The 72,089-nt window shown below is 42.6% G+C and overlaps 1 long non-coding RNA gene across 1 annotated transcript; it reads right to left on the reverse strand.

Annotated features, from left to right (window-relative positions):
- Positions 1–2,378: 2,378 nt before the first annotated feature.
- On the reverse strand, positions 2,379–25,966 carry LOC121658947. The gene is made up of 2 exons (XR_006014118.1): positions 25,689–25,966; positions 2,379–2,468 (listed from the first exon to the last, which is right to left on the reverse strand). It is a non-coding gene; the product is annotated as an uncharacterized LOC121658947 (long non-coding RNA).
- Between the last annotated feature and the right edge of the window lie 46,123 nt (positions 25,967–72,089).

A 72,089-nucleotide genomic window follows, 5' to 3' on the forward strand; every position in this document is an offset into this window, starting at 1 on the left:
AGCATTGGGAATACTTTTAGCAGGAATACTACTCAAACAATTCCCAATTCAGTAGAAAGCATATTGGAGAAAAATCGCCAGGTTAGGCAGACCTTGAGCTTTCTTTCCCAGGATCACACCACTTGAGTAGGAAATCAAATTCTGCAGAAATAGTTGGGGATTTTATTAGTAAACAGTCTAGAGGTGATTTCCTTGGTTCTTCTCAATTAGATATATTTGAAACAGAGAATTGTCTGAATAATAATTAATACTTGTTCTTACACGGTGCTTTAGCATAATCCCAGAAATTATAATTTAGGAATGTAGATCTTCCTTGTTGTGAAGCCCTCAAGATTCCTGTGGCAACAGCCAGGAATCAGATAAAATAGAAGCAATTAATGAAACATTTCATCATTAAAATTTTTTCCAACACTGGAAGATTTTGCAAATCACCCAGCAGGTTTTGTACATCCTCTGGCATTTGAAATTTTGTCAGTAATGAAAGCTAAACGAATGTTAATTACAAGTGTAAGGCTTGAAACGATGTCACATGTAAGTGTGCACAAAAATAGTATTTTAAGGGAGTTGTTCGAAAAATCCAAATTATTTTTTTTTATAAAGCAATCTCATCTTGATTATTAACAGACTTAAACGCTGCCTCAAAGAGGTTCTAAGGCCATCACGCTCCTATTTTCCCTTTGCATTGACTAAATAGTGGTTGAAGTTACATCCCTATTTAAGGTTTCCACATCTCTTAGTACTTTGCATTGTATTTCCTCTGTGAAGTTTCCTAACTTCTGCTAACCGTGCAGGCCTGGGAGGCCTGCCGAGCACATCCACATTCTATAGGAAGTGGTTTTGTTGTTGCTCTAGCAACCTCAAATCAGGACTGAGTAAGCAGAGGTGCTGCTCAGCAGAGAAATCACACAAATGTCTGTACATCCTCACTGCTATTAAGAATGGAGGCAGCAGTTCCAATGATCAAGCCTAATACCTTTCAAGGAAATTGCAATTCTCTCTTTTATTCCTCTCCTATGTTTTAATTTGATACGTTTCTATTGCTGGTGCTGCTTGCTGCAGCACACTCTCCATGACTGGGGAGCCGTTCTTTCCTTTGCTCCCCGTGTCCCCACACAGGAACTCAGGCTGGGTAACGAATCGTTTCTGACTCTGCAGCAATGTAAAGGGAGAAGGTCTCACCCACTGGAGAATCCAGGTCCTCTTTTAATTTACACCAGAGTGGACTGCATTTTGGAAGAAGGAAATTAATCCTTTTCTTTTTTTTCTAAATGTGAAGCTCCTTTAATTCACCCTTTTAAAGCATTTGGGGATTATCTGATGAAAAGTCCTAAGGAAACACAAGGCATCCCTGCTGCTTGGGTTGCCAAGCTAAGGCTCAAGCTCTGAAAAGAGAAGTGTGCTTAGAACAAAGAGGTTTTGAACACAAAAACAAACCATGGCAATGCATGCTGACAAACACTTCATCTGCCTGCTGCCATTTATATTTTTTACATATCCATGGAGTACTGTCGAGGGCCTTGGTCACCTTGACCTGTTGCCGACACAAGGCTGTTTAAGCTTTCTTGAAAATTAGTCCCTGCTGCCACTCAGATATTTTTTGCTGTTGCTTTTGTTTTTCATCTTTGGATTGTTTCCAGTCTGAGAGCATCTTTCTGGTCCCAGAACTGTATAGAATATATCGGCCAATCCTCTAGGGGCACTGAAAGAAAGTCTAGAACTCCGTCCCCCACGACTCTTACAGAGTCAACACATATCCTTTTGATTTCAGACCTTGTTTTGGGTCTGCACAAGAAAGGCTTTGACATCTTTAATCGGGTTTGGTTGTTTTTTTCCCTTTAGTTTTGATTTTTTCCATTTTTCTGGATAGATTTCACACAGCTTGCCACCATAGCTCTAGAGGACAATAAAAAAATGTATGGGAACTCCTCCAAAGTACGTGTTTGCAAGGAGTGCTATGCCAGGAACATCATTACCAGAGTCCCAGTAACTAATCCAGAACTGATGCCATAACTTTTATGTGTACCAGGGGCACTGAAACCCATGCTGAAATACTTGGCAAGTCTGCCCTTAGACTAGGATATATTGTATTGATATTGGCTGTGATCAACCACAACATTCCTTGGTTTTGAGGTAGTTTTTCTGAAGGGGGAGGGTTTGCAATGCCAGTTCTTGTCATATGTTTTCCTGTCTCACCCTATCTCCAAGCCCAGCTAATCTGATGATATCCAACTGTCCTAATGAGCTGCATCTACTTCTAGGCTGAAGTGTTGACAGCTGCCTGTTCTATTGCCAACAAAAACTTCTGAGACAACTGTATCTCATTCCTGCAAGTACGCAAATTGCTTCGTTTCTAGCACAAATATGAGATATAATGATACTTACTTTTTGTTGATCCAGGTCTAAAAAGAGGTGTGTGAAAAACACGATCCAGCAGTCAATTATTTCCTCACGTGCAGTTAATCCCTCATCTGGAAACAAGGTTTGTGTCTATTGGTTACAGAGAAATCAAGGGCTCGTGTCCTTTACAGCAGACATACAGTCACACGGGCTAAGGTCAGTGAGAAGGACATGTTCCTCCAATTAATGTTGGCATGTGTTTATTTATAATTTTATACATTGGTAATTCTTCCATTTGCTGTTTTTGGATTCAGAGCTCTTGGAAAGAGCTTCAGCTTGTTCTTATTCATGTAGGATTTAATGCACTTAAATCTTCACCACCACATTTGCAATCTCAAGCACATGGGATTTCCTTTCTTGCCCAAAGCTGTTGGACCCACAAACTCATCAAACTTTCCTTCTGCTGGACTGCAGGTCCAAAGCCCAGAAACTGGGTAACAGGTGAGACCAGGCTCCCAACAAGCCATTAAAAAACTACTCACAACCTCTGGATAGAAAACTATCTAAAACAGAGACTGAATTTGCAGGATAAATTTTGTCTTGGGGGACTACAGTGTCCACAGCAATAATAGACAACAATCCCCAGACAAAGATGGAGAGGAGACACACAGAGACACTGCTTTTGATCCAAATGAAGTCAGAATAAATAGAAGCAACTGCTCCAGTGACAAGTGATCAGGGCAGCTCATCTCCAGGCAGAAAAAATAGTTCTCCTTGTCAAAAGAAAAACCCATGCCTAACCTCTGCCCCTAATAAATTTTATGACTTGCCAGATTCCAGGAATCATAGAAAATACTATTGAGCTGAGGTCAAGGGGCAGAAAATCTAGGGGAAGCACATCTAGTTTTGGCAAACTCTTGTAGCAGCCCAGGTCACCATTGTGGTCTCTCCTGTGCCAGCCTTTCACACTGTTTTCACAGCTGAAGGTACGACCCATTCTTCTATTCAGCTTTGCCTCCGTAAGTTCCTCACAGACACACAAGCTCAAAAACTCAAGACTCTTGCCTAGGATAAGGCTGGGAAGGAAGGAGGGTTTGTTATTGCTTTAAGGGGTTTATTTAGGTTTATTTTATTAATTCTTGGGATATGCTCAAACACTGCAATGGTTGAGACCATATAAGTAGCTAGATTAGAGAAACAGACATAACAGTGTTATTGGATAAAGAAATAACAGCCATTGCCAGTTCCATGGGAAGAGAGGACAAATGAATAAACATTGATCATACCATCTGAAACCACCAGGCTTGGAAAAGCCTCTTTATTTTAGGAAAAATCCACTAAAAGATGCCAGGGCAAGATCTGGCATCTGACTTTTTCTCAGGAGTATAACTGCCATTGAGGAAGAAAAGGATTTTTGAGGATTCATAAATCCAGGAACCTTCTATGCCATTATCTTTTAGTCAGTAAGCTCTATGGACAAATACAAGGGTTGGTTTGTTTGGTAGGGCTTATTTTTGTTTTTATTTTAAATCTGTAGTTTTCCCTAAGCTTTTTCTCCAAATGTTATTCGTGATGAAAAATTGCATGCCATCCCAGGATGATGTATAAACTGAATGCAAAAGCAAGCAAAATATCCCAACAGGTCTAACTCTTGGTATCTCTTGAGTACAAGACGGTCTCACCTCTACAGGACCTTCTCCACTGTTAGCAGATCCAACACACCATCAAGAAGGCAGGAAAAAATTCAGAAGGAAATGATAAGTATATATGGACTGAATGTCAGCGCAGCTATACTATAAGTTCTATCCCACCCTATGGGGCCAGAAAGGTATTTTAAGTTCCTGGTGTTATTTACAAAGATGTTTCTGAAGGAACACAGACTGTGCCGTTTTGGGGAGGGGGGAATTGGCTTCTTGAGGATTACTCAAAACTTATTAAATAAGAAGCTTTCTGTATTTCCTCACAGCTGGAGACCAATCATTGCGACACCGATAGAAAAGCTGGAGGCTGAAAAAAGAAAAATTCTCTGATTTAACCCAAGTTCCTTACACACACAGCTGGTGTGTGCAAAATGCATCCAGGTTCTGTGAAGTGTGGGATACTGAATACCTCTCTCTGCCTCAGCAATATTTGGAGTTTTACATTGAGCTGAGTGCTCAAATCCCAGAGGGTGGCCTTGGGAGGCCAATCCCTTGGGACATCCTTGGTGTCAAATTCTTTGAGGATACTTGAGTAGACTAAATGCACCACAGTGAGGTGACATTTACCTTCTATAAAGCATGAAGAAGACCATATGTTATAAAACCATGCTCAGCTTTGGTTTCCTCAGTAAAAGAAAAATATTAAAGAATAAATCCAAACATAATTGCAATGAAATTTTAAGAGGCTTGAGGTCCTGATTCAAGATGGAGATGCCCCAAATACACATTAAGGGTGAAATGCTGGCACCATGAATATCAGCAAGAAAATCTCCTGGTGGCTGCATTGGAACCGTGTCCATACAGTTTATCCAGACAAAGACAGTATAAACACGAGAGGCTCAATTGTCCCTGAGCTAACAGAGCTCAGTTGTTTAAGCGCAGGAAATGGCCCACCCTTTTCCCACCTTTGTACACCCAGGCGGGGGTCAGACGCAGTGTAGCTGCCACAAGAGCAAGGCTGATCCAAGCTAGTGTCTGACATAGGGTGACAGAGGCAGGGGGATGGCAGATCTGCTGCCCTGGAGCTCTGCCAGTGACTGCAGAGGTGGCACAAATGGGGAGAACGTATGGTCAGTCTGTGAAAACGTGCTGTGGGCAAGCAGGTACATTCTACCAATTGTCTTGGAGAAACTGATTTAAACCACTGCTCAACGCACAGTTTTCTTTCTTAGAGTCAATACTCAGGTGAAAGAAAGGTTCCAATAGTTTCCCTTCATAGCCTCCTTATACGGGAAAGAAGTCCAAGGAAACAAAAGTACTACTGTCATTGACACAACACAATCCCACCTCCTTCCAGTACCTTTTGCTACCATAACAGGATCCTGAAGTAGTTGTTTTTAGTTCAGGATTAAGATGATTTCATCCTTCACATTCATTATCTGAATAAATGAGTACATACTTCTCTCATTCTTCATATTTGTCTTGATTATTCACCTTTGGTAATGGAACATGTAACAAGAGTGGGAAGGCATGAGTTCACTGCTGGGGAGTGCCTCTGCAGGCAAAACGAAATGCAAGTGCAAAAATCAAAAGCCAGGATGTAAGAGAAAATTATTTCTTCATTTTCTCTTAACCTAAAAACTCAAGGCAAAATAGTTGCCCGGGCCTCTCCAGGAGCTCTCCACATGTTAAGCATTGTGAAGCCCCCACTGTGGGAATAGTGGGATCAGGCATTGAGAGCTGAATTTCCACGCTACATAGACATGCACACATTTAATCTGGTTGTGGTTTCCTTAATATGCAAGGATCCTAAAGTCAGCTCTGGTTTGACTCATCAGTTCCAGCTAATTTTCAAGCTAAGGGCTCTAATAAGCAGATTCAAGAGCATCTGGGCAAATTTAGCTCCAACCAATTTGCCTCGAGAACATCCTTTGAATACATTTGCATAGTCTGTGCTCACAAAGCTACATAAAACATGCTTTGCCAGCTGCCGGCTGGGCGCCTCAGCCTGGCACACTGTTGTCGCTGCTGAATATCCGCCGAAGCCATGACAACGTGCTTATAGTCATTCACTTTTCCTTTAGTTGATATTACGTGTACCCCTGTACCACAGTGTGCAACAAATTCCTGGAATAATGATGATTTAAATGCTGGACAGGCAATGTGCAGACAGTGGGCTCATGCCCCATGTCACTGTGCCACAACCTTGACCTGATGACAGGATATCTGAGAGTAAGAATGCAGAGCCATCACTAGCACCAGGCTTGGCTTTCCCTCCGCAGTGCCAAGTTTGATAGTCTCTTTGGTGATCCAGGCACATGCCCATTAAGAAAGTTTATTTTAAAGAGGTCAGGTAGCAGCTGATGGATGGTAGGAATGTTTTAGTATTCCAAAACAGGCAGTGTTTGAATGAACAATCTACAGATGCGAATGTCAGCAGATGTATTGGCAATACCATGTGCTAGAGTCTGTGAACTCTGAGTACTTGCTGTTTGATGCCTAATTATAGTGCCTGGAGCAGTTCATTACTTGCAGCATATCGGGATCTAGGGATCCTGGTCAGATTTGGAGTCTCTTTGTGCCAGGTGCTACACAAACACAAATGCCAGCTCTGGTAAACCCTACTAAAAGCTAAGACCCTAGAAACTGTTCCCCATGTGCTGAACTTTCTGCACAGCTGTACTTCACCAGGTTTAGTCTGATCTGTGCAGATATGCAGTTCTATTGTGTTCTAGCTCATTATCTATTAACACCTATTGAACCCTCTGCAACTGCTTAAAATCATGAAGTAAATCATGCGCATAAATATTTGCAGAATGTGGGGCTTAGTAAAGACCAGCAGCAATATAGGCAGAGGAAAGCTTGAGTGAGAGGGAAGGTAAAAGTAACCATAAGGGGAACTTGTGATTACATAGCCTGGCTACATACATAATTTGTGGGCTTCACGGTTTGGGAATTTTGTTTGTTTACTTAATGTAAATGAGCAAGAGGATTTTAAGAATCCCTGCCACCTCCTGAAGCCAGAGCTGCAGTGCTGTAGGCCTCGCCCAGTGCATTTATAAGTCCTTCCTTGTTCAGCAAAACACTTGGCCATGTTTTGCACTCTAAGAGAATACCAAACAGCACGTTCTCGGCAAGAACTGCATTGCCTGCAAAGTGCAAACCCAAATAAACATGCTATCCCCAAAATACTCCTGTACAATGAGCATACGGAGGGAGGAGCCTGTGAGGTTTGGGGGTGATTTTTCTTTCAATATTTGTGAACCCTCTTCTGTGTTCCTTGGCTAGCTCTAAGTAAAACCACATTTGGGAGTGTTCTGTATTCAGTCTAATTTAGATGTACCCAATTTAGATGCAAGTTCTCACCATGCATCACTTTCAGAACAAGTTGCTTTGTAAGCTGATGACAGAAAATGTTTATACTCCTATTATACTTGAGTAAAAATGCAAACTGAGTAATGGATGTAATATATTTTCCTTCGGTTTACTGGAGTTTATTTCCCTGTTATGCAAAGTTTTGTCACAAACTCACTTTGTCTTGACTCATACTTTTTGTTCTCCATGAGCAGTTTAACAAGTTTGGAGAATTTGCAGGGTGCATTTGTTTTGGAGTGACAATATTTCCAGGGAACCAGAATTCCTAAAACCAATTATGTTAATCAGAAATGTGTTGTAACTACTCTGCTTTGGGAACACTGAGATAACAGATCACCTTTAACTTACTGACACACTTTTGAGTTTTGGCTACTGAGTAGTTGCAACAATCTACACATTGAGTATCAGCTATTTGTAGCACTTGGCAAACAGGATAAAAAAGGTGAAACTGATTTTCTATCAGCTCTGTGCAGGTCTAAAAGTCTTATTTAACAAAGAGTTTCTATACTTACTGAAGTTAAGCATACACCGAAGATAAGCAAAAGCCTGAAAGCTTTGCTGAATTCAACTCGGTTAGGTAAGGTTACAGGGTTTTTTGCTTAATCTGGGCCACAGCTAACAGCTGAGTAGCGATACTGGGTGCAACAACCAGGACTCCAGGGAGGGTGTGGATGCTATTTTTGACCCACTTACATTGATTGCTATTCAAGTTTTGTGTCAGTTACAACATGTTACAAAGACACAGAGAATCTACAAACAAGCCCAAGTTACCTTCTTGGTTTAATGAATCCTCACTTCAGAGTCCTTCAGTTTTTTACCTTGTCTGGTAGCTTTCTTTTCATCCCAGCGTGCCAAGTTGGCTGATCTTACTGAATATTGATATGTGAAAGAAACAAGCCTCCCCTTTATTTAACATGGGTCTTGTTTGCTCTTCCTGGCATTGGATCTTTATTACATCTGCAGGGAGGGTTAGCTTTTAATCTGTGTGTTATTGCAATGTGTTTCCATCAAGATAGAGGCATGCCCCAGCAGGACAAGATGCTGTGAAATTTCAGGTTGCTCCTCTTCGCTTCCAGCAAAGGAAATAATGTTTTAGCCACCCATGTTGAATTGCCAGTGGCCAACATGGAAACCTTTTGCAGACCAAAAGCTACCAGATCATTGATATTTGCAACACCCAAGATGCAGATCGGGGACCAGCAAGTCAAAGGCTGAATTTTCTACTGAATTTTCTACTGAAGTTTTGATCTTGTTGAGCTTGACTTGCTTAAGAAATCTTTCTTCATGATATTAAACCTACTGATTTAAACATGAACCCAATCCCTTTCTTACTGAAATTCTCCCTGAATGGAGTTAGGAGAAGCCAAAACTTGTGGATTACCCTGGAGAAAGAACATGCTATGAGCAGGCATTATGGGCTTTGGGAGGAACAAAACAGAACTCAGTAATGATTAGAAATCACAGGATCACACTCTCAAACCAAACACAAGGTCCTCACAAGTTTTGCTCTGAAATGAGTGGGAGGGAGGCTTTCAAGGCTATGTCAATGTTGTATTGCAACACACCTTTGCCATAACTTTGGTTCTCCCAGTGTACCTGTCTGTGGACAAAGCACACTTCCCAAAAGTATTTATGACTTTCACATACAGACCTTGTTCTTTCCAACAAAAGCAAATGAAGCTCATGAAGAAAGACACTTGGATTATGACAATTGGCTGACACACATGAAAAAAAGTGTTTTTTTTCCAACTCAAAATAGCCAGAATACCCCTATGAAATATTCTTTCTCACACAACATACGGTTTTCTCATTATGTGTGTTGACATTTTTCAGACTGACCTCAGCTAGATATTTTGTTCCGGAGTCCCCATTTAGTGGAACATTTAAACAATAACACTTTGAAGCATGCTCAGTCTCTCTTTTGAAGTCCATTCAGGCTCTGCCCTAGGGTCAGCAGGCGCATTCCAGCAATGATGCACAGACCATCTGCTGTACAAGTTTAAATCCCACTGGTCCTATACCTAGAGGTACTAACATGTTGCATAACTAGCACTGAAAAACAGCCTGTCAGTTCAGATGGAGTTTGGATTTATTCCTATAGCTCTCTTATGCTCCCGCTGGAGGGCCTGGGTACAGTAACCTTTGAGTGTGGTTTCTGGGAACTACAAAGTAACGAGATAAATAATAAGAAATGACATTAAGTTCTTGCATTCAAAACCTTTGTTTTCCTTTGCCCATTTACACCCTGGCTCTGTGATTCCCTGAGTTCACTGTCTGGCATGTCATTTAGGTGCCTTCCTATTCCAGACTTTTCACTTAGGTGGGCTCTGGCTAAGTTATCCTAAATAGTGATCCATGGCTTAGTGTCAATTGCTGAACAAGGGAAAACCAGGATGGTGCAATATAAGGGCTGATTTTTTCAAGAAAATGCCAATTATTCAGATGACCAGAGACTATTTACTTGGGTAGGAATCTGGCATCAAAAACATGACAAAAATCTCTGCCAAAAAAAGCCTTTGTCTATGTATTTTATCCATTGTGCTTTAATGTTAACTAGTCATTATTAAACTTAACAATGCATTGGCTGAGGTTAATGTATATCAGACCTAAGCACTATTGGTCTCATTGATGCTATGTAAACATAGAGGAAGGAGTGGTCCCTGCCCTTGGGAATTTAAAATCTAAATTTGGACAATACACTTCAAACATATGGTATATCCTGCAGGCTGAATTACCAAACTTCAATCAGCATTAGCCTTAACAATTAATTTATGTTGCACATATGTTCTGCATTTGGGGGCATTAGCCCCGATGGGCCCCTTGACAGAAATGTGAGTGTATGTACATGCTGATGTTTCAATGGTGCAGAAGGACATGGCAACAAGCAGGAGAAGGTCAGCTGAGACCTGTGGGATGGAGTATGGCACAAGGGTGAACATGGTAGAGAGCCATAAATAGGGTACAAAAGAGGAAATGTGGAAGTCTTGTGGCATAAGTGAAGGAGAACAACCATATCAGAGCAAGTTTTTTCAGAGCAGCTCTAGCACTAGTTGAGCACTAAAAGAAGTGGGCACATTTCCACTTTGAGTATCTGTCACTTATTTAGATGCCTCCTTGGAAACTGAGTTCTCTGGAAAATCTGTCCTCAGCGGTGGGTGCTGAGCACTAGACAATCTGGCCTGTTCGTTTTCTCAGTATGTGGTTAATCTGTTCTAAGGAACAAGTCCTTCTGGAAATGGGGAAAAAAAAGGCAGAAAGAAGTGTTGGATACAGAAAAACATGCAAGCTGCCTCATGGGCTAATGCTCAAGAAAGGGAGAACAAGAAAAGTTTCATAAACCAAATGAAGTCAAATGTCTTATAAACACTGCAGTAGTCCAGGAAAGACGGTGAACATGGGTTAAAGCACTGAGTAGGAGTCAGAAGATATGAATTGGCTGAATTACTTCATCTCCCTGCACAAAATGTTCATATCTGACCAAATTAAAAAAAGAAAAAAAAAGGTGGAACAGGAATATTTGGCCCATTACTCTGCAGGAGGAAACCGTGAACATTAGTAAAGGTCAAAACATGGCCTCAGAAGGAAGGAGCAGCCCATAGCCTTGAGGGGAGATCATCTGAGGCTTTCTGCCTTCATGAAACAGAGTTGAAAACTGCACAACAGAGCATGAAGGGACCCAAAGCGGAAGAGCATAATATGGGACATGCTTCCATGTAGGCAGAAATCCAGCCCTCACCTGTGGAGTGATAGAAGTCCCGCATTTGTTAGCCACGCCACACGGTGGAGTGTGATGTTGCACTAGTGGTAGCCAGTCAACCTTTTAGTTAGAACTCCTCAGACCTCTGAACCCTCTGAATCAAAACAGTCACCTTTTGTATAATGCACCTTGCCCTGCGTCACCTCCAAACTTGTCCTTGCATCTCCCTGGTGGGATCCTGTAAGAGGATTGGGTGGGCCACGAGGGAGCAACTCCATTGTGTGAGCACAAAAAGCCACGTTCATTAGTAGGCAGGCATCTTAGAACCAGTCGGGGGAAAAAAAGAGTGGATTTGCCATTAAATCAGACTCTTGGAGGTTTTCCTCAACACAACTCCGTCTTTAAAGCTAACAGAAGCAATTGAGAAAACTGCTCAGTAATCCCTGAGTTCCAGTCCCAGCTCTGACATGAACTCTGAGGCCAGTATAATCCTCTTGTTCCTTACAATAAGGCCTCAATCCTCCCCTGCTGTAAATCAGCCTAACGCCATTCACACAAGTTAGTGTTACCCCATTGGAAGATTTGATTCAGAAATTAGGGCACCACAGGACAGGATCATGCAGAAATACCCGGGAAAATCTATTCTCCAGAGAGGTTTATACTCCTAAACAGAGATATGTGTACTTGTGAGCTGTCCTCATGACATTTTGGGCCCATGGAGTGGCTGCCTCCTGACAGGACACGTTCCTGTGAGATGCAGGTTTATGAGTGATGGATATCTCTCAGGATAATTAACCATCTTCAGTTGCTGCTGCCAGTGAAGGGAGGGAGCTTTGCAGTGCCCACTGCATGGCCATAGATTCACTCTGCAGAGGAGCTGCCAGAGACTTGCTTTGTGCAGGGTCCAGTTCAAAGGGGCCAGGTCAGGAGCTGGGAATGACCCAAAATTTAAACAAGGCTCCTAGTTCACATCCATTGCCATTTTACCCTCTTCTTGGTAAACAGCAAATATTTTCTTGGAATCAGTCAAATTTCTTATGCCAGTGGCAAAATAAACCCCAGCTCATCATGGATGTGTCCCTTCCAAAGAATTACCACAAAAATGTCTGAAACCGTATAAAGGCTGTTAATGACTATAAATCTCCATAGGGCTTTTTTCCCCCTTCCTCTTCCCTCTTTTCTCCTTGCTCTGACGAGCTGGTGAGTTGGAAATGTCTTTAAATACCACAATAGTCATGGCAGGACATCAAGAAAGAAAAGAGAACAGGGTTTTGAAATACTTGTGTAAGGCTCCAAGCACTTAAGTTGGTGCTTAGCTGTGTGTACCACACAGCAGTCAGATGATCTCTGCAGCTTTGGGAAATAGGAGAAACTCTGGAGAAGGGTGGGGGGGAAATGGTCTCTCCCACATTGGTCTTTATTGTCTTATGGATTTTATCACAGTATTGTTCTTTATTTCCTGCTATTTATAGGCTCTCATGTTTTGTGCTGCTTTCATGTTTGTGTTATCTGCCTTCCCACGACATGCTTCACCCCAGCCCTTGCCTACAGCTGGGCCCATAAAGGCCAGGCACATGGTTTGGAATGGCACATCAGGGCTCATCTTCTTTCTCTGGGCAATGCATGCAAACTGCCCTTTTCTGAAGCACTGAGCTACCCAAGATGGTGATTTAAATGATGGTGGTTGCTCTGCACACTCTCAGTAAAGGGACTGAGGAGTTTGTCACTGGGCTTTTGATTATCAAGCAATGGGATTCTTTAAAAGCCCCAGGCAGTGCTGCTGGGGCTGTTTCCTCTGAAGTCCATGTTTTACAACTGATTTAAGCCATCAGCACATCAGTACATGACTTGGTGATAACCGCTCCAAAAACTTCACCTGACTTCTTTTATAGCTCTTGTCTTTGTGCAAGGTACTGCAGAGAGAATGTGCTACAGGGGCTATCCCTGTCCTAATTCCCTGGGATTTAGGGATGTAACTCCACTGACCTGAACTAGCAAAAGAGAAGTAGTGCTGGTTTGAAACAAATACGAGTTTTCTAAAAGTCACATCCCTGCCCTAATAAACTTGCTGCCTAAAAAGTGGCTCCAAAAGGCCATGGGGTTAGAAATAAAAATGGGACGAAAAAAAGTGCTGAAATCACTCAAGTCAATGATTGAATCCTATCAATATCCTTGTACTTCACCCCAGAGTAGTTTCTAGGTAGTCAAAACACCAAGTCCCAGCACAAAGCAGAAACCAGGCTGCTGGTTAGGCAGGCTGACACTGAGGGATTTGCCCCCACCAACAGTCCCTTTTGTCCACTTACTGACAGCAAGAGTCTTGCATGGTTCCACAAGTTGCATCACTTCTCATGTACCAAGCAGCCTGCCTTGGAAGGGTCCACACACCTCAGTGCTGGTAACAATCGGAAAACGCCTTCACCTAAACAGAGAGGAAAAGCAAGCCCTGCTCTGGGACCCTTTCACAACACTTACCCAGTAGCAGCACCTGCTATGGGCTGCCGGAGAATTTTAAAGAAAATTAAATACTTGCACAAAGACGAAGCCAGGCTTGGGCAGCATTTGCTGATGGGACTTTTGGGCAAGTTACTTCCACTTTTTTACCTGTGAGTGTGTGCAAAAGGGCCACAGAACATCGTTCTTTGGTGCTGTGGAGCAGCATAAAGGCTGCTGTTTGCCAAGGGAAGTCATCCTGTTTTGCCTCAAATTGTGTCTCTTTTGGGAACATCCCTTGAAAAAGAAGCATAATTTTTCTGTAAGCAGTGTGAAGTACAGGTTTTATTCAGACAGTTAGACACAGGTTTCTGTAGTTATCGTCACTCCCTGTAGCAACCAGACTGAAAGAGGAGACAGGATGGAAATTGGAAGCATCTGTAATGCACCAGACTAAGCAAAAATAAAGTGTGGTGCAAGGAGAATTAAGTGGTAGCAAAGAGCATGCTCATGTTGGTGAATGTCGGAATTCTTTTTAGGTGCTGCTAAGAAGCAAGTTTTTGTCAAGCCATGAACACCACTAAAGCACATTCCTTGTCTCCTAAGCACCAATGAGTCCCAAAAGCTGCCATTTAAAATTTTTAGTATCCATTACAGAGAAATCATCGATTGCAAACAATGTGGGGAAAGCTATGTGAAAATTCTCTTTCAGGGTGGGATGAAAAAAATGCCAATAGGAACTCCACAACACTGGAAAACAAAGACCGGACCAACTCTCATTCCATCTGAGAAACAATTAAAAGTGTGAAACCAAAGGCTTCCAGCAGAGACTGCTGCAAAGGCTTAAAAGATAGTGTCTCTGGAGCAACTGCCGTAAAACACAGCCCCAGCCCTCCCAAAAAGTGCCAAGTGCCTTAATGTCCATGGGGATCAGTGGGATAGGGGGTGTCACCTCTCCCAAACCCAGCAGTTATATTCTCCTTCTGTCCTTTGTTTCAGCTGGTGAAAATCTGACTGTTTTCAGCTCGGTGTCTGGTACGAGCCAACTCCTGTTTATCTCCTGAGCCACACTTTCCAGTGTGTCATCAGGTGCCCTCTTGGCCACCATCTAAGGAGCACTGACAGGTTGCGGTAGTTTTCCAGTCAGACTCTGAAATGGTTATTCACACTTTTATCATGGCAAGATTAGATTATTGTAATTCTTTATTGGCTGCCTTCCCAAGGGGGGCTCTGCACAAACTCCAGATGGTGTGAAATATAGCCAGCAGGATTTAAGAAGGGACAGTATCATCTATTCTGTTAAAACCTCTACCTTGGCAACTAGTTAAACAGCAAACTGATTTCAAACCTGTCCTTTTTCCCTCTTTGCCCAGCTGAGGCCAGGTCTCTGTCACCAATATTGTGATTCGTTACAGAGTACTTTACCCAGGCTCACACTACCTGGTAAATAATTCTCTGAGAAGTGATTTCAAGAAGGTGAGGGAGGTATAAACCTGATTTCCATCTGCTCATTCTACTCTAAAGCCTGTGCAAAAGCTGGGCGGGATACTGTAATTACACCCTTTGCAAACATCACACAGTGTCAAGGATTGATGAGCTGCTCTTACTGAACTGGTCTAACCAAAACTGCAGCCTAAAGACCCTGTTCCTGGCCACCTGCCTCCAGGCATGAGGCACTAAACCATAGCCCTCCTCTGTCATGGCTGGCAAGAAATGGCAATGCCAACCTTATCCCACAGAGGCAGCCATCTAAATGCAGCAGATCCCTAAGGCTCTTCTAATTTTCAGGTGGCCAGTCCCTTCTAGCCCCAGTGTGAGCTGCCAAGGGGATACCTGGACAGCAGCCAGCTCCCTGCTCCTGCTCTAGCACTGCAGGGCCTCATCAGAAAACACAGACTGCTGGTACGTGTTCCTATGTGCCATCTTTCACTTTGTGTAAACAGTGGCTACACAAACAATTGATACGATAATAACTGGCTTCGTACAGACCAGCACAAATAAAACCTTCCGGTGTTTTGGGCTTTTGTCTTATTAGAACTTTCTCTTTCTGGAAGAGCACGATACGAAAGGTGTATTCCTTCCTGTTTGATTTCTTTTCATATTGAGCCCAAGAGTTAAAACTTTCCCTGATTTAGCTCAGAGTGCCTAAACTCCAACAGGCCTTTCGTGCAAGGGAAACGTCTTGGGCGGGCTGAAATCAGAAACTAGTAAAGAATTTGGCTTCTTTTTATTAACTGCTATTTACACAGCAGAATGTGATTTGCTGCGTAAGAGAGAGAAGGGCTGGGGACAGCTTTTGCTGTGCACTGGAATGGCATGGCAAACACGGCGTGCTCTGTGTTGTTTACCTTCCCCATCGCTTCTGCATGGAACCTGTGACCTGCCACTCATGGACGTGGATATAAAAGCTCATGCTGTTTTGGTTGGTTGTTTTTTCTGTTAGTGCAAGACAGCTGACACAGACTGTTTGCTTTGGGAAAACAACCAAATCCTTTTGTTTTGCATGAAGGGGGTGAAAAAAACCTGTATGTAAAGAATTGCCCTGACTCTGCAAACAGCTACTGCACAAGGAAGAACGACTGGTGGGCAGCTCCAGAGCACGCTGACTGTCATTTTAGAGCTACAGTGCTGCTGTCATTTTAGAAATTCAGAAGCCTTTGGAAGCTGAAGACACAAAAATATTTCCCCATATGGATAAAAATTATTTTTTAAGAAAAACACAGCAATGTGAGAGAACAGACAAAGTCAAGATGTTTTACCTGAAATAATGAGAATTTAGAGTTGAGATAAAACAGTCTCTGTGCCTTGTGCTAAACTGTTCGGCACTTTCTATGGGACTGAGAAGTATAAAGCAATTTTTTGTACCACTTTTATAAACCATGTCCTGCTGGACCAGATGTCTGGACATTTTAACACAAGAGAGATAGTGAGAAGGGCTTTGGGATTACTGCTGCCTTGCACCACCCTGAGAGCAGCTTCAAGGGCAGGAGCTACCACAATGTAAACCCAGCACTTTGATAAAGCCCTGCCTCAGTGCTTCCTCAAGCATGCTGCTGCCTATGAGAGATGCTGACAGACACCTGTCAGTTTCCCATTCATTCTGTTTCCAGGTTTCTCCAAACCAGACCACTCAGCTGTGGAGTGAAGGTGCCAGTCCACGTCCCACCAGTACTGAGGTAGTCTTAACTTAAATCTAGAATGAAAATTTTACATCTTTGAATTTCCCAACAGCTCATTTAAAAGACAAATTTTATCGCTATTTGTTCAGCTGGAGCACTTCACCAGTGGGTGGGTTCAAGGTGTCTGAACAGAGGCATCTAGAGCTATTTGAAAAGTTTGTGACTCCCCTAAGGCACCTGCACAGGGCTGCCAGGTAAAATTCAGGACCTACAGGAAATTCACATCCTCTTTTACTGGAGACAGAGCTCATGTGGGACACACAGAGGCACTGTAATATATCACATATCCCATATAGTGCCAGACACATATGGGTAGGCAACTCAACTGCCTCCTATGTGAGTCAACCCAGTGTTTGCAGAAGATCTGTTCCCAGCTTCTTTGTCTGCTGAGAACTGAGCCATGAATGCATTCTGTGAATTTCAGAAAACTGTCCAAAACAAGTGCTGGGAAAGGCAAAGCCTGCTTATCTTACATAGAATATAACAGCTTACTTGTATTCCCTGCAAAGTCACTATGATCTCCATGACACCAGCCACCACAGCCTTGAGCAACAGAGCAACCCAACCATGATCTGCTCAAGCCTTCATGCACACGAACATTGATCCATTCAGCACATGCATATGACACTGATAATCATCCGATGGGCCATGTGACAGACTAGAAAAATCAGACAAAAAACCTCACCCCACCGTGTGACACAGAGCCCACCAGCCCAAACACGTGCCATTTCAAGCCTAGTTCTTTATCAGATGAAAGGAAGGGTCTCCTGATCACATAAACAGCATAAGAAGTGCTGCAGCCCTCAGCTGTGAACATGAATGCTCAATATGCCAGGTGGCTTAAACTGCAAGCATGTAATCTCCTGTTGCTCTATAGCTTTCAGGCATCCTTCCACATTCTTAATTCTCCTGATAAATTTGGAGAGATTTGTTTCCAAATAACACATTTTCCAGCAATTCACAACATAAAACATCACACATCATGAACTCCATCTACCATACTGCAGCCAAGAGTGAAAGAGCTCAGATATCCCTATAGATATCCCTATAGATCCACTCTTGAACAGCTGGGGGGAAGCACATTAAAAGGAGGCATGTTGTATTCTCTAGGGATCACCACTGTGACCAGAAGTGTGAATGACTACCCTCACGTTATTTGCAAAGCTAAAGGGCGAGTAGAAAAATTAATAGATCATAGGCATTCATACACAGCCTTTAATTAGAGAGCAGAACGTGGCTCTCTGCATAGGAAAACCTTCAAGTGGTGCAAATCAACACAGCTCTATTATGGAATTACATCAGTCTGTGCAGATGGGAATTTGGTCCAGGTATGCACACGAGGATGTCTGTCTTTACCATGGAAACACAACACCTAGGTGAGGGACCACACGAGCAGCTTAACAGCAACTGTATTAATACTTGACAGGGCAGGAAAGAAAAATGAAAACAATTGTTCTAATTGAAACTATGGGGGGTGTGTAAGTAGGGTAGAATTCACAGCAATTACCTGATTTGGAGCTGAGCCACAACACCAGCACTGCTGCTCTTGCTCTATAGGACTGCAAAGGAGCCTAAGTAAACAGGATTTTGGTTTTCCATCTTTGGCGAAAATGGTTGTTTACACAGAAACAGGGAACTGTGTAAAAAGACATGGTGCCTGCCCAAACCTGAGGATTGAAGCAAGGCTGCAAGCTGAGGAGCTGAACTGCTGCCCACACTTGCACCAAACAGCCAAGAGATATGATGCTCCCTCAGAGAGATATTTCCTGCCTGGATAGTGGATGGGCACAGCTTTGACCAGCTGTGGAAAGGAAACTCCAGGATATTACAAATGAAATCAAGGCTCCAGAGGTGTTAACATGAACATTCTGGACTTCCTCAGATTGGAGATGCTACCAGCTCACAGTTCCCTCTCCCTGAAGTCCATTTGCCACATACCACTCCTATTCCTTCCTCACAGCCATCACCAGTAGCCTCCAGACCCTGCTCCTCACTCTCCACTACATCTCTCCATATCACCTGCAGAGAGGCAAACCTGCACAGAAAGCTGTCTAGAGGCTGGTTCCCAGAAATCCCACAGGGCAGTGGAATCCCAGGCACAAGGTGCATGAGAAGCACGAAGACAATGGTTCATAACAAAATGAGGCTCCACTGGTAGCATGGAGAGGGAATAACCTAGCCTAGAGTTATTTCAGAGTATCACTTGAGAAGCAGTGATAGTGTCTACAGGAAAGAGTAGATGAAGTCCTGCAGGAACAAAGCTCCTTTTCTGAGGAAAAGCCAACAGGCAATGGCTTGCCCAGTGATGACATTCATGGTCCAACAAGCATGTCTTAGTCATATAACAGAGGAACAACTTGAAGCATCTGCTCCATCATCAGTCACTGCTTTGTGACTGTGCCAGTGACTGCAGTGACAGGGGTCCAGTGCTATGGGCCCTGCATGCACACAGGTCTGAACCTGTGACCCACAGCTTCTGCAGACCATCACAAATCCCCTGAGACATACAGCTCCCCACAGCCTTGCAGGTTATTTTTAGTTAGACAAACTCAAATGGCTGCCACAAAAGCTTAATCTCTTTCCAGCCACACTCACGCTGAGTGTCAATAGGAAAAAGTCCCATGAATACGCTTGATAATTACAGGGCCATGGCTGTAGCAAAGAACAAAGTATAATGCAGGCTTGAATACTCAGGAAATTGACTGCTGATATGTTTCCATTCATTGTTTTGTTCCCTGTTCTCAGTGTTATATTAAAATCTCCTACTAAGAATGAGCTTTCTTGTTTAATGGAACTTGTCAGTTAGAGGAAATCTGCTTGAGCTGTTTGATCTATTCTTTAAAATAATATTAATTGCAAATTTAGCACATGACCCTATCTTAGTTCAAAAAATAAAGCTGATATTTTTCAAAATGTATTTGTTGCCCAGAAAAATCATGGGCCATTACTTTCCCACTGGAATGCATTCACTGTCCCTTTGCCCCACTGTTCAGTCCTGGCTATTCATTAGATGTGTTGATGAATTGTACCAGTCACCTGACATTGTTTTCCTGACTATTAGTGAAAAGTGATACTAGTGAATAGCAAATAGTAAACACGGTGCAAATCTCTGGTCATGAGAGAATCCATGAAGCCTTGCAGTTTTTGAGCAGTTTTGTAAAATCCTGACTACCATATCCACATTCAAGCGTGACCTCACGTCTATAGGAAATCATGCTCTGTGGTTCTGCTTGCTTCTCCATTAATGGAACTGGCTTGTCTATTTTTGATTCTATGTGGCTTGTAATTAAGAACTGAATTTGCATGTTTGCTATTCATCCTGATTCCCAGCATGTGCAGTCACAATAACAAATCTTAATTTCAGGCTCAGAAGCTGATGTACAGCAGAATCTGAATTTCCCAAGTCCTACAGTTCAATGGTATTTAAATCTGAAGGTTACACTTGGTTCCTTGCAGACATAAAAGAACTATTTAGAATAATTAGATGCAGTGGCCAGTTTAGACTCTATGTAAGTTTGTAGGATTATTTCAATTTGCTGGTTCTGAACCTTCAGTGAAAATCTGCCAAAATGGGTTGCATGGGGTTGTTCACTGAAACAGTATTTCTTTTGTGAATGTCTTCCTGCATCCAGTTATATCAGAATGATGGAAGAAAGGGGAAATAGCCAATTTCAGCACTCATATAATTAGATAGAACACATTCTATCATCATCAGTACTTGATCCTTTTCTTTAGGCAATCTCAAAAGACTTTCGGAAGTATTCAGAAACCACTGTCCATGTCACTGTGACCACAAGTGCTGTCACTTCTAGGAAATTGACTTTACAAACCGAGAAGTGGTGCCGTGAGCCTGTTCCCTGCATGGCACCAGCATCAGCTCTGCAGCTGGCTCCTTCCCCCTCCGGCATAACACCTCTGGCAGGCACTGTGAATCCCCTCCCTTGTCTGGCGGCAGCAGGTTTGGTTATCTCTGTTCTCATGCACGGAATTTGCTTCACCTGGGCCTTGCTAAGAACGCTGCCCTGACACTGTGCACCTCCACCAGTGTGAATTAGGGGCAGCGAGACCCCCCTACAGAGGTACCTTATTGAGGGATGTGCCTCAGCCACGACTGCTCGTGCTGCTGGGGGAGCCTGAGCTCCCTGCCTATGTGCTTTTCAGGACACGTACCATCCTCCTCCGCTCCATCTTCCCTGCTCCTGACTAATTCAGGCAGCTCAAGGTGCAGGGAATTCCTCTCAAATAAATCCATCCTCCCCCACCCTGATCCTTGCTTAAAGCAAGGGCAGAATTGTTCAAAATAACCCAAGGGAAGAAATCCAAATAGGAGGTGGCCTCCTTCCAACCCTCAGTGCTGGGGGCTGAGGTGTGGCCCGTGCTTCGGGCTCCCTGGGTCATTCCAGCACCTTTGTCTCATTCCCTCCTGGAGCGAGGCCCTCCCACGGGCTCGTGTTTTCAGCGGCCCGTGAAGAGCTCTCTGTTCCCCGCATGAGTCACACCCGCGGCCGGGCAGTGACATCAGCCCCTCGCAGCCCTCCTCGAGCTGCCCTTGGCACTCGCTGGGAGCGGGCCTTTGTGCCGAGGCAAAGGGCCGGGACTGCCGGCGGGAGCATCGCTCAGCACGGCTGCATCGAGCGGTCTGTTGTGGGGGATGCCATCCGTGAGCCATCGGAGGAGCAGCTGCAGAAGCTCTGTTTTTCACGCCTGCCAGCAGGCAAACCCTCTCCTGGAATCTCCGGCGTGGTGCTAAAGCCCTGCCGGCTGTCACTACCTGCGCCAGCCACGCCGGGACACGGCACATGCTGCGAACACCTTTTTCTTTGACGGCGCTGGCACTTCATCTGAGCCCGGGACAGAGAGGGCGCGGCCGGTTTTCAAGGCTGCTTTGAGACTACAATAAGAGCTCTTTTATGGGCTTAAAATTACCATTCTGCAATACTGGCAAACCATTACCTCTTCCAGGAAAGCTGCTTTGCAGTACTGCAGGAAAGTTATCCCCCTGGTGTTGTCAGCCGCACCAGCAGCATTGCCGTCCTGTATTCCTGACCAGAGGCTGCTACATCAAGGGATTGAATGACTTCATGACCTTGATGGATGCACAGAGTCAGTTCAAGAGCACTCAGCTGTGCAAATGAAATGCTGCCATCTCACTGATAAGAGGGGAGAGTACCCATGCCAGGGCAGAGGAGGGGACATGTAAGGATGCAGCAGATAATGGTGACTCGGGGTGATGGCTCCAGCTCTGAGCTTGCCGTTTTGGGGAGATAGGCACCCCACCTACTTCAAGCCAGTCCCCTTCCCTCTGTGGCAGGAGCAGCCGGCCTGGTTTGCCAAGGCTTTACTATAAACAAAATGTCTAATGAAGTATTTTTTCTAGTAATTTTCTTCTTCTAGTGCTGCTGGAGGTCACAGCCATCCCAGAGTGGTTGGCTCACCTATGGACTTCAGCTACACCAGCACAGACCCTCCATGTCTAGTGGGAAAGGGTGCCAGGTGAGCTCTCCCAGTCTTTGAAACATCAATAAGGTAACTGTACAAAGAGAAGAAAAAGCCTAACTTCTCAGTTCCAGTGCAAGGAGAGCTCTGCTTTTGCTCTCAGCTCAGTAATTTGGTGCTGTTTGAGGCTTAGACTACAACTCAGACCTGCAATTCTGCTTTAGATTTGACTGAACCTCCATGAAATGTGAAGTATGCTTATGAGATTTCAGCACAAGAGATGGGAAACACTTGATGCCTGATACTGCTTTCTGAGGCCTTTTTCATCCATGAGACTTCTATACCCTGAACCCAAATCCTTCCCCCAGTTTGTCCTCCAACCCTCTCTACACACTCTGTAGCCAAATAACATCCTCTTTTTTTTTTTAACTTCTGGAGACACAGCAGCTGTTCTGTTTTGCTGCTGAATGAAGCAATGTTTTACCAGCTACGGTTTCCTGATTTGCAGATTTTGGTGGCAGTGCTGTCGCAGAGTTCCCACCATCAGCCCCTGCCAGTGTCCCCCCCGCCACACAACACTCAGGCCTTTCAGCTGGGCCAGAGCTGTTGTTCCCAGGGGCAATGCTGATCAGGCACTGATCTAGCTGAAGCAAAATGCAAAACCAAAAACCAAACCAAAACACATACACAAAGAAGAAAAAAAGTAAAATCCTTTCTATTTTACAGGCTGTCTTGTTCAGAGTCTTAACCATCAGCAATTCCTGATGTGGCTTGCTGCAAATTCACACGAAGAGTTGTTTAGATGCAGCTGGGAGGGGGCTGAGCTGGAGTAAAACAGTGTGGAAAAAAGCTGAGATGGGAACATCTCAAGGTAGAATTACTACTGAAGCTTTCTTGTCCTTAAACCATGGCCAAGGTCTCTTATCTTGGACCACAACCAGGAGATCACCATAATTTTCCAGTAAACAGCCAATTCATTTCACAATTTATACATCATTACACATCCCCCACGTACCACAGATTCAGCTCTACAGACTCCTTTCAGGCCTTAAAAGGATCCTTAGGCTTCAGTTTTCATTTTTAAATGAATACAAGCATTGATCTGAGCTCTAAGCTATTAAAGCAAGACATCACTTCACTGATAAACTAAATAATTTCACAATAATTCACTTAATTGTCCAATTCACCTATGCCTTTGGAGCTATGCTGGGATTCCAAGTAACACAAATAATAACAAAAATAACAACAGCACATTCCATCTTACTGAACGAAACAGTGCTATACCAAAACACAGCTCGTGATACATTATCACTGGCTGTGCAGGAGTGTGGGTGGGAAGCAGGAGGCTGCAAGAAGAGACAGATAGAGCAGCTCCTACACGCGACTGTTTCCTCTGTGCTCTTTGCCTTTTGCTGAAGAAGCGCAGCAAATACATTAACACACGCGTGAAAAATGAGCTGAGGTAATTCCATCTATGAGCATGTGATCGGTCCTGCTGCCACAAATGTTTTCCCTCTAGGTCCATATCTGAATCTCACACAGACTGACTCACTCTGCGGCCGCACACGTCACTACTACCCGGCAGCGTCAGGCTGTCATTTGTTTCCTTTTGGAACGGGATGTTCTATAATAGCTCCAACTCCCACTCGACAGTTTATGAAATTGCAGTTCTTTCACATACCTCCTTTGTTCCTGAGCAGCAAGGAGTTTTCAGCTTGTTTCTAAGGTGCTAAAAGAGGATAAGAGTGGCCTGAGCTCAGGGATACCTCACCTGAAGCTCTAACAGGATGTGTCTTTTAACAGGATGAAGGTGTGATGGTTCTCAGTGCATTGTAGAGTTTGTTCTTCAGGAAAACAAAGGAGGCATAGTGCAGAACTGTTGCTTCTGAGGTTGCTGCTTGAAGTCTCATTCATAAGGCTTCTTCTCCCACAGTCAGGGAGAGACTGTCACGGCCATGGAAGCTGAAGCTCTGGACATGCTGATGGAGCTGTCAAAGTAGAACCAGCTCTGCTTCAGAGTGTCTTGCTATGATGTTCAAATATGCAACACTTGTTATTCAGCACTGATTAGTTTGACCCTCTGTTCCACAAATGCTAATCTACATCTGTGTCTTATTCTGGAACAGGTAAGTTTCTGAAGTGAATCCCTGACTGACTGTGCTTCACTTCATATCACAAAGTTTCAGAGCTCAGCTTACAGGACTAAACTCATGCTAGTCTCAGGTTAAAACCCCCAAGTGTCAATAGTATAGACACGGAGTTGTCAGCACCAACTGGTTTGTTCTGCTGGCTTGGTGCTCCTGTCATACCAAATTACCACTGCTTGCTACCTGTTTTTCAGAGCCCAAAATCCCGGAGTTGGCTCTCAGCATAAAATTGCAAAAGGAGTAATATGATGTGGTTCTAGAAGTACAGCAGAAGAGAGGAAGCTGCAATACCCCAGGGTTCCCTGTCCACGTAAAGACCATGTTCATCAGGATACACCGTAAAGCTGCCAAGTTTCCTGCTGGGAACATCTGATAGGCAGCTGATACAAAAGGACAGAACCGAGGGAGCAAGAGAGCCAAAGAATGAAAGGATACAAAAGATGTCGGCATTTCTCCTGCTTACTTTTGGGATGCTGCTATGATTCAATGCAGGCTAAAATGGATTCGTCTTCACACAGGGTGCACAGCAAAATGGATGCATTGCTATGTGGAATCCAGTGTCCCCTGCTCCAAGTGCTGCTCCCCCATTTATCAAAGAGCTTTAACCAAATGGGGAGCTGACATTACTTCTTAAGGGTGTAGCCATTCCTAACAAGGAAGTCAATGACAACTTCAAGCATAGCAAAACGACTATTTCTGGCATTCTTCAGAAAAAGGTTATCACTTATTACCTGTCCCTGGGAATATAATGGGAATCTTAAAGATGACTTGGAGACAGTTTGGAAAAGCAAAACTTAAACGTTGCAAACTGCACATAACATTTCTCTGGGAAACAAAAAAGTTCCTGGGGCTCCTGCCTGCAAGAGGGTGCCCTAAGCGTCTCTGCAGATATTTATTCTGACCTCCTGGACCTTTGTCCGAGGTTCAATCATCGGGTTTAAATAAATAAGCATTAACAAACCCAAAGCTCCAGACCTTCCACTGTCCTGCACTGAGCCAAGACCTTAAGCAAAGAGGCTTAAGTCACATTTCTATTTCCTTTGACCTAGAGACAGAGCACAGCTTGATATATCCCAGTTATGGAGCAAAAAGACCTTTATGGCTGCACAACCTTGCATTCAGCTGCCTGAGAAATCTTTAGAAACCGCTGTAAAGGCAGATCACGACAGGCTGGCATCCCTTGCTCGCTGCAGACACCTTCACATGCAGCACTGGCTGGGGAGAGCAGAGAGAGCTCTCCAGCCCTGACTTACTGGCACTACAGCCTCAGGAATCCTGCTGGTGCTGCCTGGCCAGCCTTGGGTAATGCTGCACTGCAGAAATACAGTGCCCAGACTCTCAGAGCCAGCCCTCGAGCTTTGGTAGACGCCAGGACAAAAGACAATCTCTAAATGTAAGTCATTATAATCTCACAGACATCACCTATAACTTTACCTGGGCTTACCTGGGTCGCTGTGGAGGGTAGGGCAGCGTTTGCCTTGACATTCACAACGAACGCGTGCACCAGAGAATACGAGGCTCCTCGTACACAGGGTATTGTTCTGGATTTCGTATTTCTTCGGGGTTGTCTTGGCAACGAAGAGGGTTTGCCGCTAGAGGTGTGTGAAACACTGGGTAACAAAAAACATCACAACTCCCACTTGTTTCATTCCATCACCCTGTTAAACCTGACTCTTTTTCAACCCGGAATGCTCTCAGTGTGCTGTGTGTCAGGAGGGGCAGCACAAATCAGCACCGACTCCTCTGCCTCCCCCTTTGCCCCAACACAGTGATTTTGAAAATAACAAAAAAATGACATTTTTCATTGGAAAATGATGTCTATTCAGACACCCTTATAAGCTCTGTTCCCATTCTCCCTTCAACCACCTTCTTAGGGAGTAGTTCCCTGGCAGGCAATAGAACTGACAGTTCCAGAATGGATGAAGGGATTTAAGCAAAATTAGGATGGCTTTTTTCAATTGTTTGCTTGTTTTAATTAATGACATTTTTAGTGACTTCAGTGAAGTCAGTGAGGTGACCGTGGACTGATTTCAATATAACCAGGTCTGCCAATTTGCCCTGATCAAAAGGAGTCTTTACTTTGGACAGAGAAGAGATGCTGGACAGATAATGCCACACCTGGTCAGCAGACAAATGGAAATGCCCCACTTGCCCTTCTGACTCAGCTCTATCTATGGACAACAGACCTATATTTACTGTGGAAGAGGTCCAGGAAGTATTCTGAAAAGTTTTTAAAGCATCTTTGGATGCAGTTTCACATTGCTCATTCATGTAATTTGCCTTTATTTTTACTTAATGAAGGCATTAAAAAATTAACCCAAACAGCTGTTCAGATGCCACTATTCTTTTATGTAGCAAAGGTAAAAAAAGTCTGAGCAGCTGTGTCAGTGAAACACATCCAGGTGGCATCCCTAAGGCAAAGTTTCTACAAAATCTGTAAGATAATGTTTTTATTGTCTGAGTTATTGTGTTTCTTTTTTATTACTCTGCTCTTGTAGATTCTTAAAGAGGTATTGGCCATTTATTTCTTATCTTCACCCTTGTCCCTCAGTGTTCGGGCTGTGCCATAGCTCAACACAGATATTGCAGTGATTCAACCACCAAAGGTGACAATCACCCTTTCAGCACAATCCTCCCAAATCTATTCTGAGGTCTTAAATGGGATTTAAGGCTGGGTAAGGAGCAATTTTATATATCTGGCCTTTCTATGGGGAGAAACTCAGGCTGTGGCACCAAAAATTACCTTAGGGACACTCAAGAGCAGAGGGAATTAGTTTTCCATGTTGTGTAACCAAGTCAGCTGAGATGCACAGTCTTGTTGCAGTTCCTTGACAAGGTAGCTGGATCATCCTCAAGGAGAGGCTAAGACTCACAATTACACAAGAGTCTGAAAGAGCAGTTGTTTGGGACTCCCAACACGTGAAGCACTGGGGATTTGGAAATTGCTAGTCAAATTCTCAGCTTGGTGATGCTGAAATCTGTATCAGGTTCACTGACAAAGGCTCATGAAGAGCCTCCCTTACTGAGGTTCTGAATTCCTCAACCAGTCTCCCATTCTTCATGGAGTAAATTTTAGCTTTCAAAACTCTGGTGCTCTTTCCATGCATTTGCTACCACACCTCAACCATGAGAGGCTTCCAGACACCTCCTCCAAGCTCTGCATTTCACGGCACCAAACTCCATCTGTGCTCTAGGCCATCACACCATAGTCCAAACCCTATGCCCTGCCCAGTCATCCAGGGCTCATGTGTTTTGTACCTTCCATACAAACCCTCCTAAGAGTGTGATTCTGTTGCTATAAGGCAGCTTGCTGACTTATGGATGTGTTACCCCTAAAGTACTGATTGATATTTTCTGCCCTGACATCAGTCCTTGGATTATGAACTCTGTAGAACAAAGTGAAAGCACTGAAGTGTCTGAAAATTGCCAGCCACATCACAGGTGTTACAGCAAATGATATTCATAATAACAAATAATAATAGGAATGATAATTGTGGTGATTAAGCAATTTGTTGCTGTTATTATTCTTTCTCCTATTCCTACAATATTTGACAAATATGGGCTCTCCAGAGAGTTCCTGAGACCGAAGAAATATTTTCAGGTGACAGAGAGTGCAAAAAAAGGAGTTGTTTTTCAGCTTACAGCATAATGATAGTAGATAGCTAAATGCCTGAAATATGCTTATATACCAGTAAGATTTTTTTTTTTTTTAAATTAGCTTGAGAAACAAATTATGTAAAAATGTCTGTGAAGTCCTGAGAAGGACCATCTTCCAGGGGAAAGCTCAACAGAATCATCCCTGAGTCTAAAGGAAAATTTCATTCTCCTCTAAATCACTCCCTTTCGGTACATTTTCTTCATATTTAGTAGCTGGATGCAATTCCCTCTGCATGTACTAAGCTTGTGTTATTACAGTTTGAGCACAATATATGTTTATTTGGAGTCTAACAAGATCATCAATCAGGAAATATCACTGCACTTCATATTACGTATTTATTTATAGTGTTAGGATGAAATTTACCTGGGTCCAGAGAACAAAATTAGGCTGTTACAGCCCTTGGTTTCATATCAGTTATTTTCCTCTCAATGCCTATGCCCTGTGGACACAAATTTATTTCTCCAATACTGGATGAAAAATCTCCCATTCTTTCACTGCCTCCAGCTAATGATGTCTATACCTTTCCTTCTGCTTCCAATTTTGTGTCCATTACTTGAATGCTTGAAAACATGAAATACAATACCATAAGTCACAGAGCAAGAAAATCTGCAGTGTGTAGGGAATATTTCTTTTCAATCCTTCTGTAATTAAAGAAATTCTACTTAATCATTTGATATCTTCAGTTGATATTATCATGCTTCTGATCTTGACCTTCCAGTTGAATTTTAGGGGCTGATTGGCCTTTAGAAAGAAGGAGTATTTTGCAGACAGGTTATGGGATGCAGATTTGGAAAATCTCAATTCTCCTCTGAAGTACGTCACACACTGAGCAATGAAAGATGACTTTAAACTGAATGTGTACTAATAAATGTAAATATGAAAGTAGAAAATTACATCTCAGAATATGAGAGCTCAATGTAGTTAATCATAACAGTAATTATCTTAAATAATACTAAAAATATCAGTGAAAAACGTTAAGGGACCTTTGTTAAGTGTCCAAATGCATTCTGATTGCTGTATTTGACAACTCTGCAAGAACCTAAGTCTCAGAGACTTGGAATCTCCATGAGATTAGAGCGTATTTGCACACAAAATGCAGGAGAGAAGTTAAATGAACAAATGGCAAGTGTATCTCAAATAGAAGCATTATAAAACCATTAAGCAAGTAAAAGTTTATTCAGTTAATTGGCTAAGGCCCAGCAAAGATTTCACAACACTATCAACAGGGTGTTGAAATACTGAAAAAAAAAACCAACCAAACAAACCAACAACCCAGCAATGAAAAGCTTGATTTCAGAGAAGCACTATCATTTAAGAAACACTCTCTCCAGTATTTCTTAGATAAGAAACTGTTTATCAGCATGTGTGTACGTTCTTCCTGGAATCAAGGTCCATGCAATTTATTTCACATACAGCAATAGTCTCTCAGTGCTTTGCCATTTTTCCATGCTCAAGTACCAGGAAAAGTGGAAGTCAGAGGCACATACAGTTACAAAGAAGTATGACACATATTATTTATGTATACTTAGTGATTCAAGCTAAGATAGACATGCAATCACAGTGTGATGAGTTAACCAACAGGAGCTTCTTGGCGCTTCTTGTGCATAGAGTGAAAAAAAAAATCTCTCAGGAACATGGATGGATAGGAATGTGTCAAAGCAGGAACACAAGGAAAGGTAGCTCATGCAGCTACTGATACAATAGAAAATTGGAACGTTGTGAAATAAAGTTGAGGTGTAACCTATGTAAAGCCAATGGAAGATGTGCTCTGGACATCCAGTAAAGCTGCAGTGTAGTTGTACTGATTGTGTAGCAACCTTTGAAACAGAATGTTTTTGAATTTCTTCTCCCTGGTGTATCTTTTCTTAGGAATAGTTTGGCCATCTAGGAAATATTTCACTCTACCTTCCTGCACACACAGAAGTTTGAAAACAATGCAAATGTAAATAGTTGCTGATGCCAAACACCTCAGTTGCCAAGAAGAAATGATGCATTTTGTACCAGGATTATATTATGGCCAAGATTAATTTTTGGATTGTCTCCAGCGATTCTTTAACAAAAACACCTCCTGATGAAACACAACCTGCAACTCAACGGTTTTGTGTATTCAGGGGAACTTCTCCCAACAGCTGTTTACAACGTTCATACAGAACAAGCTGTACTGTGACCTGCTTTTAATCCAGCTGCCAGATATTCCAGAGGTAACATCATGGGAGAGGGCACCAGGTTTTTGAAGATGAACCTACTCAGTGATAAAGATATTATGGAAAACCAGAACAAAACCAATCAATGAATATACTCTAAATTCTCTTAACAAAAGGGAAATATCACACCATAATGACATAAGCAACTATTACCCAGTAAGAAATGAGGCCAGGCCTCAAGTAATGTTTCACAACACGAGTTATATGATCAGGTCTCTTGGTGCAAATGCACCAATTGACTGGTCACACGTGTGCTTGCAATGTCTGTAACTAGGTTTGCTCTCTTGCTTTGTAAAAGAAGTCAACCTCCATAGAAAAGAAACCACTTTAAATATCTACATCTGTATATGTAGATTCATCAGTGTACTACTATAAATTCAAAGATGAGTTCTGGGATCAAACTAGGTATCATTAAAACACAAACCTAAGAAAAAGTAGAAGGGAATAAAAGAAAAGAAGGGAGAAATGATAAGTGGTAGAGAAATAGTGAGAAAATATTGGGAATGTGTTAGATTATTATCAGGTAGAACTTCCCTTGAATCCAATTTTAGTTACTTTTGGGAATAGCATGTGACCAAAATTTTCTTATGGCTGTCATTGCAAACAAGCAGAAGAATCATGCGCCCTTTGAATTTTGTTGATTCCTGCCATGGCAAAACCTTTTGATTAGAAGTAAATTTCCCTGAGTAATGTGGCAGCCTCTTTTCCAGCAACCAAACAATATTTGTCTGAGTCGAATGCAGTTTACAAGCCTTAAGTCATTAAGCGTGACCGAGCTGACCAATCACACCACACGAACACCGACTCATCACCCCTAAGTGATGTCAAAAAAATAACCACATCAAGTGAACCAAAACCTCAGAATTTGGAACAGTGCAGGGACTGAAAAACTTCAGTTTCTACACAAGCAATTTGTCAAAAGAAAGAACACTACACTTGACAAGGAAATTCTTTTGCTGAACATTGCCTGCTCAGTTATATGATTACATTGCTGGTGCTCCCCTGTTCCTCTTCTTCCTCCTATGTTTCTCTCTAGGAAATATTTCCAGAACTTGCTTGTTCAGTTACCTGTTTCAGAGTTGTGGCATTCAGTAGTTCCAGGAACAAAGCCTTATTATTATAAATACTTCAGCTATGACATTTCTAAGGAAATTAGACTAACTATCATAATCTCCTGCTGACTCTCACCTGGGAATTTTAAGTTCTCTAGTGTAGGAGTAGACTCTGTGGACAAAACACTAGTATTTTTATTTAATTAAAAGCAAAAGAAGAAATTCAGGACAAAAATTTCAAAGCCTGAAAGGGAAGTCAGAAAACAGCAAGATGAGAAAGGATGAAAACCAACACCACACTGATGACTCTGGAAAATCCCAAGTCAAAGTACATCACAGGTTCTGTTTTGGTACAACAAGATGATAAACAGTACACTTGGACTTCAGAGGCATTTTTTAAAAAAGTTTTTTTAACCTTTCTTGTTCAACCTTGTACTTGAATAACAGCCCATTCCTGAATTTACAGTCACGCATATTCTCCACACTCACACGTAAAGTTACATTGGCTTCCAGCAGATTCTGGTTTTGAGTACAGACATCACCCCTGAACATTATCTTCTGGCCTTCAAGCTTGTCACATAACATTTATTATTTAGATATTAGCTACTATCTAGAAATGAGCTGTCTTGATGTGACCAAGGTATTTCATCACTCTGCAGAAATGCATGCCATGAATCAGCAGTAGCACGAGAGATGCTCTGTCATTCTCTGGTACCCAGTGCTGCTTTGCAGAATGACACAGTATCAAAGATAGTAACCAGCCTCTGGAACAAACAAATCACAGATTAATGAATACAGAACATTAAAGCCCAAAGTAATTTTCCCTGTACCCCCTAGAGAACTATAACCAACACTATAGAAAAGTCTCAATGAAATCTTGCTGAGTTCTGTGTGGAGCCCTGTTGAAAGCCCAGAGTGATGTAAGATTTGCCTGGAGTTTGAACTGAACCCTCTGCATTGTTCTGAGGGCTTACCATTAAAAGAAGAATAAATGTTAGCAATGAAAAGGTCAAGAGAATGAACATCTGAGAGCATCTAAAGATCTGCAAGGATCTCATATAGCAAACATCCTCCCTGACGTATTCCGCAGAAGAGAAGAATTCTACATCACCCACAAAGCACATTTTTTACAATCTGTTTCTTTCTGTCTGGATACAAAGGAGTAAAGCAGAGTGCTTAACATATGACTTGTAAAATTCAAAGTTTAAAGCTTAGAAAAACAACTAAGATTAGAGCTGTTCAACAAAATCCTATCTCCCTTCACATAGTGTCTTTTTATTCTTATAATTTGTCAGTAAACCAACAAATGAGACTCTCAGCTATCAGTACTGTTAGGTGTCATGGCTTTAGGTACACAAGAATAAATTAAACAGCATGGGCTTGAATCATACCAACACCACAGGGTTTTCCCACCTGATGTGTTGGTGAGGGCTTAGGGTATTTGCTGTCATTTCATACTCTGGTGCCCTAAACTTTGAGGAATGCATTAAGTCCTGGCAATTTTTGTTGGCTCAGGTCCCTTATACATGGGCAATGTGTGACCAAGAGCAACTTCTCATGAAGAACACAGCAGAAATTTGAGCATGCTCTGCCAAAAAGCCCCTGGGAAGCAGGGTTTATTGGCACATCCCTACCTTTAAGCAAGCAGGCAGCAGAGGTGCATCTTGGGGTTATTCAGCTCCAGGCAAAAATGGCAAAGGTCTCTTCTAAGAAAGACCTTGAAAGCAAAATTGCAGAGGGTACAAGTGGTAAACACAAAAGGGGACGACAGAGAACCATGTATCAAAGAACACGCACAGACAGAATGGGAGCATCATTCTGTTACCACATATAGGATACATATCCATATAGGATACACATGTACAGGATTCTGTTTCTCCTCCTGGCATTCAACCCTGGGTGGTGAAACAGCTGATGCTCTAGGCTGCAGTGGTCCATCCGTTTTCCAGCTGGTCAGATACCATCTGAGGGACCTCTGTAAGCACCACATAGCTCTGGCAACAAGGACTTGCAAGTCGATGCCTGCACACAAATGCTCGAGGTGGCCTTCAGCTGCTGAAAATCCTACTGCCCTCTCATCTACTCCTTGTCATCTCCTAGATCACAGCAGAAAAGGAAATGGGCAAAACACAGCTACCTGATCATGGACTACCTCTTGGGGTCCATCGTGTTGAGTCTATGCTCTGGAGCGGAAGTGAGAATATTTGACAAAAGGAAAAAAAACCCACACATCTAAGAGAAAAAAAATCTGGCTTAAACCATATAGAACAGCTAAAGAAAAAGAATTGACAACAAACAAGGTCTGCAGTCAAGGAAAGGGTAAAATCTTGGCTCTCCTGAAGTCATTGGGATGTTTGCCAGAAAGCTGTAGACAGGGTGTTTTATCCAGGACTTTTAATTAGTTATTAAATGATTCAATGGCAAGTTGGCTGGTTTAAGGCACAAAAAAAATCAGAATAGCTCCAGCATGCCTCTCCCTGCCCTGCCTACCCCTTGGGAGGTTCAGATCATGCACAGCTTTTTTTATGGTAGACTTGACAGGTATTTCATTGAACCTTAGTTGAAATCAGTAGGTTCCCAGGCCCTGCCTCTTTCCTAAGTTTGGGGATGAAGATAGGAAACACCTGCTAATGACACCAGAGACACAGCAAACATCAAAGTCGTGTCAGCAGAAAGCACCCTGGAAACCTGGCCCCTGCAGTCACTGACACAGCCTGTCTGGTGGGGGATAGTGCATACGAAGAAATAGGATGCTGTGTTCATTTAATTGACGTACGTTTGAAAGGATTCGAATTATTCTTGAGTGACATGCCCATAAATAAATAAGGCAGCTCACTGCCTTCAGTCTTTAGCCACTTTATGAAGAGCCCCACCACGTAAACGATCTATTCACACCACACACGTCTGCTCTGCCTCATTTTTCTGCTTTCCTCAGTCTCCTTCTGCTTTTCCCCCTCCAAAGTACACTGGTTTCTATGGGAACAAAACACATCATCGGAATGGACAGAACTCTGTGACATCCCCACATGCAGACCAAAACCAGGGTTTAAATAAGCGCTGTGCAGTTTCTGCCACGAGCTGGGGAAGGCAGCGGGCGATGGCCCCACACATGTGTGCGCACGTGCGAGCGTGGGTGGCTGGCCCTGCACGCACGCGCTGTCCCCTTGTCACACGAGGCACACACATGCACAGCCACCGGCTCCCCGGGACAGCAGAAGGCTCGGCAGAACCCCTTCTATCCCATTCTGCTTTAATATAGCTGAAAATTGCTTTGACAGCTGAATAGCGTCTTTGTTTATAACTCGTTCTTAGCTGACTCTGCTGCATTATGGAGCTTTGTAAAGAGATTACTTTGTCAAGAACTGAACATATATGGTCTGGGCATGAACAATTTAGTGTGATGAACTGCATTCATTTTATGTGATGTGCAATCCGCAGTCCTGCTGCCTTTAATGCATCTGCTTTTCTCCATTGGTTTCATTTTCTGATCTCAAGTGTTTTATGAATTTTCTTTGGGTCTTTGGGATTTATCTTCTTTACCCTGTCCTGGACAGATGCAGAGAATTTTCAATATGTCAAATCTCAAGACATTTTGTCTTACGCGAAGTGTACCAAATCGAGATTTTGGCTGCAAAGAACAGATCATCATTGTTACCCAGCTAGCTAATTATCCACCTGCAAGTATCTTATTCCTGTCCTAAATTGCTAGAGTTTTGTTAGTGTTTGAATTATGATTTTAATGCAATAGAGTCCCAGCTTAGAAACTGGACCCACTATAAGGAACACCATGAGGAACATATACAGCTTCTTACCCTGTCCCTTCATCTCCAGTGCTAAAACCCTAAGTACACAGATCCCCATCCACATGACTTCAGCTGCAGTCCATTGTCTTTACTGAGCATTATCTATAAAATATTAAAGCTAACCTAGCCTGTACAGCACTGCAGGCAGTTACCAGGGCCTTGCACTGTGCACTGGATGAGCTTTGCAGGCTATGGAACCGTTGCCTTTAGCTGTGCTTGAGTTGACTGCATTGGTCATCTCTGATCACCATTGCAGTTTTTACTTCTAGCTATAACTTGCTTAGAAATTACATTACTGCAGATTGACTTTGTGCCCTGCCTGGAGGCACAAGAGAGACTCAGGGCATTTTTCTCTGGTTTCTCCTGGCTTATTCCCTTCTCCCTCACTCAATTTTTCAAATAAGCAGCATTAATTCTGATGGGTAGATGATATGGTCTGGTATAAAAATGACTAAGAACATTAATTGTCCTAACACTAAAATTCCTATCAGCTTTGTAGTAGGCATTACATTGATCTTTTGTGGGCTGGAGACTGATCACTTTTCTTGGAGACATCACTGGAGGCTTTTCTTGTGCCGGACACAAAGCTGGGCCTCACAGCATCTTGCATTTCAAGGGGTTTTGCTCAGCCCATGAACTGTCAGAACTCCAGTTTACACTATGCCCTGCATTTTGCACTCAGCAGTATTTTGCCACTTCTGAACATACCAACCTTCTCTATAAGCAGAGGGGACATTTGTCGGACAGACAAATCCCTCCTTATCCCTTAGTCATAACCCTGATCCACCTGAGATGATTTAAAGAGCTTCGCACATATTAACCTTTGAAATAAAGAAGACAAGAAAATGGCTTCTTTGCAAATCACTGTTTGAAAACAGAAGCTGCAGAAAGATTCCTTACAACCTTACTTGCTCCCACTCATACTCCTAAGGGTCACATATTTCACAAGAGATGGCACACTACGTGCTAATTTGTTGAAAAAAAAAAAAATTATATTCAACATCTCTGTGGAAGTCCTAGAAACTAATCCCTTCACTAATGAATTCATTAACTTTCACCCCTATGGCAAATGAAGGACTGGTGTCACTGACAAAAAAAATACCTCTGACCCTGTAATATTCAGGTAAATAATAAAAGGCTGCACAGATGGTTTAGAAACAATTATTCTTATTATATTGGGAATTTTCATATTTAGCAAGAAGTCATGAGGTCTTCAGAGTCAGTAAATTTCCACAGACAGCTTCTCTTCTTCACCCCCCCTTGTGGCAAACATGGCTGAGCCACCAAACATGTCTCAATCGGTCTGTAACCTGCTCTGCTGCGGGAGCCCTCAGGAAATCCCAGCCCAGCAGACACCAGCTGTACTGGGATATGGCTGGTGGCAGTAAAGGCAGCAGGGATATGCACTGTCACTTCTTGTGTGCATTGGTCAGAGAGGGTGAAGTCAACTGGCTGAAACACACCAAAAGCTTTGCGCAAAAAGAGACCACGAGAGAGAAGAAAGGAGAGTCATGGTTTGTAGAGAAGTAAATAATTTCCAAGGTCAGGGACCCTTGATACAGAGAGAAAATGAGAAGTAGAGAGGGGAAGGAAGGCATGTCATCACCTCACAGCATGATCCTTCTGGAGTAAATACAGCTTTGCATGTACTCAGTGTGCCTCACCCTTTCCTTCAAGAAGAGCTCTGTATTGTTAATATCCTAAATGGTGGACTTCGACATTCATATATATATTCTCATTTCAGTGCTGCTGGCACATAAAAATCTGAATTTAATTTTCCAAAACCAACTAAAATCCCCACCTCTGACTCTAGTTTTGGCAGTTCCCTGCCAGTGTATGAACATGACTCTCCTTCCATAAGGTCGTAGTTAATAACAAGCTAAATATGTCCCACCTAGAGGAGCATCCATGGGTCGTGGTGTCAGTCTACATCTTACAAGCAAACATGAGAGCTTATTAAAGGCCACTTTTTCCAAAAAGGACCTTAAATTTTGGGCCGTGACAATGAGTCAGTGCGTAACTAAAGACACATAAAAATTTTCTCTTTAGGACTGTGCCAGGGAATACATTAGACAGTGGACTCCAGGCTCCTGCCACTTCTGACCCGCCACTGGCTCACAAAGGCTTAGATGGTTGACTTGCATCAAGCTCCTCATGGACATGAGAATACATTTACCCAGAAAGGAGATCTTGTATGCTCTGGTTTCTGGAAATGTAACTGAAAACACAAGGGTTGATGCTATTAGCAGATGGCAACTTTTCCTGTTCAGAGTGCTTTCAGCCTGTTGTACTTATTGGAAAAGTGGGCATGGTGGGAGCAGTACCACAGGCCCAGCTCTCAGTGCCCATTCAGGGTAAAGATGCTGGGCATGAGCACATAATTAGGATTAGCAGGTTGGACCTCAATAGATCACAGCATTTAAGACTGTGTCTGCAGAGCTGAATGACTGAAGGAAGTCCAAGGCTACTGCAAATGCATCCTTACTGTCAATGACAAGTTTTCCATAAGTACTGGCAACCTTTCTCTGGATCTCATCAAAATAGTTCCTAAAAGAAATTTTGAAAATCCAAATCCAGAAAGAATTACCCCAAAGAAGCTCTGAAGTGATTTCCTTTAATGAGAAAGGATAAGTACAGGAATTTCCTCATTCTCTTGTCTCAGAGACAGGCAGTGGGATTTTGCACAACGCCAACGGCTTGGCTCAGCCATCCACAGGGTGTTTCAAGTTCTTCCTCAGCAGGGCATAAGTCCACCTGAAAGAGTAATGATAGGGGAGGAATTGCACAGCCACTGCCCCAGCCTGAATGTTATGAGGCTCTTCCAGACCTGCTCTGTAAACAGGAATTGCCTTTGGACCCTTAAAAAACACGCACGATATCATTGTGGAATGGCGTTAATCTCTCCGTCGTGGAGGTCAAAGCAAGAGTTCTATTATAAGCTCTGTGAAACACACCTCCTTCCCAGCCACTCACTTGCAGGGAACAAAATCCAGTCAGCCAAAATGATCCGTGTGTAACAGGACACCAGGGCAGGCATTTGAGGCAACGTGGGTGAGGCATTTTAGAGCTGCGAGACCTCTGAGCTGGTGCCGAGCCCTTGGTGAGGCAGTACGGCTCAGTGCCACAGTCAAGGAAGCAGAAGAGAGAGTTTTCTCTTTGCTTTCTTGCAGAGGACAATGGTCTATTCACAGACAATATCAGCTGGAGAGGCCACGGCTGCACCTCTCACCCAAGGTCCAGCAGGGCCTTCCATCATAGTGCCCAGCATCAGTTGTGTTCCCTGCCATGCTTCCATCTTCCCTAGCACCTCTGCATAGTCCTGGTTCATTCATCTCAATAGCACTTACAACAGCTGCAGCCCAGGAAAGACTGGACCTTGTGGTTAAAAACGACAAAGCCCCAGCCTTGGAGTCACGTTGGCTGAGCAATTACTGACATGTGCCAGAGCACAGAGCAGAGCACCCTGGTCCCCAGGGTGTGGTAACCTGGAGGTTAGCTGAGGACCCTCCACATCTCTTTCTTTAACACATTTTCTTTGTATTTTCCTTGGGGTCCACAGTGCACACTGGATTTGCTGATAAACTTATCAGTAGCAGAGTGAAACATCCATTTCATTTGTGCTGTTTACACAGAGGCTTTTTCTCCAGTTGGTAAGTTGGGATTCAGTGAATGGGGTGACCCTGTGTTTTCTTCCATGCCTCCCAAATGTTGCTTCCAGCAGCATGTGCTCCATGTCAGATGATGGGGAGAGACTCTGCATCAGGGACCAGCCGTCCCCCACCCCAGTGCTGGAGTCTTCACCTCTACACTGGAGGTGGTCTATCCCCACACATCATTCCCAGCCTCAAACCAATCCCTAGAGATGAGGAAAGGCTGTGGCACAGTATGTGGATGCTGATTATATCTCCAAACAGGAGGAGCACACAATCGGTGGGATCCGCCTGCTTTCCAGCCCCTTTGTGCTCAGGGGCAGAAATACAAATAAGCCTCAATGTCTTTTTCCTGCTTATATGAACCAAGATCCGTTTTTCAATAGCAGGCCCTGTCAGATAAGTATTCCCTATTCTCAGTAGTTATTTTTGGGAGAGAAAGCCTTTTTCTGGCTCCCATGACACTCCCCTTCAGCACTCGGGAGGTGCAATGGGATGGCAGGTAGAGCTGTGATTCAGGGATGCTCCTACACCCACTGGAAGCTGGTGTTGCCATGCCAACCCTGTAGCCTGTGCACAGCCAGCCCAGGGCACTGCAGGCTGTCTGTGCTTTTGCACATAGATCAGTCTCAGGCCTTCCAGTGGAAGATTTGTTTGAACCTTTGATTGCAGGATGGATGACAGTGTCCCACGGAATTTTCAGCTCACCTGCCCATCTCCCCACTTAGTCTTGTCTCAAAGAGAATAGCATCACAAACTTTATGAGGAAGTTTTTCCCCCTAAATGAATTACATCACATAACCCTTGCTAAGAGCCTGTGTTGTTTCAGAAAGACCACAGGGAGAAAAGTAGGTAGGAATGGCAACAATCCTCCCAACAAGCCCAGGCACCCCTGGCAGAGCCGCACCCACCCTTCACCCGCTCAGCATGTCAGGTCATGTGCTGCCTGAGACGGCATCCAGAGCCCATCTGAAGCACTCACAGCATGTGACCAACTACCTTTCCTCTGCTTTGACTCACCAAAAGGGACATTTTAAAAACTGTTAATTCCAAAAAGCACTAAGTGACAAAGTCAGCTCTGTGCAAAGCCAACAGAAGTGGAGGGCACTGCAGAGAGTTCATAGCAAAAGGACTTGTTTGGATTTAATTGCCTTGTTGGAGAATTCCCTGGGTAATTTCCTTGGTATTTTCTAGCTTACTTCCTTACTGCTCTCTGGGTAAACTAGGTCAAAACACTTGCCTTGTTTAAGCCTTGGTTTGTCAACATACTAAATGAAGGCGATGGAACAAGTCGTTCCCTGCTTTTTCTGCCTGGAGTTGAACCTTACGGAAAGTCCATACAATGCCCTTCTCCTTCATTAGAGCCAGGAAGGCCTTTGAAATCCCCAAAATCAGAGAAGCTGAGAAGTGTTGCATATTGCTATAGGCAGTCCAGGAGGAGCTTATGTGAAATGTGAACAACTAGATTATTAGGAAAGATGTGCTCACAGTTACACAGCATTTTGTCCCTAAAAGAAAAAAAGTGCATTACCTATAATTTTTTTTTCTTGATCAGCCTGCTGGCTAAAGTAGGAATACCCTTACAAATCACAATATCTGAAGTCTCAAGAAGTATTCTAGGAACAAAGAAAGTTCACCACCCAGTGTGCTGCATCCCAGATCTGGCTGCTCTTTTCCGAGATACTGCAGTACATCCCAGCCTCGTTGGCTGCCCTCTACACACACTGTTCATTCACCTGCACTGATTTTCTTAATCAAAAGCTAAGCATTTAAAACCACAGTAACCTTTGAGGGCCCTGCAGCATGTACAGTGGATCTGATAAAAGAAAAACTGCTGTGACCAGACAATACAGACAGAGAGGTGGTCAAGTGTCTTTGAGTCTAAATTAATACATGTGGTTATCAAGTTTGCCTTAACAAAAAGGGTTAGTCTACAGCATCCCAGATGGGGAATAAAAAGTTTTTTTGAAGAAGGTAGTTTGTTTTTTTTTTAATAAGACATCAGCCAGCAATAATGTTTTACTGCACTGTTAACATATAGGGTAAAATACACCAACAAACACCACGTAAGACACGAGCCTGTTCTTCAGAAAGCTTCTGTATTTCAGTGTCTGCATGAAATATGGCAATAAACCAGGACCAATTTCATTGTATGTTACTTTATATCAGCACTCTCATACTTCCTAATAGAAAAAGATCCAGCAATCTGGATAGATTTTTTACTTAAGTGATTCCTTGCCCCTTTAGCATTTCAGAATTTGGGAGCAACTTCGGCATCAGGTCTTTAAAAATGTAACCACATTTCATGAGCAGAGACAACCAAAATAAGAATTTTAACTTAGCAAGACTTCTACAGGGAAGCAGAGGAAGAAACTGTTGTCAGAATAGTATTGCCATGAGTGTTGTTTGCTATGGCATCCTTTGGCATCCTTCCACTCTCTACGTGCCCCTTGCCTGGCTCCTCCTCCTCGGCTGTCCCACCTGTGGGCTATATATCTTCTGTTTCATGGCCCTGTGTGGGCTGTCTCCAGTTTATGATATCGTCACAAGTCATTACTACAACCCATATAGCTGGGCTTGGTACGCAGGTTCAATAGTGCAAGTCCTTTGAACTGCATTCCTCAAGTCCACTTTTCATCCCATTATCAGATTGGTACTGAATAAAGACCAATTGGAAAATCCCAGTACAACATGCACATGCTGTCATTCATGTAATGGCTATGATCAGAAAAGAGTTGGTGAGAGACCTCACCGTACACTGAACTATGTGAATTATGGGTGTTTAGTCTAACTGGAATGATTTCTGATATCTCAGGGTCAAAGTCTCACAATTCATAGGCAAACATTTTAGAGGACTCGTATATTAATGACGTATCATTAGCCAGAATCAGAACTAGTTCTGCTGAGTCAGTTACCTTGGACAAAAAACATTCAGCCAGAGCCTCTGAGACATGATCTGGCTCCAGGACTTAAAATGAGGACCATTTCCCACACTGCCCAGCTATGGCAATTATACAGCCACGGCTGGGGCTTGCAGGCAGCAAAGCTACTTGAAAATATTGGGAAGGTCCCTCACTGCCTGTTGGGAAAAAACGCCAACTACGCACCAACAAAACATACATCTAATTTTTGACACTTTTAAAGCTTCTTTGCTTGATTTCTTGCTACAGTAGAATAAAAGAAAGTACCATAGTGATGACTTTGGGCCATTAAAGGACCAGGTCCTTTAATGCATGTGTGTCTGTGCTGCACTTCACAGAGTCTGTAGGGACATCCATCCTGGAGCATCCCCACACATGCAGTCCCCAGAGGGGCTTTGCAAACTGCTCAGATAATGGTTGCATTAAATTACATTTAGCTTGAGTGATCAGTAGCTTATCAGTTGACTTCTGGCTCTGATTTCTAATAACTGGAAGCATCTGACATAATGAAAGCCCTTAGAGAAGGCACAAGGAAAGAAATAAATGCGCTAATTAAGCTATGCAGAGTGTCTTGGAGAAGAGTGCTCCACTTCAAGGATACCCTGACATTTCTGACCCATTACAAGTAGCAGTATAGAAATTTCAGGAATTTAATGTGGAGTGTTTAATTGAGACACAGATGAAAAGAAATCAGTGGAATTTAAAACTGATTTCTTCCCTACAGGTTAGTAAATATTCTTAGCCACTAATGTGGGTAACTTTGATTACAGGAGGTAAATCAACCTCATAAATGTGATAGAAAACCATACAGGCCTAGCACATTTATGATGAATTCTTTGAAATTCGCTTGCAGTGCAAATAGTCCTATTGGTGTATCATACTTAGCACTTAAATACAGTTTTTCTCATCTAATTCCATCATTTGAACCTAAGGACACGGAAGAATGTTTTGTATTTTACATATGATACATATTTTCTTCGGAGAGAGTGGACCTGTAAAAATACAGCTCAAATAATACTACACTCAGCATCTCTCCCCTCCAAACCCTCTAACTTTTACAGTATCCTCACAGGATACATTTTGGTTTATCTGTTTTAATACATGGTTAAACTGAGACTTGAAAACCAGAAAGTTACCAAGATCAAAATGCATATTAGGTACAGAGAGAGAAATTCTGACCCAGATTCCTAGTTGTCAGCTCTATCATTTTGCTGGTATTCCTTTCCTTGCCTGCATTTAGGAGCACATTATCTGGATGTCCCATTAATATAAAAGATGTTGAATGGGAGACCACTCTTCTTCTGAAGATGGTTTGAAGCCCCTTGCCCCCCATGTTTGAAGAATTTTTACTTGTTCTTCAAACGAAAATGTGTGAATTATTACATAATTTGTGTAATAATTTCATTAGCAGACAAAATTCACCCTCCTGTATTGTAAAATATCTCTCATTTTTAATTTGCCCCAATTTACCCCATAGTCAGCACCTGATGTCTGTGTTTTCATCTGGACTTGCCACGTCACTGAAGAGTGTCAGAGTATCCCTTTTTATAGCTATAAATAGGAATTTCAAGCATATCCCAGGCTATGATTATTTGGGAATTCGACATTTAGTTCATACTCATCACAGGTGTCAAATTGGGTTAACCTTTCCATACTGCTCCATATTGCTGAATATTAAATTAATTGGTTGTGATTAATACAGGAGGGTCATTAATGAAAGCTCTTTGCATCCAGGTGGTTTTATGCAGTGTCTGAAGGACATGAATACTTGGATAAATTTCTCTAGACACATTTCTCAGTTTTTCCTGTTAGTGGGAACCCAGAGAATTGGATATGCAATCTTCAACCACTCCAGTTTGTGTGTCCAACTCTATTTAATCCATGTACCAGGGCAGCAGCTTGCTACTACCACTAGCTGAAAGAATTGCAGTGGAAGTGACTGATGATCTTGAAGAAATCCAAATAAAGACAACTTACAGTTTCAGCATTTTTCCCTCTAATCTCCTAACCAGAGCAATATCCTGCAGAGAGAAATCTAGATACCATTGAATGGGAGAAAGTTGGCTGGGAAGAGCGGCAGCACCCCTTTGATGGCAGAGCCAAGGAAGAAAACCATCTAACTCTTCCATTGCAAAGTTTCCCCTGGACCAAAAACAAAACAAGCGTTCAGTTTGGTCATGCAGGAGTCTGGCTTTTTTAATACTCATTTGGGCCTCCTATTCCTTCTCCAGCTGTGGATGCTGCACCCTCGTGCCTTTGCTCCTCTCCTGCAGCCCCCCAGCTGGGCTTGGGTAATCTGTGCTCTGACTTGTGCTGCTCTGCATTTCCTAAAAGGCTCATGTTCTGGTCTAAGCTGCCTTATAGGGTAATAAACCGAAAGAGAAGAGACTTAGATTATATATTAGGAATAAATTCTTTACTCTGAGGGTGGTGAGGGCCTAGCACTCTCTACCCAGAGGAGCTGTGGATACCCCATTCCTAGGAATGTTCAAGGCCAGGCTGCACAGGGTTTGGAGCAACCGGGGTAGTAGAAGGTGTCCCTGACCATGGCAGGGGCATGGAACTGGATGATCTTTAAGGTCTCTTCCAATCCAAGCCATTCTGTGATTCTAATAAGCCATTTGTAGTTTTAATACAGTAAGGAACAAGAAAGATAGTATTTCTGTTGCTTTGCTTACATAAGGAGCAATGTAACTGGCTCTCCCTGTCTCAGTCTTGTGCTATTAATAAAGTCTATGTGAGGAATATACACATTTACAGCACGTGTGAAACCTGTATACGTAACTGGTCTCGAGCTAGAATAGTTTCCATGCCGTGTATCTCCATATAGCCCATCTTTCTGGCACATGTGACCCAGAAATGTCATCAGGACTCATGTAGTCACTGGACTGATGAAAGGAATTCAAGGGAAACAGAAGCAACAACGCTGCTTCCAACCTTTGCTCAGCTTGTTGCTACTGCTCTCTGAAAAAGTTAGCAACACACGGAAAAGATGTCGTCATCCCATCCTGGCCATGGTTTTACCTTTTCATACAGTAGGCTTTTATGTAAAGCCATATTTTCCCAGAGATTATTAAGAAAAAGGAGCTAAAAATCCACAGCTGTCCGTTTTTAAAAGCAAATAATCACTCCCAAGCAATGGCTGAAAGGCAAACTTGTACCTAAAGACTTGCAATTGGCATCACTGACATTTTTCATTGTCCAATCAAACTGTTAAAAATAAAAATAAACAAAGTCCACAGAGAAAAATACAGTGGATTTTAACATTCTTTCACATTCCATAAGCAAAGCTGTGGTCAGCAACATGGAGCAAGAAAGAAGTTTGGTTATAAGTCATGACTACAATCTGACAGTCTCACTGGCATCACATGGAAAACTTCCAAATTAAATGGATGTCTAAATTAAAGATGAAACATCACAAATAACCCTATTTTGTCTAGTATAAATAAAAATCAAACCAGTCAAATGATCAGGAAGATAACTGATACAACATTGTTCTTTAGGGCATTCTTGTTAGTGATTTACCAAGTGTGTTTTAGATGCCTAGAACAATTAAGCTAGTGGACAAGCTATTCTAGTCCTCTTGGTATGAACTGTCCTCCTAATGTTTGCTCTCCAGGTCTCCCCACAGCCACGTCCTTCTAATGCCTCACTTCTTACTTCCAGCCTCCAGCCAGTGACTCACTATTTAATCAGTGCACCCATCAGGACCTTCACCGGCCAAATCAGAGCAACGCTTGATCTCGCTGCCTTGACCTTCACTGTGTCTATTCCCAAATTTTGCTTATTACTTCCACTCATTGCACCAAATCTCAACTTAAGACTGCCAGCACTTCAGGGCAAAGCTCCCACCATGTGTGGCATGAAGCTCACCCTCCATCACAGTGTCTGCAGAGCCTATGGAAGGTCAAAAGCATCTTAACTGCCCAGAAGATGAAAGGACCACAGTCCTCAGGCCTAATCAGGTTTGAATACAGGGTAAAACTTCCACAAGCATCAGCAGTGCTGGATGAAGCAGGAAGGGGCTAATCCTAAAGGTAATGCTAAGTGCCACTTGAAGGGTTTGCATCTTCTCAACGGTAAGGGATTCCATCTTGCAAATTAAAGTCCTAAAGCCAACAAATCATTTTAACAAGAACTATGAAACTCCTCCAGCAACACTCATTAGAAAGTTACCTGTCACAAAAGACATGAGGCAGTAAGAAGTCTGGAGGCGTAGGGGTCACCAGAGGGTATTTTATCCTTCTCTCTATATTTTCTCCAGAAACAATAAAGGAGATGGAAGATAAAATGTGAGATTATGTCACAGCAGAAGAATGTCTCTACCCAGAGGAAAATAAGCCTTTTTCACTGAAGTCAAGTAAATTTCAAAATATGACTGAGTTGTATTGCCATGCACTCTGCAGTTTTGTACAGTCTTTCCACTTCCTGTATTTTATGTAAAAAAGCTACATTATATATTACATTATATAGCTCAGCTGATCCTAAGGTCCACTCCAAGTCCAGTTACTAATTAGAATAAAGAGAAATATCAATGTAAGTGGCAGGAATTTGATCATGTCAGACTGGCAATGGATACTTTAACAAGGAGAACTGTCAAATAATGTCAGACATAGTGTTTGATTATCCATAGATGGATTACCTGAGCCATGGATTGACCCATTCTGTCTTTTCCCTACAGCTTTGGCTGTGTCACAGCCAGGACACAGACTCCCACCTGCTTATGGCTTCCAGGAGCCCCAGTTATCTGTGGTTCTAAGGAGATGCATTTTCTGCATGTTAAAAGATGGACACACTGACTAGGCACTGTCTCACTGGCACATGTTTCACATTAGCTGTGGGTAATCTTCCCCCTCCCTCTCCCTGCCCTTCTTCATTATCTGGGTAACTGGCTGCAGACCATCTCTGAAGGAGTATGTTTGGGAGTCATCACAGGAGTGCATTATGAAAGAAAGAGCTCAACTGTAATAATATCCTAATTATAAGAACAGAAAGGCCACATAACACAAACTTTCTGCCTTTCCAGACCCCTGTATTTCAGATCCCATTTTGCATCCAGCAGTCAATGCTGACACTTCTGCACAGGCCAGGCTCCTGCCTCTGCAGAGCTCATCAGCTCAGAGTTTGTCTGGAGAAAATCTGCAGTTCAAACATGGTTTTTGGTGTAGTTTCATGATACAGAAATGTATCAAAAGAGCAGCCTGCAGAGAAGCAGGGTATAGACAGCAGTGACCTCCAGTTCTCTTTGCAAACACTCTGCTGCAAAGCTGCTTTAATTGCATTTATGTTGGTGAGTGACAGAAGGACTTCAGGGTGCTCAGGCACTTTTTGGGCTCCACAGCAGCAGGAAAGCCTTCCTCAGTGGGGTGGAGCTGGAAGCCTCAGGCTGAAAACTCTGGCTGGTCACTATCCAGACCGCAAGGATTTCAAAACATATGGCACCCATGGGCTGGATTTACCCACTTGCAACACAAGTGCCACCCTTTCCCTGTGCCACCTAGTCCCTTCCAAAAATCCAACAATTGCTTTTATTCTGACTTAGCTCAGCTCTCTTCTCTGAAAAGACACGGTTGTGAAAACACAAACTTTTGGACCTTATTTGAAATAATGATTCTATTCATAGTTTCCAACCTCTCCTTTAACCATACCAGCGAGACAGCAAAAGAGATAAATCCAGCTGAGCTGCACAAACTCCTCCATAGCGCTTTCATTGGTACCCAGAGAGAATGGGCACACACAGCTCAGGACAGACACCCTGCCTCAGACACACCTAGGACAAGTTAAGATGAGGCATCAGGAGCACCTTAGGCTGGAGGAATTGACCTATTTCATTGCAGCTGAACAAGGATCTCAGCCCACACAGACTCTTCCTTTCCTAGATTCTACTTTATTGATCCTGTTAAAGTTGTCACCTGTGTTACACCATCATTTACCCCAGATTTACTTATTTACTTTGTTATTAAAAGTCAGCCACACAAAGGGTTGTACTTTTTGTTCAACTGGATACAGTCGTTGTGAGCTTCCAAAGTCCCCACAGTATCATCTACCACACATAAAATTCAGGACTGTGACTTCTCTGAACTATTCAGTGATACAAAGTTTTGGAACACAAGGGAAGGTAGCCTTATGCCATACATATGGGAGCATGGCTACACAGAGATAACGCCCGCCAGCTTCAGAAGACTTGTAATGGCAAGTTTTGTCATTGCTTTCATTATCTCAGGGATGTTGCTGGAAATCATGTGAGTTCCTGAAGGTCAGCTCCTCTGCTTGTAAATGTGTTTAAGAGTTTCACTTCAGTAAACTTTTGCTCTACAAAAAATTCATGTCCATGGAAACAATTTTCATTATTTATGCTAATTTATAACTGTCATGTCCTCCATTTACAAGGATAGCTTCCTGTCATGAAGGTATGAAATGTCCTAAATTTCATTTATGATGACATTGTCATCAAACCCAAAAAATAGCTAAATGAAATTATAATAATTAAGTGTACTCAGCTGCATTTTCCCTGAGAATTTCTGCATGCATTGAGTGTGGGAGAAGTGACTCATTCTTCGTGAGGAGAACGCAGTATAAATCCTGCTAATTATTTGTGCTGAGAGTGGTATCTACAATTCATTAATTATATGGAAGTTATACGGCTCTGGCACTTTTTCATTAAGTGCCATTAATATTGCAGCTGGCTAAACTACAGACACTCTGCAAGATCTAGAGAAAGCATATTTCAGACAGGGTAGAAATACTTTAAATATATTTTTATTCAACATATTTTAGTATTTCTTCTCTGAACATACTCCCCTGACAAATGAAACAATCTCAGCAGCTCTGGCAGGACAAAAAAAGAAAGCCTCAGCTGCAGCTAGAATTCAGAAATAGATATTATGCAGCACCAAGAGATATTGTGCACTGTTAAAGGATTCTTGGAATGAGTGCAGGACAGGAAGTGAATCCCCTGGCATTTATCAATCCCCTATTACTAAAGGCCACATTCCAGAATAACTCTCAGAACTAGCTAACAGGTTGTTAATTAGTAGTCACTACTATATAAATTAGAAACAAGGGACTAACAAGACACCAGACACTGCAGCACAGGCTGGAGCCCCCCAGCCCATTTCACAAATGGTCTCTGAGCTGCCCACGCCCGGATCGGCCACAACTCTGCCCACCACTGAACCAGCACAGCAGAAAAAGCTGCCAGTACCAGTATGTGTTTGTATAAACCAAGAAGAGATGGCAATATCCAGGGAAGAAGAAAGGAGAAGGAAGATGAGGAAAGCAACACATGAGGTGATGCAAATTCCATCAAGCTTGAAAGAACCTGTCAAGTCCTTATCCTGCTATAGATAAGTTGCTGTAGTTAACTGAGCTGATCCACCTTTCTGATAAAATGAATCCCGTTTAATTTCAGTGCCATTTGTATCCAGGCTGATGTGTGTCTGGCTGTCTCTAGGACATACATTAGGAAACTAATGGAAAGCCCCTGATAGCATCAGTTGGGTAAGATGGCTGATGTTCCCTCTATAGTCCAAAATGTTGCAAAAATACGAAATAATATTTTAGGCTGGGATGACTCAGAAATCAGCATCAACTTGCCAGCTTAGAAGGCCTTAGGATGTTTGCTTCAAATAGTATCTTAGTAACAAATTTGTATGCCACATTCACATACACAAATCCATACATAATGAGATTAAAGGTCACAGCTCCTTAGGAGAAACCCTGTTAATACAGAAATACAAAGAGAGTCTGCTGTCTGCCAAGAGAAATTTATAATCCAAAGGCCCTTCATTAAGTGAATTGATCTATTTCTACAGCTCTGCCCTGTAACAGCCTCCAGCAAGAAAAGCCCATTATTTGTTTATTTGTTTTAATGGGGTTTTTATGTTATTTGTTTGTTTTTTTAATCTAGCATTTTTATCGTGCCTGGATTTCAACTGGGAGCATTACACTTTGGGTAAAGGACTTATTCTGAAGGTTTAGATTTCTAATAGGCTGAAGCCAGTTAAGTTTTGTTTTGTTTGGTTGATTTTTTGTCCAGGAAGAATTCCCTTTGGTATTTTAGTAGCTCCAGTAGGAGGACAGGGATGAACCCTTACACTGTGTATCAACAACTGACTTACGAACCTGATAACAGTTTATTTTAAGGGTGCCATCACAGAGATGAGCTCTATGACCAGCAGTAACAGGAAGAATTAAGAATGGGAATAGTCAGACTGCATGTGGGAATCAAAAATTCCGGAGAGTCCTCCTGAAAAATTTCCTTGCAAGGAGGATGCCTTATAAACATATACCTTAAAATGTTTTGAGGTAGTATCAGGGAAAAAGCCTCAAACAAACCTACTGACTGAAGCACACTGGAGGTTAGGTGTATGTGAAGAGATGGACTGGGTCAGCCGTAAGACTAGATTATTACTTCTCTAAAGGCACCAAGCATTTAAATCATGACACAAACTGACCATAAAGATACTGTAACATTAGACCCTTTCTTTACTTTGCATGGTCACTGGTCACATGTGAAAACCATGACAATTTCAAGCATCATGATGAGATTTGTACAATTTTCCCATGGGTTATTTTGCAGACTGGAAAAATGTATTTGGGGAAAAATGTTTTGGAAACTGAAGTCACATGCTTTGATGTGAAAAAACATCCAGCCTGAAATTATATATTCTGAGCTCAGCATTACACAGAACTTATCAGTTTCTTAAAAGAAAATACAATATGTTTTGGAAATTAAAATGAACTGCCACATGATTGGAGCAGAAACCTCAGACTTGATTTCTGTGCATTTGACATGAAATACAGAAACCTTTGATTTAGAGCTCAGCATGTTTCAGTAGATTCCAAATAGCCCTAAGGGCAGCTCCAAAACTAAAGGTAATTATGAAAATAAAACTTTGAATTTCTCAAACAAACCAAAGGTATGATTTAAACCCTGAAAAGAAACTTGTGGAGACTGGTCCATGATGGATCACCAGAACTGGATACCTGGACTGGTTCCACACTAGTCTGGCCACCCCTGAAGCACATCTCTGAACATCTCTATGGCTGGCACTTAGGAGATATGCATATAAAAGCCTTAACTAAATCTCTCCTACAAATTCAGTCTAGACCATCCTGCTAAATTAGGTGCCTTCAAGAACAAAGCTCCTGAGGCCCTCAACAGAGAACGTAAGATTAGGCATCACTTGCTTGACCAACTAGCTGCTATTTGAAGTTGTACATGCTTGGCATAAATTCACTTAATTCTAAAAAGGTTTGCAAAGTCTTTAACTTGCTAGAAACAAGCAGTGGCAGAGAATTTTCCTGTGCAGAAGTCCCTAGATCTGCCCCAACCGTGGGCAGTGGGTTTAAAGCTCAAGAAACCCTACCTCTCTCCTTGTTCTCAGGGTCTCACTCACCTCTCCTCTCTCCAGCATTTATTTCAGTCCCTGTAGCAGTAATTGGGGTAGACAGGCATCTTGGCTCTACCTTGCCCTGTAGTCACAGAATGTTGTTCAGCCCTGAGCAGGACTAGTCCCACCATCTTTGAGCCTAAAAGACAGCACCCAGGAAGCCCTGTAGCTGCAGTGGGTTACAAAAATCTCCCTGTCAGTAAATACTTCTCAGCATAACACTATTAAATAAATAGCACACAATGGTGTTGACTTTACCTCTGCGTTGTACCCAGCACGTAGCCACAGCTCATATTGCACCACACAGACCTAATGTTTGCTTTCCAACGATGGCCTATGTTGGCTTACCCCCTCCAGGTCTATTTCCCACCCCTGACTTGAACCTGTGCTATTGCTGAACTTCCTCCTAATTGCCAAAAATTGCTTGTCTTGTCTCCTCCATGCCATGTTCAAGGTAACCATTTAATGGTGCTGATGCTCCTCTTGTATTGAAGCCAGTTTGATATTACAAAAGATGACATTACTAAAGCTTAAAACGCTATTCTTAATAATGACATGATAAAAATTAGTAATGTAAGCTACATTAATTTGCTGGTCTGTTCCACTTTCTTCCATTGTATAAGCATTAGAAAATAAACCACCCAAGTTCCCAATAACGGTGTCTTACTCTCAACACTCATAAATGCAGGGTCTAGCTTTGGTAGCTTTTGAAACACAAGGACAGTAAAGGAGGCCATTTGGAGACTCACTTAGAGGCAATTACCCTATTCTGTGTATATATTAGCTGTACAGACCTTACTCTGGCCACACATTAATCCCACCTTTTGTTAACTTCCACACCAAGGTATCCAGTTCAGCACCAGGGGCTTTTCACAGGCAAGGAGCACAAGAACATTTCTCAAACTTCTTCTTAAGGGAGAAGAATTTGACCTTCCAAGTTAGACTTTAAAACTTCATTACAACCTTAAAAAGCCTCTGTTCTCTTCCCACTGAAACTGATGAATCCTATTTTTTCTTGGCAGGTCCTGTTTCCCAAGATCTGCCTCTCCTCCCCCTTCTCCTTGTCCCACATCTTTCCCTCCAGAGCTTTCCTTGCTCCCATCTCCCTAATCATCTTGGGCTCATTTCCAGAGATACTTGCAAAAATACAGCAGCATGCTATAAACAGCCAGTCTCTTCAGATATAAAATTCACTAGTTACTGTTTCTGAGGCAGGAGAGGGCAAAAAGGGTGTTCCAAGGGGACTCCTTTGATGTGACCATTCATCTGCCTACATCAGCAGTTCCCAAGCCCGTCGGATCCCACCCTCATTTCCGGGCTTGTGACCTCCCTTCCATCAGCACTCTTTGGGGTTGTGACCCCAACGTTGGAAACTTCTTGTCTGGATCAGTCAAAAGTGACGCCTCAAGAATAATTTTCCAGCCGGTGCCATGTTTGTTTATGCTCCTGAGGGGTGTGATCACCCTGGAGTTCAGGTTCAAACTTGTCTCTTTGCTTGTTTGTAAGTTTGGAAAGAATTTCTGGGTGTCACTCAGCCAGTTGATAGCAAACACCAACTTTTGACTGTTCTGGTTAGAGACAATTATATCCCAGCTGACCTGGTATGGCATTAAGCTCTTGGTTACAAAGTTCAGCCGTGCTTGGAAGAAGCTTTTTTGCTTCTTTTTGCTTCTCTGCAGAGTCTGGAAACATCATTGTTTTCCCTGCTTGCATGTCACGATCATTCAGATATAACAATTACCATGCCCAAACCGCTCCTTATGACATGATTTCATCCCCCACACTCTGCACCCTCTCTGCAGCACACATGTATGCAGACAGCTGAACTCTCACAGCTGGTTTTCTGCACGTTAGGTTGTCTTTCTCTTCACGTTCATTGAGACTGTGTGGGTAGTGAACACTGTAATATTCTAATTTCCCACTCTACTTTGTCATCTTTGCTTGCTGATAAAAGGGTGGTGGGGAGAGGGAAAATCAACAGCAAAGTGGTTTGAAGACATCTTGAAAACACCCCTAAAAATGCTTAAACTGTCAGAACATTTGCAGTTTGGATGTGCTACAGCAAGTCCTGCTTTGGAATTTCCCTAGAATTAAAATAATTGGCCATTTTTCAACTACCTATTTCTTCTATTTTCACATCATATCCTTATTCAGCCCACATGTCTCTGTAGAGGTGGTTCAGCTCCTGCATTAAAGACCAGTTCCTTTAGGCTTTCCTGCCCACAAAATCTCTCTCACCTTGTACTCTCTTACTCTAAGCTTAAAGCAGTTGTTTGACTTTCTCTTTAACCTCTGTGTATTTCAGTGTTACTGTTTTTCAATTTAAACAGCCAAAAGTTATCTGCGTAGACACACCAGACAGGAATTTGGGGAATGTAAAGTGGAAGCTTAGGAGTAGCAGCAGCACCTGGGTGCAGCCAGCCTTCATACCTGCCTTGGGAAAACACAAAATATAAACCTCGAGTCAAAGAGAAACCAGGTAATACTGAGTATTAACTAAGGGAAACCAGTTATTAAAGTGATGAAAGAACACAACACCACCCCTGCACTTGAGAGGGATAAAGTTATTCAAGATCAGTAGAGGAGGGAGAGAGAAGAAAGGCATTTGTGACTTTTCACCACTCGGGCACATGTGAGTACATGAGGCAGTTGGATACAACCCCTTTTTCTAATTATTCAGTCTCTAGATGAGGTTTAAGCATCTGACTTTGGATGCTGCCAATAAGAGATTAGGCTGAAAATGTTTCAGCATGAAAGGCAACCACTGAAGACAACATCAGGGCTTCTCTCTCCCTCAAATATGAGGGCAAACCCCATGGCCTGGCAGTGCAGGCCAGCAGGTGAGGAAAACGAAGTTGTGCTTTGTTAGAATGAAACTCAGTGAGCATCAGAACACATCATCAGCACAGAGAAAATCCTGTAATGATGTGCATGAGACCATCACTTGTTTGTCATTGTACTGCACTTGGAAAAGAGTTGCAGATCTCTACTGAATTGCAAATGGTTTTCACTTTCTTTCTGTCTTTCATTGACACTGGTGCTTACAAGAATGCACAGAGGTCAGGTTTGCCTTCTGCCTTCACTTGTGCCATTATGAAATGGAAAACTGCTGGAGATGTCAAAGTGATGGACTCAAGAAGCTGGTGTGGTTATTGCTACTGAGTTGACTGTACCTGAAATATCTCTGCCTGGGACATCTCCAATTCCAGCCAGGGGGATTCAGATGGACAGAACTTTCAAGGTTTGTGGGGAATTGTCTGGTTGTGGTTGGATTTTGCTTTTTTCTTCTTTTTAAATTTATATATTTGGATTTGCTTCAACTAGGAGGAAATTTAAAATTTTGCCAGAAAGGATAGAGCACTGGGCTGACCCCAGATCTCCAGATAATAATCCAACCTCATGCTTAGAAAATGTGTCTTCATTAATAGTGTTCTACATAAAGGAAAAACTGTACTGTTAAATGTAAAAGAGATACCAAAATTAGAATAATCTTATTCATCCTGTTAATGCATATTACAGAAGTATTGGTAATATGCATGGACTAGACGGAATTTACTAAATAGGTGGACAATTGAAAATATTTTGACCAATATAGGGGATAAAAACCTCCTTTTGAAGGAAAAGGCCAATATCAAAGGTTCATGGCTGAAAAACTAATTAGAACACAGCCATTGTAGCTACATGACATTTGTATAATAAGATCAGACTCCCATTTGATTTATCAAATGCACAGGGGCTCTTTTTTCAGGGGTATATGGAAGCACACTTTGAAGTGCACATTTCATATCTCGATGAAGCTCTTGAGTACAGGTGCAGCATTTGTAAAACATCCAAGAAAATACAAAGGGCCCTTTTAAGAGAGTCTCCCCCTGCTGGGAAAAGTTCTTCTCTTTAAGATTTCAAGGCCATTAGGCTAATATTTGGGCTATTCTTGCTGATCCAAAGAAACCAAACAGCACATGGAAATGTTGGAAGGTCATACTTTCAGGATTTTTTTAGTAGAAAGGCCATAGGCTTTATTGATCCATTGAAATATGACACTGGAAAATATTTTTCAGAAAAAGTGGATGTCAAAGGGTAAGGGAGTGGAGTTCAGCTGCATCTCCATCCTGGCTTTCAAAGACACATCACCACAGTGTTTCTTGTCATTAAAGGTCCACAGGTCTCTCCTACCACTGCCAATATAGACAAGACTCCAGGAGGTATCATCAATATATGTATTTTAGACCTCGGGGTACCAGAAGGCCTACCCTAAACATGAATAATTTAGGGAAAGGGGCTTCTTGGGAAGGTTTTCAAAAGATGAAAGTGCTTTTGAAGAAAGAGAAACTTTGCTTGCAAATCACATAACAGCTGCAGAGCAAGGGATGAAGAGAAAGTCTAAAGTGAACTCTGCTGGCCACTCTGACAGCCTTCCCAGGGAGCTGAGCTGGCACATCTTGGTAAGGCTCCCAGTGCCAAGGACTGTACACAAAATGATGCTAAGGGACTCTGCTCAATTTATTACAGGAAAGATAATCATGTTTGCTCATTTTACTCATTTGTCAGTTCTGAATGTGTGCCCATTAACCATATAAACTGTAAAGGGGAAAAAACAGTTGGTGAAATAATCCTACAAAGCAGCAAGAGAATTCACAAAAAATCTGTAATTCTGAGTGAGAATGACTGTCAGAAAGTTCATAGGGCTTCCTGTGTGATCCTGTACCCGTCAAAGAAAAGGATCTAGACACGGTCTTATTTGTGAAACTGAAAAATCCATACAGTCCTTGAAAGGAGATGAACTCTTTGAAATAAAAAGAGTGCAAAGGGAATAATTCACCACAGTTTGTTTCTTCTTGCCCTTCGTTAGCATATTATTCCCTAAACCAGCCCAGCAGGAAACAGAGACATGGAAAATAAATGCAAGTAGGTATTGTCATGAGAGCAGCAAGCCTTACTCCATCAATTCTCAAAGTAAGAAGCTTAACTGTATTATATGATGATAAAACAATTTCATCTGAGGCACCAAATCTTCAGTGCCAAAGATAGAAACATTTTATCTGCATCTGAGAAATGACAATGATCCTCCAAACTTGGAGGCTCGTGGAATTATAATAGCTTTCTTCGAAGATGCCAAAAGGCACAGATGCCAAGACAAGATCAAGGAAGCTGAAACTGATAGTGCACAAGACTATATGAATCAACTAACAGCCCAGTGATGCTGGGGTCAAACAGATGGGAGGATAAAAAGAAAAAAAGACTGCAGGCCGTGGGCATTTGAACTGTATGTGAAAACATTGACATTCAGTGTGGCACTATCCATGTGTCACACACAAAAATGGGACCTGCGCTAGCCCTGAGGAATGCTGCAAAATTGCCTTATGACAAGACATTCACTCATGACATGGACACTTCTCTAAATTAAGTGCTTTCTAGTGCCAGATAGTCTTTCAGACTTGCTTTTTTTAGTGGGTGCTTTTTAAATAGCTTGCTGTCCAGTGACTTGGAGTCACATTCTTGTGCCTTTGATCATTCAGAGAGTATTTCACAAATTCTTTGGGAAAATACTCAGACCAGCCTAGATAAATAACAGAGCTATGCCTGCCACAAACTCCCTTCTCTACCTGGAACCAGCTGAAGACAGGGGGAGATGTTTCCACAGTCAGCACCACGGCTAAACCCAAGGAGTGAAAGGTGCTCACCTGTAAGTTTGAGCTCTAGGGCTATTGCTAAGAAGCAGAACAACCAATATAAATGGTCAGTGGAATGACACAGGTAAAGACATTTACCACATGAGAGTGCAGAATTGGAAAGGAAGGCTGGGATTATATCTGGCCAGCTCCTGTTGTATCAAGAAATGCATTTCTGCAGAAGAAGTAACAGAGACTGGTTTGAACATACAGATAGGGACGGGCACAGCCAGAGCTGAACTCAAGAGGGTGGCAGAGATTATAGGGTGGGCTCAGTCACTGCTTGGGAAGAGCAGTGAGGACGTTCCTTGGGTGTGAAAGGAGCTCACAGCAGTGGGATTTGAGTCCTTGGGCTTTACTAATTTTCATACTTATGTGTCACTGGCCTGGGAACATCAGGGTATCTGTAGAAAGATAGTTCCCTGTTCCCAGCTGTGCTAACTGCATATACATAGAAAGGACAGAAAGAGGCACGGCAGTTTTAGAGGAATGGAGTGATTTTGGGATCCTTGCAGGTCCTTTTGTTTTTTCTGGCATGCACTAGAGCACTTGAAGGCAGCTCTGAGGTGTTTCCCAGTGTCTGCAATGGGTCCTTCCTGCAGTGCCTTTCAGCATGGCCCATTTCCAGGGTCCCTGTGCACTGAGTCATGAGCTGAAAGGAATACACAAAATAGGTTGTTCTTGCCTCTCCTGCCCCCTTTCTACAGCCTCTGAGAGCAGCCAGGACAGCATATAGGAGGATAAGTGCAATCAGGAGTGAAGTCCTACCCCAAAAGTCATTAAGAAGTCTGTTAAATAAACTGGCTGGTAAAGTTGACCAGGAAGTCTGATGCATTAAGTCTTATAGAAGGGATCATCCTTGGAAGGTAATACACACCTTCAGTTATGATGCGTAAGATCACCACAGACCTCGAGCAAATACTCCACAAGTCATCAGAAATTCATCAGCATGAATGAAAGCTGCTCCACTGAATCCTGCAATCCACTGCACAGTAAATTGCCACAGGACTGAACCCCAAGGTGCTCCATGGGGTCCATCATGTACCGCCGAGGCCCAGCAGCCTCCTCCACCAGGCACTGCTGTGTAGGTGGCTTAACTCATTCTCTCAGGTGTATCTGATGGACTGAAAAGAAGATTTAGGAACCCAGAATGATGCCTCAGAACTGCACAGATGTTAAAAGGCACAAGTAAACAGCATAAGCAGCCCTTCTCCTTACTGTCCAAATCTAAGAAAGGGTGCAATAGAGGGCAGTGAGTTTTAATGCATGACCAGAAGCTGCTGTAAAATTCCTTGTGGAAACATGAAATCTATTATATTTATCACAAATTCGCTAAGTAAGGTTAATACCCTGGCATTGACCCTGCCTCGTATGCCCTTAATAACATTATTATGCTTTGTCCTGTTAAGATTTTACAGCAGAAGAGATAACGCACGGTCAATAACCCATTATTAACAGGTACTCTTCCTCTTCTCCCCTTACCCACCACCTCCACCCCATTGCAGCAGGGAAGATAATGCTTCATCCAGAGAATTTGGTTCCAATGTCAGAGTATGCGTGAAGAAAAAGAGACTGATCAGGCATTGTGGTCTTTATCCTGGCAGTCGAATAGCCTGCATGAATATCAACATTATCATAAATCATTCAATTGCTGAAAGTCATCCTAACATCAGAAGGAGCTGAACAGCAACCATTTCTCAGTCCTTATGCACATCCTCTTATAGCAGCTGAGCTGTGGGAGTATATAGACCTATTTTTCAGCTGGCATGATAATCACATCATTCCTCATTTAAGAGTGAATTCATTTACCTTGACATTAGCCCTAAATAAGACTACCAGAAATTGATACGTAACCTCCAACTCAAACTAAGATTAAACTGAGGCCACAACACTCCCTTATTCCTTAAAACACATACAAAATCCCCAGCAAGATTCTTATCTTAGTGGGAATCTAAACATACTGATTTAAATTTAAAAGCCACCATTTCAGACTGGTGTTTCTCAGCAGCCCCAGCATAGCCATAAAAATCAGAATCTGTCCTTAATATCTCTGCACACTGGTACTGTGCAGAACTAGTTCCAGACTATTTATAGCTCACACTACATATACACACTGCAGCTTCCAAAGGAATATTTTATCTTCTGGGAGGACAATGCTTTCAGTAATGTAAGAAGCCAAAGTTTTGCTTTAAAAAAAAAAATCTCTGTTCAAACCCTTAACCTGGAAGAGTGGCCCTGCACTGCCAATCAGATAATGAGCTTAATTCTTACATCACACTTGATTTGTAGCTCACTATGTAGTTAATGTTTGCATCTTATCTAACAGGAGAAATGTGAAACCAGAGTTTTAGAACAATAGAAACAAGGCTGTCACCAGCAGGCTGCCAATGAATCATGTCCCCGCAGTCAAGTTCTCCCAGAAGGTCATTTGTAACAGAAATACATCCCTGCCTGAGCTGGCAAAATGCTGAAACGTTTCTCAGTTTTATCCTAATAAAACATTGAGCAGATCAATTACCAGAACAACTTCACCTGGTAGTATTTTTAAGTTCTGTTGACTGCAAGTCTAAAAGTTACGGAGTGAGCAGGCATTCTTACTTTTGTGTCTGGGATTCTAGAGGTAGTTTTACCTTCAATCTAAATTCAAGGTATCAAAAAACCTTTTACAAACCTTAAGAAAAGTGATTTACTGTTCTGCTTCACATTTTCAAAAAAAAAAATTTTTTTTAAAACGCTAAGTAACGTTCTTCCATACCATTCAGAACAGAAGCCCTGAAATCATGGAAAACCACTGAGCTCTGCAAGAATGATTTGCAAAGAGACAGCAAGCAGCACTGAGACTTTATTCTAGTTCAGATGTAGATGCAGAAAAAGGAAGCACAAAAAAAAAAAAAAAGTGCCCAAACCTGAGTCATAAAAGCTGCTTTTGCTCATACAGAATTATTTTAGAGTAACTGCAGCTTAAAAAAGAAAAAAACATCTTCTCTGCTGTGCTTGCAAAAGAGCTCCAGATTTTCTGCAAGAGGGAAAGCAGATGATGGGGGGAGCTGTTCTTTTAAGAAAAATGTCATTGGCACAAACAGCTGGCACTTGGTGACATGTTATTTATATGTGCAGTTGCTCGTGTTTTTTAACAGATAAGCGAGCATTATCTCATTTGCAATTCAGGTGAGGAACACAAGCAGCCCTGCAGTGCCACTGGCCTCTGGGCCACGTTTCTTATCGTATCAAAAACATCTGTCATTTTGCAAATGAGTTCAGTATAAAAGCGCATCCAAAATGCAGATTCAGGATGAGGCAGCATTCTGCAAGGAAACCAGAAAAGCAGCCTCCCCCTGCAAGTGCTGGGATGGTCTGTCCCATATTCACCAGTTGGGATGAGAGCAAGGACTGGGAGGGGGAAGGGGGAGAAAAGGAGAGAGACCTTGGAAGTGTCATGATTATAAATTATCCCTTCTCTAGGAGCCAACTGTGCCTGAGAACAGGCTCACCCGTGAGGGTCTGGCGGTTCATGCTGCAAAATGGTTATTGCATCATAAACAGACCTGACTGAATCCTGGCCTTTGTAGCCCAGAGGACTTTAGTCAAGAAAATACCGATGGGCTGGGGTAGGAAGGATGCATGGAGAGGTGGCCAGCATGGAGATTACTGCCAGAAGTGCACTTGTGGGGGCTCTGCTCACAGAGGTGGAAAGAAATCCATTTTAAGGATAGCTGAGGATGAGATGCTAGGAGCTTCCACTTCCAGGGAAGGCAAGGTGTGCCTCTAGTCCAAGCTGAGGGGAAAAACAGGGCAGGTTGAAAACTGCTCATGCATCCATGTTCATCCCTGCAGTAATGCTGCACATGGCACAAATTTAGAACCCCACAATTCATAGTATGAAACATGTTTTTCTCTGGTGTTGTTCTCCAGGGCTGGGTCTAGTACCCCTGCGAGCACAAGGGCATTTTTGTACTCCTCTTTAGCAAGAACAAAGACAACTCAAGGTGGCTTCAAAATCCCTCATGCCTAGAAATGCCTCTGTCTCTGGAAGCAGGCAGCTGGATTGAGATCCCCATCTGTGTCACACTGAGTGACTGCTTCCTGCTTTGCCTTTGGGCTTTTATTAAAAAATACAGGAGAAAAATGACTGTGTCTTTAGCCCTTACTGAGAAACCCCTCTGAAATTCAGCTGATGTACAGGGGAGAACTATGGACAGACCCTGAACTGGTTTTGTTGCTCCTTTAGCCTGCTCACAGCCACATGCTGCCTTGTTTGTCCCATCAAAGACCCCGTTGGTGACCCTTTATGGCTGCTGTACATCCAATTGTGGATGAAATGTGAGATATCCTCTTTTTTCCCCCAAGGAGTACTCAAACTGGGCATGCAGCTTAAGAAAAAGAGCTGAAAATACCTATTTTAACTTTGCTTCTAATCAGAAAACATGTATTATTAAATATGCATACATCAGCAGAAACAGCAAGTAAGGGCTCCCACTCTAAAACAAACAGAAATATGCACTTTGAGCCCTCATATGAAATGGCAGTAAAAGCCCAACCCAATAATTATTTTCCTTGATTTTCGGCCAGACGAGGCACAAGACAAATAAGTCATCAAGGACAAATAAAAGGAGGTTCATTCATCGCATTCAGGGCTAGAATCTTTAATGGTCACCAAATGAACTAAGATAACTAAGTAACCATTGTAAATATTAATCTTTAAAGGAAAACAATACTCCCAACAACAGGAAGCCTGATAAGACATTGGATGTGGCCATCAGTGTTATGGAGTCCCTCTAATTTCCTTAGTTTTTTCTTATCCCTGTAGAGGGATCAGGAAGGGGACCATATGGTATCTCTCAAAGGAAGTAAATTAACATTATTAATAGCTAATGTGGGAGAGGTGAAACAGTGATTGTTCGCTCGGGTTGTTATTGTGCTTTTGTTGGGGGGAAGCCTGCCTGCTAGTAAGCTTAAGCACTCAAGCCAAATTCAAAATCTTGTATTTATAAACAGAGATCTGATAACAGTTGCCTAAGCATCCATGATGCTTTGCCAGCGCACGCACATCGAAAGGATCTGAAGGGCCTGTGTCCTGGGGTTTGACCCAGGAGTTAGCTCACACAGAGGAGAGCTCAGGCTGTGGTCCCTGTTCTCAAGTAACACCTCATGAGGACCCTCACATTCTCCTTTGCATTGGTTTAGTTTGAAGCAGAGGGACAAGGATGGGAACATCTGCACTTCTGAGGGACACAGCCTGTCCTCTGGCATCCATGGAGGCAGTGGAGCAAAGGGCCACAGAGGAACTGGGTTCTCACAGGCAGTGGTCACCCTGTGGGATGTCTACTTTTGAGCCAACAGTGTTGGCACAGCTGGTTTCCAAGGGCTGCTCAGCAGGGTGGTATGGAAGTGGCAGAATTATTTTGTGGGAAGCAGTGATGAAGTGCTGTATTAGAACTGATTGAATTGGTGACTTGGATGGATACGTCAGAGTCCTGCGATCCCTTGCACTTTCTCTGCTCTAAGAGAAGAATTTACCTTTCTTAGGTCCCTGCTTTTATCTCCCAAATATTTAGGAGGTGGTGTTTATTCACTGTAAATGATATGGCCACTGAAGTTACAAATTGTGGCTACTTGAAAAGGTGAGACCCTGATCTCAAACTCATCTGTTTGTCCCAGAGCACCTGAAAGCAAAAAATGCATTTCTCATTTTTTCAAGAGTTTCTGTACTTTCTACTTTCTCCCCAGTCATGAAAAATCTAGGCAATTTCTAGCTGGCCTTGCAAAAGTGGACTTCATGACACCTTTTATGATGAGACAATCTGCAAAATAAATTTGACAGGTAAAACTGAGAGGAGTTGATTACAATCACCCAGTGAGCTAGGTAGACTTTAGCAAACTTTGGGTAAATTGTTCAATAAATTCCTCACAAAGAAAACAGTGGAATTTGGTATAATTAACTCACTGGACCTTAATAAAAATTGAGCAGCCTAGTAAGAATACCTCATGCTTCAGGGTACATGGTGATTACTTTATAGAGATAAAGGAATTCCCTCTGTCCTTGAAAGCTTATACTTCAACTGCAGGCTGTCAGCTGGATTTTGGTTTCTAGGCCTGAAGAGGACAACTTGACATTTTAAGACTATATAGACTTCAGTTGAACTTAGGTACAACTGCTCCGTAAGGAAACCTCTTCCCTACCAGACAACTCTACTTAGAGAGAGAAGTCAGTAAATTCTGTTTAAGTCTTGTCTTACATCTGGTCTAAAATACCTCTTCCTGGGTGATGATGGGATATTTTATTTCTTAAGAAACTCATCACATTGACCAATAAGTTCATGAAAGGCTGAAGAGATGTCCATTGTTTCCTGACTCTGTGGAGTCATATGACATGGATAAATTGTTCTCTGCGCTGAAGCCTGGGTGGTTTATAACGTTGTGAAGTTTTCCACACTGTAAATTTTAGGGTCCTTTCGTATTTCAAGTTACTTAAACTTATAATAAAACTCTTGTTCCTTGGCTCTGCAGAATGGGACTTTCTGCTCCATCAGGACAGGGTTGATTTCCAGACACGAAAGGGAGGATGCTTTCATGACAGTTTAGGAGAGAGCATTTGCATAACATCCACATAAGTATGAGAAGACAGATGTTTTGTCAGGACAGTTCTACAATCAGGAAAAACACTAACTCAAAGAAATTAAATGTATCAAGCCAAACTCTCTACTGATTGAAATACCTTTTAAGATAAAAAATCTGCCTATCTTCATAATCTTAATTACCAATATCAATATGATGACATCACCCTGATGATTATAACTGATTAGACTGTGGTCACACATTTGCTTCTTGTTGCCTGTCCCCCACCTTCCATCCATATTGGACACTGAGTATGGTTGTTTGGTGGTGGCAGATGAAAAACATTTCTACTCTAAAACCACCACAACCTCAAAAAGCAAAGCAAGTTACAGTGCACTTCCAGGGAATTATGACACCGAGGCCGAAGGTTTACAGATCTCAAGAGGCCCTGTCTTACCCTGATATCAGTGGGGTCTTGGAGTTCACGTGTCTGTGGCAGCTGGAGAGCATGAGCAGCACTAGGCCATGCAAAGGTCACAGGCACACAGTTAACCCCTGCACAAAGCTATTGCTCACTTGCAACCCGTTCTCTATCGTTAATCGTGTAATTAATCCCACTTTGTGAGAGCTTCAGGAAGGAGGCAGTCGTCTGGGGTGGCTGCGATTACTCAGTTGCAACTTGGACTCTCCACCCAGGCAAGGGATAATTGCAGAAATCTAGCACTGCCTGCGTCCCCACCCACACCGCCTGGATCATGGGCCAGGGCACACGAGAACAAAGGGCAGACTTGGCTCCTGCCCTGTTCTTGACCGGAGCAGCAGCACCTGGAGCAAGACATCAGGTGACGGTAACAGGTTATTTGTGGTAAAGCTCAGCAACTTGATTACTAATCTCTGGAAAGAAGGGGGAAGGAGAGGAAGGATTTTAACCCTGCGGTGCCTCTGAGTCAGCTGGCACAGGCACACAGTGCCTCCCAGGGCCACCCCAGGGAAGTGTGCCTCCAGGGCACTCTGCTCCCCAAGCTAGGGCATGTCTCTGACTGCCACAGGACAATTTATAGGACAAATATTGAGGGTAATTAAGGATAATCTCTGCTTTAGGTGTCTTACAAAGAAGGTCAGGTCTTTCCTTGTCAAATGTGATGAAGTCAGGCAGCTCCCACTAAGAGGAGGTATTTGTTTCTCAGAACAAGTAATAATAAAAACCCCTACCTAGATCCTAAAGGTTTCCTAGATTTAATCTTCTCAAAACTCAGACAAGATCATTACAGTGAATTCTGTCTCTAAAGAGCCATAACAGTGAATTACATTACCAGCATCAATCTCTTTTTGGTATATGCTTTCCTTACTGTTCTCATGCTAGGAAATACAGAGAGGTGCTATAATACTAACATCCCAAGCTCCGACACTAACATCCTTTCAAGCAACTTGGCAGATCAGGGTAGATTAGATAGTCACATGAAAGTAAAGGAGGAATCTGCCCCAGCAACTTCTGCTATTTTTTCTGTAGTTAATCTGATGATTTCATACTATTTGGTCATAAGATGTTGTTTTGGATATTCAGTCATTATCATGACAGGTTTCTTCCTAAACAGCCTTTGGGTAACAGACATGTGTATTGCTGGCAAAGTGGCAAAGTTGGGACTAACCAATTCCTGCTCTTGAAAGATCCCATGATTCCCCAGCTGTCAGGATTTGAGAGGGCATGTGTTGCATGATCTCTTCTGCTTATAGATGTGATAACTGAAACCAGAGGAGGTCTGAGAAAAAGGCATGTTCCAGCCTCTGTTTCACAATCCTTGGGTACATAAAAGCCCAGTTACCAAGAAATCAGACCAACAGCAGCTCCCCACCCCTGTGAAGGAGGAATATTCCTTGGAAATATCTGTCTTATGCCACCGCAGGCAGGATGCTGAAGGCGAAGGACCAGCAACCAGAGGAGGCCAATAGGTCTGCGGTCAAGCCAAGACTGTGCTCATGCAAGAGGAAAGTTCAGTGATTTCTTTGGAAAGGCTGATTCAAAACATTGGAAAAACATGTGGCAACACAGCCACTGAGAGATCACTATTATAACTGAGCCATTTGTAGCACTCCTGACCCAGCAATCCCCTTTGTCATGCCTTCCTGTGTCCAGCTCTTTGTTTACATCCAGGCACATTGCTGCAGAACTTGAACAGCTTCAGCAACATTTTTAACATATCAGCATATAACTATATTTTAATTAAGATGATGGGATTGAGAGCAGCATTTAATGCTCAAGGCTGCATACGACAATTGAGCTTTTACAAATTACCATGCCCACATAATTATGAAAATAAGAACTGGAAGAGTGTGGTAGCCTGTTAACCCACTGCTTTCGTGATGCCATGTTCCCCTCCTGCTCCCCCCTGCCCTAGCCTTGGCCACTCCCTTGGGCTCTCCCTATTAGTTCCTGTACTCCAACCCCGCCCAGGGACCACCCCTGGGCCCCTGACAAAACTCCCTCGTGCCCGGACCACGAGGTCTCTCTGCCTCTGAGGGTTGCCGTCTCAAGATGTGGTTAAAGGCATCTCTCAGCCTCATGGGAGACCCTTCTCGCCTCCTCTGTCATTACTGGTTGTAACTCTGATAAACTGACCAGAGCAAGATCACGGGGCCATCTGAAATGGACTGAGGGATGTGACAGGTCACATTGCCCTGGGTAATCCCCGCTGAGCTCTCAGGGAGCTGCAGCCTGCTAAGCAAAATCTAGGTTACAACAGAAGAGGTCTAGCTGTCCAGGTAACTCTGCACACTTCTACATACTGCACCATGTTAAACAAATGCATGTTATTTTATTTTATGTCTATTCTGCTCAGTGCTTTCATGATCTTTTGAAAGTTCAAAGATAAACAAGAGTACCCTGAAATGACCCATCTGCAGCAGATAAAAGAATAGGCAAGGGGAGTCCTTGCAGTGTTAGGCCAGTCAATTTGTCTGTGGCTGCAGAAACCTCTCCCTAAAGCAGGTTCACCACCACTTACCCTCTTCACGTGTCACTTCACACCTCAGGCAGACTCACCTTAGTTCCCTTACTGTATGTTTTCATGAAGTCCCAGACAGCTTTGTAAATCCATGTAGCAATACAGGCACCAAGGCCTGGCCACTGCCGGGGGAGCAGATCCAACGGACAACTAATCCAGCCTTGTTCCTGCCACCTTCCCCGCTGGCCTTACCTTGCTTCTGGTACAGTCAGAACTGGACAGAAATGGCAACCAGCTCCAGACTCCTCACCTGGGAAAAGAGAGGAGGCAAGGAGCCTGGATCTCTGGCTTGGTCACCTCTAGTGAAGTCCGGCTTAGGGATGGATGGGGCCTAGAGCCCACACAGGCAACACAAGCTAAGAAGCTGAAGGATGGGCCCACCATTGCTCTGGGTACAACACCAACATCATAGAAAGTGGAGAGAGCAGTGTCACTGTTTGTGATGCACAGTCTCTGCTTTCTGTGCTTACTCTTTATATATATATGGATATATATACACACATATATACATACACACGCAAGCCAGGCAGCATTCTTCAGCTCTGGCTCTGTATACCTTGTCACCCACGACCAAGTCCTGTGGAAAGGCAGGTGATGAGTTCACAAGGATGCTCCCAGCAATGAACAACATCTCACAAGTAAAGCCCAAGGAACAAAGCTGACTTGCTGCACACTGGTCTCCAGGTTTGATGTCTTCGTTTTGGAAGAGCTCCCTGGAACCGGAGATGGTCCATAATTCTAGCCAAGAGTTCCAATCAAAGACTCACCAGCATCCCATCAAAAGCCTCATCTCATCACAATTCATCTCATATTTTGCTGGCTCCCAGAGTGCAATGACAGGGCAGGCAGCTAGCATTATTTTAAACTCTAGGACACTGTTCTGAAGCTTGCCAACTTTACACTCCAGATTTTTAATTCAACTTGATGAGCACTGAGTCTTCATGCCAACTGTGCCTCATGGAATAGATACTTGTGTTCAAAACAGGCTGCTGTGCCAGACTCACCTCCATTCTGTATCTCCCATGTACCAACTACACGACCACAACTTAAACCTGCGAGCAAAAAGGAAGAGGAAGACAAACTCCATCACCGTGTCCCCCTCTCAGGAACCCAATTCAGCTCTGTTTAAAATGAGTTTTGTACTCAGACAATAAAAGGCACTTGAGCTAGAGAGCAACAGTAACATTAATTTCCTTTTAAACAACACTACTACTCAAGAGCTTCTGACTTGCAGTTAATAATGTTGTTTGGCCAGTAATAGGCATATATGCCCCCAGAACATATGGAGAGCTTCCAGCTCCTAGACCTTAAAAGAGATACTTATATAAATATAGATACCATCATATTACTTTAAAGATTGGAAAACATAGGCTTGAGAAAGTATCAGATAAATCACCCAGAATCCCACAGAACCAGAGCCAGAATCACACCTACAGCTCTCCATTTTCTAATGTCCAACTGTCTGCATATTTTTCAGTCTGGTTCTACTGAAAACTTATGTTGTCACAGGAATCTAAACACTTTTTATCACTTTTGACTTACAAACTATGAGATCACATTTGTCAGACGTAAAACTACAAGTAATGCATGCAAATTTAAAGTTTTCTCAAAGCAGAATGGAAACATTTTAGTCTGAAATGGTAAGAATGGGGTGGACTTACTGTAAGAAAGTACTTTTTAGTCAGTGTAAGGACATATTCAAATTGACAATGGATCTTTCAAGTTTGACTGCTGATCCTCACCCCATATCCAGGATGAACATTTATTTTTATTGCGCCTCTTCCTTACAGGGCACTAGAGATTGCTAATAACTGAATTGCAGTCACAAAGCACACTTGTACAGATAAGTCCAGTAGCTAAGCTGCTGACTGCATTTTCTGAAGTCCTTAGAAAACACCAACCTATAATTAGCTTAAAATACCAGCCCAAAAGAATAGTTCAATCTGTAATGCACTCATGTAGTTACATTAATGATACCTTCCCAAGCAACAGGGACAGTGCAGGATGTACAGTAGCCTGGAAATGGGTTGGGTGAAGTACATCTGTAGGGCAGAAGTGTGTTCTTAGCACAGGTGCCTTAAGCACAAAGCTGCATCAGGCTTGGTGCTCTTTGAAGACTCTCTTAGCACCATCACGTTTGAAATTTTGGGTTGGAGCTGTGCTTATTCATCCATAATGACAAAGTCAGACTGATCTCTGTTATTCTATCCTGAGCCCAGCTTAACTTCATTAACTATCAGAACAAGGTCATGCTCTGTTAAGTTTGTACTTTCACGTCCCTTAGTAACTTTGAATCATCCTCACTGTCAATGCACTGACATTTATGGTCTTCTACTATCATCCCTTTATGTTCAAAGTTCATTCACTGCCTTCTTCCATTAGAGCTCTGTAACACATTCTCTGCCCTAGTACCTCTTGTTACCTTTTTCTTACTTGACCCGTCAAAAGTTTCTATCTGTTGCCAAAGAGGTAGTTTCCATGGAAACTCTGAAGAACAGGCTAAGTTAACGAGGCATAAAATGAAGACAGTGTCCTCAAGCTCATCCATTTTGAAAATCTAGGTCAGCAATGTTTGCTTAAAACATTCCACTCTTCTAAAACCATGCTCACTTGACTGTTAAGGATGTAATAAAAAGAGAAGCTCTAGTATATCCCAAACTTAGCATGTTTAATATAATACTGGATGTTCATGTGAATAAACTATTTTTACAAATTCTCCCAGCCTGTTTTCCCTTTCAGTTTCCTTGGATAACCCACAGGCATTCAGTTTTATCATCCAGTTACTTATCTTCACCAAACATTTACTCTGGCCATCATAATCTGACTTTCAGGTAGCGTTCAAGCAACCTGCTATGATCTCACTGAGGGCAGGAAGTATTGGCTGTGTCATCCCTTTTAATCTCATTTAAAGGATCTACAGGAATGAAAGAACCATCTACATGAAGGCCCAGTTCAGTCTCAACCTGCACAGCACACAGGCAGAAGCCCAGTAGTGAAACCAATGCTGAAATTCTGAATTTGAGTTTCCTTACAGTTGATGTTGTCTGATCTCAGCCACCAATTCCAAGGACCAAATGCTGATCTGTTGAAGTGTAATGGACTGTGCTCCAGTAAATGATTTATTGCATTCAAGGGGTTTCCTTAGTGAGAATCACAGTTTCTCTCAAGAGAAGAAACAGCCATACCAAGTGTTAGTGCTAAAATATGCTGTCAAGTACATAAGGTTGTGGAAGGCTGCGTCAAAAAAGCTGCTTTGGAGGGAAATAACACTGGTGATTTACTTGTTATTTCCTCTACTAATTGAAAGCAGATGTAATCAGCTGCAGTCAAATACCTTTTGAGGTGCAACTATATTGCCAAAGATACCCAAGTTTTTAGGCATGTCTCAATCTGATCTCCACTATTTCTCTCTAATTTATACTGTCTGAGGGCCTTCAGTGCTTTGGGTAGCTGAGTGATGACCTGCTCCCATTAAAAGGTAAGATCCTGTGAAACACAGAGCTTTTTTTCCTGTTTTTTTCTGTTCACAGTGGATGGTGATGGGATTTCAGCTGTTGATGACAAGCAAGAAACAAAGGTTAAGAAAATACCTATAACCTCATGACTTCCTGAGAAAACAAGGTGCACATGATGACAGCTTACAAAAACCATCTGCTGTCCTAGTAAAAACCTAATGCAATCCACTCTACGTTCCTTGTGTTATCGAATCTGAAGTATATCAGGTCTTTTTCTGGCCAACTCCCTTTTCTCTGCCTAAACCCCTATGTAATGTGTTGATTTAGAAATCATGTACAACCAGGACAGTTTGAACAACTTATCTGAAGCAGAACAGCAGTCCCCAAAAACACTTTGGTGTAATCCAATTACACTAATTAAAATAATTATTTCCACTTAGTTTGTTACCGAACTGCTTGCTTGGCACATCTAGAGTCAATGCATACAAAGGTCAGGTGCAGCCTCTCCAAACATAAAAAACATAAAAAAGCAGTGTAGCAGGATGCAAGTCTCTAGATGTTGTTTGTGGTTTGGTTTTGCTCAAGTATGTCAGTTAACAACAGGCAGGTGGAGAGCCTCCAGCTTGTTTCATCTTGTCTACACACATCATGCTTTCCCCCTTCAGCTCTTACTCCTCTGTTGTGCTGCAAACTGAATTCCCAGCCTGGAAAGTTTTCTCCAATGGTAAGTTTTGAAAGAAGATGTGCTAAAAACTTTAAATGTTTCTGCAAATGGGTCCTTTGTGGTGCTGGTTCTAGAATAAGAATCATAAGGTAGACAGATTGCCCTCCAAATTTGCAATTGAAGCATCTGCTACTTGTGCCTACATCTTTTGCAGAATTTCTGGAGGAAAAAGTGATCCATTTTAGAAAAGAAACAAATAGAGACATAACTGTCAAACTTATTTTCTATTTTTTTCAGTGAGCTTAAAGGAAAGTTTCCTTCAACTCACTCTATGTTGTCAGTATAGCTTTGTCTCTCCAGCCCTTTACAATTTTCCAGCATGCCTGTCTGCTGCCAAATCCTTCCCTTGACACAACCACAGAATAAAAAATCCTTTGCTTCCCTCATTTGAACCTCCAACAAGCCACAGTGGCTTTCTTAACTACTCCCTTCTATGAAGAAGCACAGAAGGTAGTCCTCAATCATGGCCACTGAACAACCATATGAAAGAGCCTGGTTTCATTTTTTCCTGGTATCAGCACAGTAGACCTCTGATATTACCCTGAATAATGCCTCTAACTGGCTACCTCAGCAAGCCCCTGGGTCTTTCAAAGTGCCACCGTTCCTCTTCCCCACACAAGACAGCAAGCCATTCTTCCCCTCTGCTAATCCAGGACCAGGGGATTGCTGCCTCACCATCTGTATTGGGACAGAACAGATGCAAAAAAACCCAAAAAGATTTGGAGCTCCCAAACCAACAGTAACTTTGGTGTAGCAGATGCTGCTGAAAAAGGAACCTTGTGACTACAAAAACTGTGACACTGGTGTTTTTCTTATATGACCTCATGTTGTTACTCGCTATCTGATCTGTATCGAAAGGACAAGGCCACGATGTGCATACTGTCAGTATTTCCCTGTGCCTTGGACTTCTATGGACATTTGAGCCTTTTTGCTGCAGTTGTGAGATAACCTCATATGCCTCCTGATGAGTATAGTCAGTGTTATCTGTCAGCGTGTCTTCATTCACAACATATATGCACGGAATTCCAGGTGAAAACCAGGTCAGTTTGAATTAGCCTTTGTTTTAATTCTGGGGTGAAGTTAAAGAAGTTACAAGCAAAACAAAGTAATACAGTCATCAGTCAGCTCTCTGATTATGACAATGATGGGGAGAAAAAAAATAACCTGTTCAGTAGATCAATAGATCTATTGCTCTACTTGGGGAGAACATAAATAATGGAACATATGCCAAGCACATGTGGATTGAAAGGACAGAGAAATCCATCTCCAAATGGCACCTGCTGGTTTGCTGAATATATAAAATATGCCCGTGCAATCTATTGATTGTCACGGAATTGGATCAAAGCACTGATCTCTTAGTATTGTCTGTGGTCTGGCCAGGACCTAAAAGACCGAATTATATGACAAATTCCAGATAAGAATCTTTTAGGTTCCATCATTTCTGTCATTCTCGTTCAGAGGGTTTTTGGTGCATTCATTTATGTTTCTCCAGAACCTCCTAGTCATCTTTAATCAAGACTTACGCATTGACAACAAACTGCATTCCATCATTCAGATGTCCTACTTCTATCCCAGGAATGCAGCTAGATTAGAGTTTGCCTTATCCCAGGAAGACTGTGAGATGTTTATCCATTCTCATGTAACATCTTGGCTGGGCTCTTCACACTCTTTGCTGACAGCTTTAACAAGCAGGGCCATGAATTTATTGCATCTTAAATCTAATTTATCTGCAGAAGATGCCACCTGTGACTAAACAT

Source organism: Corvus kubaryi, unplaced genomic scaffold (genome assembly GCF_017639235.1).
Source record: "Corvus kubaryi isolate FWS band 111438036 unplaced genomic scaffold, C.kubaryi_AGA036_p1.0 136, whole genome shotgun sequence".
NCBI classification, from domain to species: Eukaryota; Metazoa; Chordata; class Aves; order Passeriformes; family Corvidae; genus Corvus; species Corvus kubaryi.